Genomic DNA, 71,444 nt, shown 5'->3' on the forward strand with positions numbered 1-71,444 from the left:
AAACAACTGATCCCAATAAGGCCATATTGCCAATTTAAAAAGTAAACCCCAACCAAATCAAGTACATGAGAGAAAAGAGATTATGTTATTATTGTGATTTCAAATGGAACCCAATTCATAAGTGGAAGAAGCTGAGGTTGTTTTTTTTATAGAAGATGTGGAAGGTGATGATGAGGATGAGGAAGGTACAATTCATTTTTTAAAAAAGTGACTAAGGGAAAGAAACTATCAAGCTCTTTGAGGTGATTGCTAAACCTAATATTTCCCGCCATGCATTATTTGGTTCATCTAATCCTATGACCAAAATGGTTAAGGGGAAGATTGCAGTGCAGTGGATTGTGATTTTGATTGACACATGCAACATTCACAATTTTTTAGACCCTACTATTGTAAAAAGATCTCAGATCCCTATTTACTTCGAGGAAAATGTTAAGGTAAGAGTGAAAAATGGTGATTCATTGATAAGTGCAAGGAAATTATTGGGTGTAAGGGTGAATATTTATGGATTCTCTTTCACCCTGGATTTGTTTGTGTCGGAATTGATTGGCTATGACATGGTTTTAGGAGTACATTGACTACAAACCCTGGGTATCATTTCATGGAATTTTGAATTGCTTGCTATGCAGTTCTCTGTGGGTGGCCAGAATGTCATGTCTTTGCAAGGGATGATCTCGACCCAGTTAGAAAGAAACTTAACAAGTTAGAAAGAAAATATGATATAATTAGTGAATGAAATGAAACTTACTCCTGAATAGGATCCTCTAGAGCCTATAAAGGGAGTATTGGGTAGTATGCTGATGTCGTCATGGAATCAAAAAGCCTTCCTCCTTATCAATATCACAACCATGCCATTAACTTGTTGTCGAGAGCCAAGCTAATGTTTGTGAGGCTATATAGACACCCCTTCATCCATAAGGTTAAGATAGAAAAGATTGTCTAGGAGCTACTGAACTCAGGGGTGATACATCTTAGCCAAAACCATTATTCCTTTCTCGTACTCCTAGTCAGGAAAGCAGATGGAATGTGGAGGATGTGCATGGATTACAAGGCCCTCAACCAAGTCACTATAAATGACAAATTTTCCATACTAGTGGTGGAAGAGTTGTTAGATGAGTTGATTGGATCAAGAGTGTTTTCTAAGCTGGACCTAAGATTCGGATACCACCAGATTAGGGTCAAACCAGAAGATGCATAAAACAACATTTCCTACCCACGAAAGACACTAAGTTTCTAGTCATGCCCTTTAGGTTAACAAAAACGCCATCCACCTTCTAGAGCTTGATGAATGAAGTGTTTAGGCCCAACTTGAGGAGGTTTTTTTTGGTTTTTTTATTTATGATATATTGGTGTACAATTGGAGTGCAGAAGAACAGCTCAAGCACTTAGAACTGGCCCTATATATCTTAAGAAAACATCAATTATTTGCCAAGTTGTCCAAATGTTGATTTAGGTGTTAGGAAATTGGATACTTAGGCCACGTGAGTCTAAGGAGTTCGAGCTGATTTAGAGAAGTTAAAGCCATGGTAGATTGGCCACGAACCAAGATTTTAAGCGCCCTAAAGGGTTTCCTAGGTCTCACATGTTATTACAAGATATTTATAAACAGTTATGGAGACATTGCTACTACTCTCACTTTTCTTTTAAGGAAGGATAATTCTTATTGGAGTGAAGTTACTGAATCAACCTTTGGGAAGTTAAACGAAACACTCACCAACCCTCCACTAGTAGCCCTGACTGAATTCTCTAGACCTTTTATTATTGAATGTGATGCCTTTGGCAAAGGGGTGGAGTTGTCCTAATGCAATAGGGTAGGCCAATTTTTTTTTTCAACTAGGCTTTTAAAGGCATGACCCTATTCTTATCAACATATGAAAAGGAATTTTATGTTTTAGTTTCAACAATCCATAAGTGGAGGTCATAACTCTTGGGCCAGTCATTTATGGTTAAGATTGATCACCATAATTTATAATACTAAAAGTTGGAACTCCTATTGTGATACCTCATATGATAAGGATAAGGGTAGGCGGTGAATGAGATCCCACATTATTTGGGAGTGAGAAGTTCTTACTCTTTATAAGGTTCCAATGTGACTCTAATTGTATCATTGACTAGTTTTTTTGGAGTATAGGACATATGATTTGGGCATTCCATTAGAGCATTACAAATGGTATCATAGCCTATCTCAACCAGAAATGTAAGACTTGAGCCGTAATGCCTAAGACGGAATGATACCATTTGTAACGCCCCAATGGAAGGCCTAAACCACATTGCCTATACTCCAAAAGGACTAGTCAATGATACAATTGGAGCCCTATTGAAACTTTATAAAAAGCAATAACTTTTCATTCCCAAGCAATATGAGATCTCATACACCACACCTACCTTTATCCTTATCATATGGGGTATCACACATATGCAACAAAAGTGGTTGAATAAATTGTTAGGCTATGACTTTGTTGTTGAGTACAAAAAGAGGCAAGAAAATAAGGTGGCAGATGCACTGTACCGCAAGGACGAGGAGAAAGAATAGGTCTCCCTAGCCTTAATGTTAGTACCTTTTGTTAAATGGGTGGAAGAAATTAAGAAAGGTATGACAAGGACTCAAGCCTACAAGAATTGATATCTAAAGTGAAGTGCTATGGATCAGCCACTGTTCATGGCTGATCTGTAGCACACCTTATGTGTCATCTTCTTCTTCTTCTTCTTCATTCCATCAAAACTCAGTTTGAATGCTCATGGCTGATCTGTAGTACACCACTCCGAAAGTTTCACTCTCTTAAGGCATTTTGTTTCAAGTAAGGGAAACTCCAACCAAAAATATCAATTTAAGGAAAACAGACAAACGATGCAATAAACTTTCACTAAATCGATGAGAAATCATATTCTCTTAAGGCGTAGGGATATATATCAGATAACTACTCTGAAATGACTCAATTGCTGCAAATACGACCTTCAGACGAAACAATGGAAAGGAAAAATAAAAAATCAAGTTTTGTTCCTAACAGAGTAAACCAGATTGTAAGCCCACAATAAAAAATGAAAAAAATCAAACCAAGAAAACCCTAGCATACAAAATGAGTAGAAATGGATAGGCTTTTCTTGAGGGTCTTCTTCGGCGTAGCAACCTTTTTTCAAATACCAAGCAATCCAACCCACGGTGTATTGAAGCCCAGCCTTGATAGACTTTGAGATCAACTTCTTCTTGTCTCCACCTTTTGGTGGCCCTACTGAGCCAACCTGCCTCTTCCTTCAAAGTCGCAGCAACTCGGTGGCCCTACTGAGCTAGCCTTATCTTCATCTTCTTCCTCATGTTAAGAACAAGAAGTGGATCAAAGCCTCGGAGAAGAAGCTGAGGACAAAGCTTTGGATTATGGGTTGAGAGAAAATCCCAAGAAAAGCATTAGACTTGCAGATCTTGAGTTCTCTTTTGGTGGTGAAAGGGCGAATAGGGAGAAAGGGAAACGTGTTTCGTGTAAAAAAAAAAAAAAGGACATGTAAGGTGTGTGGTGTACTCCAGTAAACAGTGGGCAAATGCCAAAAATTTCTCATATCTAAATATCCCCGAGCTCAATTATCTTAACATTATTTACTGAGAGATGGACTTTTGTTCTACAATGGAAGGCTTTACATTGCAAGTAGCCCGAAGTTTGAGGCCAAGCTTCTAGAATTCTTACATGGCAATGCATGGGGGGACATTCTGGATTAGACAAGACCATTCATCAAGTGAGAAAGGAATTTTATTAGCTTGGACTAAAATCAGATGTCAAGATTTCATTAGGAGTTGTGATATTTGCCAACTTCAAAAGACAAATCACTCCTTCCTAAGTGGGCTACTACAGCCCCTCCCTATTCCTTCTCAAACATAAACTCACATTACTATAGATTTTATATAAGGGCTACCTAATTCTAATGGTTTCAATACCCTATGGGTAGTTGTGGACTGCCTAACCAAATACAACCATTTTATTCCATTAGGTCACCCTTACTCAGCGAAGTCAGTGCTTAGTTATTCCTATAACATGTGTACAAGCTCTATGGATTACCTCAGTTCATTGTGTCGGACAGGGATAACACCTTCACTAGTCAATTTTGGAAAGATTTTTTTAGGGCTTAGGAGGTTCAACTAGCTTTCAGCACTGCTTACGACCTCGAAATTGGTGGGCAGTCAGAGTCGATAAACAAGTACATGGAGACTTACTTAAGGTGCTTTGTGGGAATCAACCTAAAAATTAGGTTAACTGGGTGTATCTTGCAAAATGGTGGTACAATACCACCCAACATGCCTCGACCAAGGTTAATCCTTTTGAGGCTTTATATGGATACCCGCCACCTAGGTTGCTCTCTTACATACTAGGCACTACATGGGTTGAGAAAACAAAGACAACTCTACAATTTTGGGATCTCATGTTGCAGCTCCTTCGCCATAACCTACACCGGGCCCAAGAACGGATGGCAAGATATGCTAGTTTACGAAGAAAAGTGCAAGAATCTTCAGTAGGCGACTTGGTTTACCTAAGGCTCCAACCTTACCACCAAACCTCCGCCGCACAATGCCATAATCTGAAATTAGCCCTTCATTTCTATAGTCACTTCCAGATCTACAATCCCATCAGAGCAGTAGCGTAGAAGTTGAAGTTACCACCCACAACTCTAATTCACCTTGTCTTCCATAATTCTTAGCTTAAGAAATGACTCAGTGAACACATCACAATAGTGCAATTGCTTCTCTCGATTAATTCTATGGGTGTTTATTACCAAAATCAGAATAAGTTCTTGACCGGCGAGTCCTCCCCTTCATAATCAACCTAACTTTTGACTCGATGGTAAGGACAAAGCAGGAGGACGACACTTGGGAGAACTACAACCGACTTAAAGCTTCTTTCTTGTACCTTGTGGGCAAGGTGCTTTAAAAGTGAAAGGCATTGTTATACATGGTTGAGGCGACCAAGGAGCAGACATCGACGCGAAGATCTAAAGTGGTCTGACGGAGAAAACAAGGAAGTGGTTTGTGGTGGGCTAGCCTAAATGTAGTTTTCTTTTAGTGTTGTGTTGGGCCAAGAGGCTTTTTTCTTGCATTGGGTCCAGTTGTCCAGTTATCATGTCCTTTGAATTAGGATTTTGGTCTAGAGTATTTTAAGTCCAAGTTGTTATCTTCATTTATTAGCATTTGATAGGAAGACCCGCATCTCTCTCTGCTCCGACAAGAGTTTGTTACGAGAGAAGAGGTTATATGGTTATCGTGTAGGAGAATTTCATTTTCATGAAAAATTTAATACAAGTTTCTCATCTTCCGGCAGGTTTTGGAAAATGATACTCTATTTTTATAGTTGGAATTTTTTATTTTTATTTTATTTAATAATTAAGAAAATATTTTTTAATAATATTGTGATTTTTTATTTTTTAAAAAATATTAAAAAATACGTATTAAAAAAAAAAAATTATGATAGCTACAGCGAGAGCTGAGGCCTGAGAGCGGTGGACTTTATCACCGTCCACCAGCCTTTATACTTGAGCGGTCCGCGTAGGCCACGTCACCGAACTTCACACGTGTCAAACCCAAGTTTCTTTTGCGTTCGTTTCTCCGTATTCGTCGTCCGAGTAGCAGTGCAGAGCAGTCATGGTGTCCAAAGTAAGCGACTCTGCAACAAAACTCAGAATCAATCTCTCTCTCTTTTCTTTCACTTACTCTCTTATTAGCATCGCGATTCCGATGATTTTCTTGTAAATCTTAATCCTCTTGTTATGTGGATATTTGAAAAGGTTTGATTTCAAGTACCCTGAATTTCTGAAAATGAAATCTCGAGATTTTTTTTTTCGGAAATACAGCTTTTAACTTGAAATACTAGTAGAAATTCCTCCATTTGTTTGCTGAGAAATTGATTTTTTTCTCTGAGCCGAACGGGGAATTAGGAAAAAAGAACTATCGTACTAGTTATGATTTGCAATAAACATCAAGTTCGTAGTGAAATTGTAGTAACAGCAATGACCTCTTGGGTTTTTTTCCTGTAATTTCTCTGCGACCAAACAGATACCTTGCCTCTCCAAAGTGCAAGTACAGAGTATAGGCCACGTAATTTGATAATTGTGCAATTTAAAAAAAAAAAAAATGAAATCTTACGTTTTATACATTTACAGAAACCTAGCGGAGAACAGTCAATTGAATCTCTTGGAGCCTTATCGTATAACATAAATCAGCTAAAGAAGCAAATTGAAGCGGAGAGAATTGTTTCAATCAAAGTAAGTCTCTTGTTTCATATTCTCTTCTGGACCAATCAATTCTCAGAACTGGAATGCTTATGTCTTTACTATGGTTTTTGGTGGTGGTATTGTCATTGTTGAGTCTAGAGTTGTCCACTTTCTACTAAATTTTGCACGAGTTATTTTAAAATAAATTTATTTAATAATTGCATGCCAAGTCAGAGTTGAATCCCGTTACAATCGATTTCAAAACTTCATCAAGTAGTGTGCACGTTAACCAAAAGTAATTGCCCCAGCATCTAGGATTTTTGGTTCTTTCGTGATTTATTCGAGTTGAGTGAGTCAAACTTGTGTTTGCTTCAATGTATGGAAAATTCTCTATATGGTTCTGGAATACTGGTAAGCCCCGTCTGTTATGCAATATACAACATTGTTCTATGTTGCACATTGTTAATGTTTGTACAGCTTGGTGTTTGAATGTTTGTATATTATTAATGTAAAGCAATCAAACAGCTTGGTTGAATTGGGCCTCTGATCGTGAATGGATTAGTTTTTACTCATTTTGACTATAATAATTACAAGTATGTCTTTGGATTTGGTTTTACACATCACTTAACTACTGAGAATGAGAAGCCTGCTTTGGCACATGTTGCTACCCACTTGTGACTAACTCCTACTTATTTCTTGCACAGGAAAAACTTGTGAAAAATGGAATGAAGCTAGAGAGTCATGTTTCTCAGGTTATATTGGTGGCATCAAAAACAGAGGTTTCACTCACTGAAAATGGGGTTGGTAAAATGCTTTCCTCAAGAACTGAACGTCCTATCTGTAAGTTTAATGGATCTGCACAAGGTTTTGGTGACAAGGACTATATTAATGTTCACGAAGTGGTATTGTCAACAAGTATCAAGCTTCCACCTGTTGAAAGGTTACCACCTTATACAACTTGGATATTTTTGGACAGGTATGGAGTCCAGCTTCGTTTGGTTACTAAACTCATCTCAACTCATCATTACAACTTTTTCAAATTCCAATACAAAATATAATAAACAATTCAAAATTTTCAAATCTCAAAATAATAATAATATAAAAAAATAATATTCTAATAATATTTTATCATCTAAACTCAACTCAATTCAGTTCATCCAAACACAGTCTCAGTCCTCTCTGTTTCGGCTTTCTTAATTGGACATCTGTTAATATATACTTGTCTATCACTCTTCATTCATGCTTTTTTTTTTCTTGTTAAATTTTGTTTCATAGGAAGATTTTCTCTCTTTCCCTATTATCTTAAATTTGTTACACTTAGTGCAGAAATCAGAGAATGGCTGAAGACCAGTCAGTGGTTGGGAGAAGGCGCATCTACTATGATCAACATGGTGGCGAGGCACTGGTCTGTAGTGACAGTGAAGATGACATTACAGAACGTGTGGAAGAGAAGCATGAGTTTTCAGAAGGGGAAGATCGTATTTTATGGTAAGTTTAAATAAGATGCTAGACTTGCGAAGGATATATTTCAGAGTTTGGTGGTCAAACTCTCTTCAGAGAAAGACCTTTTCATTTTCACTGTTCCAATGATGACAATCCTTCTGCAGAGAGAATGCTCAGGCATAAACATATATCGAAGGGAGAATTGAGACCAAGAAACAAAATGCAAGGCTAAATGTCGTGTTGTGAATATCATTTAAGACAATGATATTGAAACTCCTAGATTTTGCTGACTTTTAATGCATGGAACTCAGAAGATGTTTGACTTGCTTCTGAAGTTTTCCAGGCAGACAGGCATACAGTGACCATGACATGTGTTTAATTGTTGATCTTATATACTCTTTACAATTGTATCTTTGTCAATTAAAATATATTGTAACAAAAAAGAAACCTTTCCTGTGTTGAATATGGCAGGATGGCTTTTCAGGAGCATGGGCTAGGTGAGGAAGTATTCAACATTTTGAGCCAGATTATTGGAGGCACCACTTTGGAAATCCAAGTAATTTGAAAATCCAGGAAGTATTGAACATTTTGAGCCAGATTATTGAGCATTACTTTTGGAGGGCAGAAGAAGATTCTCAGTTCTTTTTTTAAAGTATGATTGGTTTTAATTTGTTCTGAGCTTCTTTTTCATTGCTGAGTGTTGTATGTCTTTTTAAATTGCAGGAGCGATATAACACACTTAAGGAGAAGTATCACAAGAAACTTGATCTGAATTCCGACAACTCTGAGGAATTTGGACCTGATGTTGGCCTATCGTTGGACAAGAGCCTTAGTGCTGCTTTAGATTCTTTTGATAACCTTTTCTGTCGTCGCTGTATGGTATGTGTTCCTAGACCTTTTCTTATCTGTATTATTTTCTGAAAAGCATCATTAGCATTGCAGTATCTGATATAATCCTTTGATTGCTTGTACATTCATGCTTATCTGTTTGCATCTATACAACAGCTGTTTGACTGCCGGCTGCATGGCTGTTCTCAAGCTTTAATTTATCCTGTAAGAAGCAGTTGTTTATAGCTCTGATGAAATGTTTTGTTTTCATTCATTTATTTGACCAGCGGCTTTTCTTGACAGACTGAAAAGCAGTCATACTGGTCTGACCATGAAGAAGACCGGATACCTTGCAGTGCTCAGTGTTACCTTCAGGTATGGATCTTTTTCCTCTCTTGCGATGTTAGATGACATGATTTTCACTCCTCTTGCTTTGTTTCTAGTTGGCTCTTTTGTGGGACCTGGATCATCTGCATGTCAGTTTGTGTTTTTTGGGTGATGTGTGTCTGTGTTGTTGAGGATGTTGGATGGTGTTCACTTTTATACTCGAGTTAATATTGCAGCTTCCTAGTTACAATCAGTTCCTTCTTGTAAATGATTAGCATATGACTAGACGGGTAGTTTGATAATAGTAATCAGAAAATGGAGGGGTTCGTTTATGGGATGCATCTTTTCTGCTTAATATATTTATATTATTGAGACGAAATTGTCACTTTTGAATGACGCTCCATCCCTCCTAAATTGTTTTTGCTCATTTAGAGTTAAGTTTATGATCAAACTAATTAGAAAAAATAGATCACATTGAAACTGTTTTATGAAACTGTGATAGCTTCATTTCATTCTCTTCTTTTTTTATTTTAAATTAGAGGCCTTTTTTATATAATCACTGCCTTCTGTCCATGTTTACATGAGGCTTTCTGCCACTCTTGCATGGGAAAAGCATGAAATTTATCAGATTCTTGCAGTTAAGAGCTGTCAAAGACATGCCAGAAATTTCAACTATCGATGATTTTCAGAGGATGGAGCATACAAATTCAGAAGAGAGGGTTGGGACTCCTGTGTCCTGTAATGCTGAAGAGCGGGGTTCTCATGATAATGCAAACATTATACAAGAGGAAGGATGCATTTTTGGGAAAAGTACACCTGTTATTTCACAAGCTGTTTGTAGTTCAGAAGCCGCTGCCACAATCTCAAATGTGAATGTTACAGCAATAGACAACCAAAGGATGGGGAAGCACAATTTCATGAAGAACGCAGACATGGCACTACATGACTCAACATTGGTTTCTGATGATTTCCAGGGTTCCAGTAAGAAACAGAAGATGTTTTCAGCTCCGGAGGTAGTAACTATAACTAGTGAAGCTCCACCAGCTCAGAATCACACTTCAAGTGACAATGGTGAAAGTCAAACAACGCTTAAATGCTCTGCAAAGGAACCTGATGAACATACCTTAAACGAGTTTGTTAGTTCTTTTAGTGCTTCCAGTGATAGGTCTGAGGACGATGCCAGAGATGAAATAAAAGATACCAGAAAAGTGCCTGAACTGAACCAATCATCCAATTCCGTAGGAAAAAGTGCTGAAGGGTTAGGTAGCTCTGAATGGAAACCTATTGAGAAAGAACTGTATTTAAAGGGTATAGAGATGTTTGGAAGAAACAGGTATGGAGCCTTTTGCTTTGCATGCTTTTTTACAACATCTTATGTGAAACAATAGAATAAACTAAGGAACTTAATAGTTTCTTTCTTCATTGAGTGACTGCCATTTGACTCACTAAGAAAAATGCAGTGTCATAGAGAGGAAGTCAGGGATAGCATCCAATTTGGTTTTGGAAGGGTGCTTATATATTGTTTAATATCTCCAGTTTCTTTGTATCAATATGAACTGAGTCTCTCGCTGTTACTTTTGGTTACTTAGAATAACTTGTTTGTTTATGTCTTTTAGTTACTGAATATGCTCCGTATAGTTTTCTAGAAGCAATGCCACGTTAATGGACCAGTGTTTTTGTGGTAACTTATCAGGGTTATGTTAGTTTGTGACAAGTGCAGTTGATGCTTTGATGCATTTCATACTTGGGTGATATCTCAGCCACTTGTGGAGCATGTAAAACATTAACATATTTAACAAAATCATGGTGACCCACGTTTCCTGTGGTTGATAGACAGGGCATAAACAAATAAGTGGCTTTGTTTAAATCCATCAGAGCCGGATACTCTAGTCTGATTCGTCTATTATTTTTTCCCTGCTTTTGTTGGGGGTGGGGGGGTTGGGAGGGCGTTGGGGTACTTGCAACAGAGGTTTGGTTTTCTTTTGACAGATGTCTGACTTAATAAATTGAATGTAGATTTTCTTGCAATTGTGGATGTTTTTATTCTTCTTATTTTCAAGGTGTGATTCAGGTATCTTTGTTTATCAGTTTGCACTTAATGTAGGGCTCATGCTTTGCAGCTGCCTCATAGCCAGGAACTTGCTTTCTGGTCTAAAGACATGCATGGAGGTATCCTGTTACATGCATGAAGGGGGAGCTTTGACACCGAACAGATCTATTGTTTCACCAAGTTCATTAATGGAAGACAATGGGAAAGCTGATATGGAATATACTGTAAGTATTCCAAGTTATTTTTCTTGCTTGTTATTTTCCTTTTGATTTTTTTTATAGCTATTAGGTGAAGAAGGTTTTGTAACTCCAGTGAGATTCGAAACTAGGTTGTGGAATTGCTGCCTTACTAGCTGAGCAATGGGGATATTCTTCTCTCTTCCTATCAAGCTAATTTTGATGATATTTTGTCATTGACTGATGAAGAAATGAGGGATGGGATGGATGGAAATAGTTTGTTAGAATATGCTCAACATTCTTAAAGTTCTTAAACACAAAGTGTGTTCACTATCCACAACTGCAAGCACACATGTATCAAGGTTCAACCATTTGGATTTTACAATTTGGTCAAATTAATTGTGTCTACAAATGTAGTGTTTCTCCTTCACTTAAAGGTTGTACAACGTTTTTTGGTAAAGCTCAAAGGAGCTAGCTCCATGTGCTTTGTCTGACTCAAGATATCTGTAGCGACAGTATTCAGCTTCAGTGTTATGGGTTTACTGACTGTAATCTGGTCTATGCAAGTTTAGTGGATGAACCATTTGGAATAACATGACACCTTTAAAGTATAGTGGGTAAAGATGATTGAACTAAGGATGGCTGCAAGTTATCTTTTGGCTTCTGAATTTAATTATGCACTTGCCTTTTAACCTGTTGTTGTCAATAAGCCTTTATTTGCAACATAGAGAGCCTTGATTAATTTGATTGCATTATTTTCTTAGGACCATGAGATGCCCGCGAGATCACGGCTGCTTCGTAGAAGGGGCAAAACGCGGAAGTTCAAATATTCTTGGAAATCTGCTGGCCACCCATCAATTTGGAAAAGAATCGCCGATGGGAAAAACCAGTCTTGTAAGCAATATACCCCATGTGGATGCCAGTCTATGTGTGGAAAGCAATGCCCTTGTCTACATAATGGAACTTGCTGCGAAAAATATTGTGGGTATGCTCAAGTTTTTTATATATATTTTAGCTGTTCAAGTTGTGACTATGTTGCATTTTCATCATGGTTAATGAATATTCCAGGTTAAATCTAAGCTATGCGATGCATAGAAGGTGCCAAAAAATAAATTGCCTTTTGGTATAGTCACTAGTTCTTCCAAATAAATTAGAAAGCATGAGCAGCACAGCCGACTAGACCATGTATTAGTTATAAGGAACCACCCAAACGTGCACAAGACGCACGGACATGCATATATTTCCAAGAGAAATCACTTGATGACTTTTAAATCTTACAAAAAGGATATTTACCAGAAAGGGAAATGCTGCCCCTGCTTCCTGAGGCGGAACTCCTGATTCAGGAGATTGACTCAAGCCCTTGAATGTTGAGATTGAGTTTTAGTCTAACATTAAGACTACTTGTAATCAATCCTAGAATCAAGGCAGAATGATGGTGCTGAGAGTTGACTGGAATTGACAAATTATAATCAAGATAGCAAATCAAATATTGTTGTTAAATGATATAATTAAAGGTTAAAAATCCATTATCGGAGACTTTTTCTTCGTCAACACTCCTTAAATCAAAGAGGAATTGTGATATTGACTTTTGGTGGTCCAATTGGTCTAAATAACTCTTCAGCATTCTATCCTACAGTCCAGATAAAATAGATTTTTCATGCCCAGTTTAATTTTTTCAGGTATATCCTTCAGCAATTTTCATTCCGTGCTTATTAGAAATTCTGTTGCATTCAATTTCAAATCAAACCTGATATGTGAATCATTTGCTTGGATTTTTTTTTTCTGCTGACGAAAAGTTTTTCCAGTTGCATATATGAACCTGAAAAATGAAATGAGATATAGAACTTTCAAATGTTTCAGATGCTCAAAGAGCTGTAAAAACCGGTTCAGGGGATGCCATTGTGCGAAGAGTCAATGCAGAAGTCGGCAATGCCCATGCTTTGCTGCTGGACGTGAATGTGACCCAGACGTTTGCCGAAATTGCTGGGTTAGGTAATGGGTTTCAAATATTTGATATTAATACTTCACCGGTGTTGTTATAAACCTCTTTTTATTTATTTGTCTTTCACTTGTCTATACACGAACTTCTCCTTTAAATATTGTGAAATTGTTTTCTACGTCTGTTGAAGCTGTGTTTGAAGTTTATTTTGTTTTTCACCTTTCAGAGTATATCTTAACCATGTATCCTTTTCATTTATGTAATTCCTAGTTTTCTTTTTCCTTCTTTTGTTGTCTGTTAACTAGTATAAGAGGGTTTGGCTTGCTCTACAGTTTTTGCTGCATCTGTATCAGTTGCGGTTATGATGAGTTTTTTTTTTTTTTTTTTTTTTTTTTTTTTTTTTTTTTTTATTAAAGATGGCTTTGATTTTGGCAATTTTTGTTTACATCAATCTAGGTTTTGTACTCAATTATTTCTGGTTATCTGTGCATGTGTTACTGAATTGTAGTCTCATTATATGTAGTTCCTTTTATCTTTAATGATACTTGCTTAATGCAGTTGTGGAGACAGTTCATTAGGTGAACCACCCCGGCAAGGAGATAGCCAATGTGGAAACATGAGGCTCCTTTTAAGGCAACAGCAGAGAGTGAGCAACTCCTAGTGTTTAGAACCAAGTTGATAATCTGTCCATTAAAAGGATCAAGTCAATGTGACATACCATAACCTTTGTTTCTTCTCTTTTCTTAACTTCAGATTCTCTTGGCAAAGTCTGATATTGCTGGATGGGGAGCCTTTTTGAAGGTTAGAAGACAATTCTCTCCTTTGTCCCCTGGTAGTTTTTAGTCAAATCTCTTCACTGAATTGGTTGATGTGGTTGCAGAAACCTGTGAACAAAAATGACTATCTTGGGGAGTATACCGGTGAATTGATCTCCCATAGAGAAGCAGATAAGCGGGGGAAAATTTATGATCGTGCAAATTCATCTTTCCTCTTTGACTTAAACGATCAGGTAAGTGACCTTCATTGTTTAGTATCTTCACGAGTCTTTAAAAAGTTGAGTTGTCGGATCTGCCTCATTACTAGTTAAAGGTCACCAGCCTTTATGCATTTAATCAACAAGTTGGAAGCCTTTTGTTCGATATCTTTTTTAACGGGATCACTTTAACCAAAAGGTTTTGGCGCAGACTTTTAGTTTAATATCCACATTTCATTATGCTTTTTTTACTATTAATATATGAGATAGGCATCTACGAAGGGTAAAAGGTTGAGTAGGAATTTTTGGGGAAAGTCAAATGAAGCTTGTTTGTTTTGATATGTTCTCTTTATATCAGCTTACTTGAGATTGCCTGGTTTGGTTTTACAAACCTTTCAAACCATCTCATCTCATCTCAACATCCAAACACCATTCAAACACTAACATTTTTCAATTTCAAATTTTTAATTTTTTCATCTAATTATTACTTAATCATTACAACTTTCTCAAACTTCTAAACAAAACACAAAAAACAATTCAATTTTTTCAAATCCCAAAACAAAAATAATATGAAAAATTTATATTCTAACTCTTTTTTAACTTTATAATTTTTTTTATTAAACTTTTTCTCTCTCATTTCTCAAAACCTTATAAAAATCTTAACTCAAATCATTTCACTAATATGAACAGATTTCTCATCTCATCATATGTAACCAAACGAGGCCTAAGAATGTGGAGGAAAACATCCATTTTAAAAAGAGGAAATTTTGTGGAAAAAAAGAAAAAAAACCTTTAAGGTGATTATAGTGCTGTGCCTGAGGATGCCCCTTACACGACAGACAACTAGTTTTGAATGAAAATTGAAGTGCTTCCTTACAGCTTTATCATTTTCCTTTTAGCTTCTTCATTCTCCAATTCCTGCTTTCTCTATTTGCTTTGCTTGGCGTGTTATTCATACTTGCCATGCATACTTGCCTAGCCACGTCCAATACACTGTTACTTCAACATCTTGGTATACGTCATCTGAAATCTGAAAGCATCTAGCTCTTTATTTACAGTTTGTCCTTGATGCTTACCGCAAAGGAGACAAGCTGAAATTTGCAAACCACTCGTCAAACCCTAATTGCTATGCAAAGGTATGCGGCTTTCTATTACCGACCCTGTTGTATTAGCCGATGCTCGCTGAGCTAATTAATACATTGGCTTGTATAGGTAATGCTAGTCGCAGGAGATCATCGAGTAGGTATTTTTGCCAAGGAACGGATTGAAGCTAGTGAGGAGCTCTTCTATGATTATCGATATGGACCAGATCAAGCACCTGCATGGGCTCGAAAGCCGGAAAGTTCCAAGAGAGATGATTCATTGTTTTCTCAAGGCAGAGCAAAGAAACACCAATCTCATTAGCCATTTGTCCTGTTCGTGATGTACATACTAGTCCATTTTTCTGGTTGCCCACAGAGGTCCTTCTTGAGGAGAGTTTTCAGAAGCTATGGCAGCAGCATTTCAACTCGTGAATGTGCTTGATGTTGCTTCTATTCATTATAAAGCTCGAGCAAATAACATTCTATAGTAATTACACATAATAACAACAAGAAGAAGAAGATTCTATAGCAATGAGGTCAGACATTGTGCTTGTATGGGAAATAAACCAGAAATCCTTCTAGCTTTTCAGACATTGTACTTGACTGTAAATTTATGGATGTAAATTTTCTTTTTAATATGAAGTTAATGTCATACAGTTATATATCTTCAGATATGAATTATCAAAATTGTAGTACCTATTTTGGAGCTGTAGCCCCTGTTTATGAGCTTGATATGCCAGAATTTGAAGAGGATCGGTTAGTTAAGACAATAAACGTTTCTTTGTTCAAATGACATGAATCTCGATAGAACAGGGTGGTCATTTCCTTAAAACTGCTTCGCTGCACTCTGCTCTTTCGCTCGAAGAATAACTTCTCGGATATGCATCTGATAAGCTGGTTGGTGTGGGCAATGAGTGGCTGAAAAATGTAATCTGCAAGCTAGCCGCAAAAATCAAACGGGCAACAGAGGTTGTAAGAAAACACCAAGTTTAGAAACAAGACGAGATTACCATGTATTAGATTGCAGAAGAAAATACAAAATCTCATTCCACGTATCAGGAACACCAGGAAGACACCAATGACTACAATCTTGAATTTTTGAAGAAGAACGCTTTCCTGGTTTTCCTCCATATCTTGATGGATGACCATCTATCCTATACCCTGACAAATGAGTAATATTCAAGAAAGTCACAGGAGTTTTCATCTGCTTTATGACTTGCTCTACAATGATATTCTTCTCAGGGTAGCTGGTGATTGAAGTTTTGTTGAGGGGTTGAGTAGCTTCCTCACAATGCCCACCTGAATTCCATTGTCCTCCCCTATTCATTTCAAATGATACACTACTCAGCTACTGGCATGAAGAGACTTGAAAACTACCATCAGTGTTAATTGTGGTGTAAAAGGGCAAACCTGAAATGGGAAGGTGCCGAACTCCGAAAGAAAACTCGGGTTTTTCTGGGATTGATGTACTTATCAACCCATGATGCCCAAGTCATCAGAGCTCTTCTGAAAGCTGTGGGAACATCGAGCCGAGGATGAACTTGGTTCCCTTCCTGGTAGTAATTGACCCTGTTATAAGACAACCAGATGTTAAAAACAATAATTTAAACATGAAAATCAGTATCCTTTATACTTCACATGCAAATAACGACAACTTCAATCGGTTAGCCGAATGGATACACTGAGTAAAACAATTCCATTACAAGATACACATTAGATATCAGCCATCCTTCAATGCTGAGTACACATGAAAATAATGCAACTATGAAGAATAGCTATGCTTTCGACAATATATAAAGATAAATAAGAATATATTGCTTTATAAATTGACAACTATGATTTGAAACAGTTAAGATTGGATCTCTCAATGCAGCATATACAAACCTAGGTCTTACAAGGCCAATATAATTCAAGAATGGGACTTACCCTGCTTTGGTTTTGTAATGTGACCACCAATGTGCAGTATTGAAGACCAAAATATCAGCTCCTCTCCATCTTGATGTCCCACGATCGATTTTATCAATTTGCAAGGTCTGCACTCGTTTCTGGCCTATTCTAGCTTTACTCTCGTGAACTAAAAAATGAGTGATATAGTATTCCACTGTACACTTATAATCCTGCAAAACCAAACTCAATATCAAATACTCCAAATAATCCTTAATAAAAAATAAAAAGAGAAGTTAAGAGAGCCGAGAACGGTTCTGCGTAGTTACCACAAACTTGAAACTGTAATTTCCCTTCTCTTTAGTAATTCTTCGTCCATGGGTCTCATAGACCCTCTTTGGATCTCCAATACCGCCAATTAACATACAAAGCATGGATTCCCATTGATTCCTATTGATTGAATCGCCCACAAAAACTAGCCTTTTCCCTCTGATCGATTCCAGCATTTTTGTTGCGTTGAACCTATAGCACAGACCAGAATCTGCGTTCTTTATCTCTATCGTAATTTTTTCTAACATCAAAGCATTACTTGATATCTAAATTGTATTAGCAGTAGAAGGCTAAAAAAATGAGCAAGGTAGTACCTTGGAATTTCACAATCGTGGGGTTGCCATCTCCACTTCATATAGATCTTGTCCAATCTTCCATTAGCCCCACAATTAAAACCTTCATCTATGAAAGGACATGAAACATTTGTGTACAAAGGATAGCTCTCATCATAAATCCATCTCCCATTTGTCAAATCGCAATCTTTTACTCTCTTCTGTTCAACCTTCTCTCTACTTGAAACTACAAAATTCTTGGATGAAGTCCCTCCAATCCTCTTCTCTTTACCCCTTTTACCACTTGGAACTTCAATTTTCTCAGAGGAAGTCTGGGATGTACTCCCTAGCAATGTTGACAATTTACCTTCCAACCCATCATCACCTTTGCCGCCTCCAACTACTGAAACTCTGGGCCCATGTTCCTTTCTCTGTAGCCCACCAGATACTGAAATCGAGCCAGACCCAGTCGTATTTTCATGTCTACTATAAGGAATATCAAGCAAAATGAAACTTTTCTCTACAGTTGCCGAAGAATTGTCACTGGGAGCAGGTAATTTCTGAACATGAACAGTTAAGGGTCTGAAACCCAAACTGAGGGAGGACTGATTGAACTGGAAATGGATCTCTTGGGGAACTGAAGGGGTGCCTCTGATGACCCAAACGGTAAAGCAGGTGAAGAAGATGACAGAGGAAGGGATTGTGAAGGTAAAGACCAATAGTCTTGTGGGTTTGAAGGAGAAACTTCTCTGCTTCTCCATGGTATGCTCAAGTTAGTTTCTTACTTTGGCTGCGGCACAAATAAAAAGATGCTTCAACACACTAGTCAAAAGACAACGCAAAAAATAAACAAATAAAAAGACAGTATAGGATTTGGTTGTGTCCATAACGCATGCATGTGGGTGATGCTGACTGCCGAGGAAGCAGGTAGTGGGAATGGTGTGGTTAAACGTTTATATATCACGATTGCCCTCCAGCTTTTTCTGTTTTTCATTTTCTTTCTTAAAAAAATGTTGTTGGAGTTACTCACTCAAACTTATCATTTCATTATTTTAATTTTTTAATTTTAATTTTTTGCTTAACCATTAAAAAAATAATTATTAGTAAAATTATATATATATTTTTATTTTTTCTTAATAATTAAAAATGTTAAAAAAATTATAAAAAAAAGTTTTAAATACACTAATAGGCAAGCCTGCTAACAATATCCTTTCTTTTTAAAACTTATTATAATTATATAAAAAAATCTAAAATATAAAAAAAAAATTATATTATTTCATGTTTTAACTTTTCATTGTAACAATATATTGTGTGTGTCAATAAATAAATTTATAAAGAATATTTTTTAAACTTATTTTCTAGATCCTTGCTAGGTACAAGCGAGTTCGCGTATCAAACCGTGTACCGATGCTTACATGACTTTTTTTATTAAAAAGAAAAATAAAAGAAAAAAAAAGTTCTCTATCTCATAAAAATCGTTTCCGTCTTTAATTCACACTGTTTTGTTAGACATATACCTTACATATAAACATCGGTGCGCAATTTGGTATGCAAACTTGCTTGCAAGAAGACTTTTCCTATTTTCTATCATTCTTGTGATTTCTTAATATATCTTGTTTTTTTTATAGGATATATTAATATATCTTAATATATTAATATTTATTAACATATTTATTAATATTTTTTTAAACTTATTTTCTTAATATATCTTGTTAAGTCCTTTTTTTGTCTTTAGTATCAACTATCAAGATTGCTCTGCGCATCTAAAGAGGTTTATTTTCCTTGAGAGGGTTGCTTGCTTTGTCACTTTCCAAAACGACATTAGGTTAATCTCTTTATTAAAGTCATCTATTATTACCCTTTCATTCAAAATAATCCCTTTGTTCAACTTTTGTTCCCAATTGATAAAACAAAAGTAATAACTTGGAGTTAGTTGCCTTTGCTTCCCCTCCTGAGTATAACTTTACTGATTGTATTCTTTGTCGATTAATTTTCTACCTTCTAACCTTGTTAATAAAGAGCACACGCATATTTAATCCAATATAGACACAAAAATATTATATAAAATAAATTTACAAACTAATATAGTTTCATATGATTCATTAGATTTATTTTATAATAAAAAGTAATTTTATAATCTAATGTATTACATCAATTCATGTCACTTTATGAGTTTATTTGTATGTAAAGTATTTCTCTTCCGTATGATAAGTCCAATTCTAACGTGGATGACCATCCTTACAAGCCAACATTTTCATGTTAAAAGTTCCCAAGACATCATTTTGAAAGTAAGATGAGATGAGATGATCTATAAATAATAATAAAATAATTTGTGAATAGTAGTGAAATGATTTGAGTTTAAGATGCTTATGGAGTTTTTGAAAAGAAGAGATAAAAATTTGAATAAAAATATTATAAAATTAAAATGTTGTTAGAATTAAATATAATTTTCTAATATAATTTTTGTTTTAAAATTTGAAAAAGTTGAATTGTTATTGTATTTGGTTTGAAAATTTATGAAAATTATAATGATTAAGTAATGATTACATGAAAAAGTTAAAAATTTAAAATTAAAAAATATTTATATTTGTCGTGTTTAGATATTGAGATGAGAGAGTATGAAATGAGATAGAATAAGATGAGAGTATCTTGCTATTCAAACTAGACTTGGATCTATCAAATATACCAAAATAAGGTAAACTTGTTTTCTTAATTTCCTTAGTACGGGTGTAACCGATTTGGTTCGGTCCGGTTTTAAATATATTTTAGAATCAAACCAGTATATACTTGTTTTAAGATTTGAAGAACCGATAATGCACCGGTACTTCTAGTTTTACAAGTTCTAACCCGATTTGGTCCAGTTTTTCAGGTATAGTGTATATAAATATATATGTTATAGTATATAACAATATAGTGATAATATATTATAGTATATTAAAATATATATTATAATTGTATTATAGACTATAATGATATATTATAGTATATTATAATATATAGTGATATTGTATTAGTATAACTACTAATACTATAGACTATAGTGATAATATATAGTTATTTATATAGGATTTTAAAATAATTTAATATTATTTTAATTAGTAATTAAGCATATAATACAAGATTATTTTATATATAATTTTATATATTAGATATAAAAATTAAAATATATATTTATATTTATATGAACTGATTCATGTTAGAAAAAGGAGAATTAAAATTAGACTGATTTCGACCAATTTTAAAAAAAATGAAATAGATACCTGATCGAATCGATTTAAAACCGAACTAAACTCACCAGTTCAATCCGATTTACCCGTTCGCAGGTTTTTTTTCACCCATATTGCTTAAAACGGACGGTAATGTGAAATATTTATGGGATTTTTATTAATTTTTCACTTCCAAAAAAGACTTCTCTTTTTTATATTTTTTTATTTAGATATGATTCATGCAGCATAAAGATTCCACGCAAGAAAATATAGAAATAAAACAATTATTATAAAATTTTTAAATTTTTATAAAAATAAAATAAATAATTTAAATTTTTTAAATTTTAAAATAAAAATAAGATTAAAAAAATATATTATAATAATATTTTATTTAACTTTTAATTTTTATTTAAAAAAACAAACAGTCCTTGATGTGCAGTGTAATTTCAACACTAAATGCGGTTGCAGGATAACGTTATGCTGCATCCACCAGCATTTAAGGATTTAAGCTATGAGATAACGTCACATGTGGTGGCGACTCTTAAGGCGGACGGCGGGCATGCGTGCGTACGTGGGGCTTCTCGCTTCTTGCGTCTGTTCTGTACGTGGGGTTGTGTGCGTGCGTGTCGTTGTTGGACGATTTTGCAAAACAAATTAATAATAAGAGAGGGAAAATCAATTACAAATTAGAAAGAAATACAATTTGTAAAAGGGAGATGGTAGCCTTACAATCTATTTACAATTCATCAATAAATTAATATTTTTTCAAATTTCAAACACCTCAAATCAAAATCAAAATCAAAATTAAAAGAAATATTTAAAAAATTATTATCTTATTAAAAGGTTGTAGAAAAATTGTAAATGGATAGTTATTTTTATCATTTTCCTATGATAGTTTCCGTAAAGTTAGCCTCATCTAATCACGTTCTTGGCCTGAAGTTAAGAGATGATTAATGCAATGAAGACTTCTAAGACATTTTAATGGTGATTAGCTTATGTCAAGTACAAGTTTTAAATAGAAAAATCTTGCATATGCCTTTTATAAAAAAGTAAATCTCACGAAATATTATAGTTTGTTTTTACACTTTTTTTTTTAAGTTAGGGTCAACTTCTTTACAGATGATTATGCGAGATTATCTATTTGAGACTTATACAAATAATTTCTCTATTTTAAAAGTATGAAACTTGACAGACCGTGAAGATGGCAACGATGTCAACGCTTGTGGTCCAATTAAGCCTAAAATGGTGGTTAACTGACTAAAATAATAGAGCTGGCTCCATAAACCTCTTGGCAAGATGCATATAAATGATGCTACCGATGTGCATGGAGAGATGGCTCCAACCTCTGCCCTAGAGTTGGGCATATGAGATTTGGAGAGGGTTAGGGTTCATTTTGAATAGATGTTGCCAAATCTAGTACTCTTGGTTACATTCTTGGTTTCTCATAACTACTTTGAAGGCAATGACTTTCTGACCCAATAACACCATTCATGGTTTTTAGGGATTATTGGGTCCATATATATAAATATATATATATAGTTAGTTAGTTAGTTAGGACAATTACTAGTAAAGGGACTTGGCTTACACTTGGGAGTCATTTGGGTTCATAATTCATTTTCTATTAGAAGTGGCTTTCATTTTCATTTTTAAAATTGTAGAATATTATTTTCCACCTCTCGAATATTTTGTTACCTTTTTTACATTAAAAGCACGACCCCTTTGAGAAACGAAAAATATTTTATAAATAAGACCATTGGGAAATACGAGATTTTTTTAACATCTAACAATTAGGAAAAGGCAATATTTCAAAAATATTTTTTTGATAGGTAATCAAAGATATTGTATTCATAGAATAGGCAGAGCCTAGGTACACATGAAGTATACATGAAAAACGCCTAGCTAGAGGTTACAGTAGAAAGAAAAAAATCATGAACACTAAGTCCGTTACAAACTATAGCCCCCACTCATAAGAACAATGACTTGAAAAGAGATAATATCTATATACAATTATGAAAAAAATAATAATAATGGGGTTTATGATGTTCTATAAAGACTAATAGAAACCCATTATTTTTAATTAAGTTTTAACTGTGAGAGTCACTAAAAATGTGATTATCCTAATATGATTGAATTACCCACTACCTCTTCCATGTGGAAAATTATTTACATTAAGTATTATTTTTTAATGACATGGCTTCTTATAATAGAGAGTATCATATATTTTAAACTCAAGAGAACTGTTACACATACAAAGAAATTTCATAAAAGTAAAACAATAAATTAATGTGATTTTATGAGATCCGTTAGATCTACTTTACAATAAAAGTAACTTTACAATATGATATATCACATTAAACCACATCAATATGTGTAATCCCTTTGTGTTTAAAGTATTTCCCTAAACTCAATGATTAAAATACCAAATGATGCTATTATTTGAAAATGAAGTTGACACATATCAAAATCTAATTTACTGCTTTACATTGCATTTCATATTTCATATTTCAATTTCAATTTCAATTTCAATTTCAATTTCATGCCCATGTAACGTTCTCACTTTTGAGTCATCCAAACTCGAAGAGCTACCTATCACCTATCGCTATGATTTTCTCAATCATATTACTAAGATGAGTATAGGTTTTACAGAACTAAATTCTTTTGCTAACTAAAAAGAAAAGTAATGTTACTCCCACTTGCCATTCAGATTATGGTCCTCCATATTAACAAGAGAAGTACTAAGATCTACATGGAGATCTTATAAAAGCAAATTTATAAAATGACGTGGTTTGATGTGATACGTTAGATTTACTTATAATAAAATAATGTTTTACAATCTAACATACCACATCATATCATGTCAATTTATAAGTTTATTTTGTAACATTTCTGTGCAGACTAGTTATTTCTCTATTAACAAAAGAAAACAATGGTAATTCCATTTAATCAATTCTGGTGAGTCGCTGAACATGACAACAATCCTCCAATGCGTTTTATTAAAACAGTGAGAGCAACTATTCATGCCTACACCATGTATAATCTCCTCTTGCCAATCTCTTTAAAAGCTACTAACAGCAGAGCAAAATATTTCTATTGGGTATTTGCTTCCTACAAATGATAAAAAAAACTTCACACTAAAGTTAACTATGATATTTTAATGGGTATTTATAACGCCCTAATGGAAGGCTCAAACCACATAACCTATACTCTAAAAGGATTAGTCAATGATACAATTGGAGCCCTATTGAAACCTTATAAAGAGCAAGAATTTCTCATTCTCAAGTAATGTGAGATCTCATACACTACCTACCATTATCTTTATCATATGGTTATCACAATATTATACTTTGCTAGAAATTACTAGCAGTACCACGCATACGCTTCAATGCTAAATATTTTTAGAGGGACACAATGTTTGTTCCTCTCCTTGGTGCGCCCAAAAACAACAAAGAAGAAATGACACATTGGATGAATAGCTCGAAGAAAATGTTAAACCTTCAACTTGCATTCGCAATCAGTGTTTTACAATGTAATAATATTACTACAACTTTGTAATCACTTGTTTATAATTGAACATAAAGAAATGGAGAAAAAGAAAAGCTCCAAGCACCAAATAGAAGAGATTCTTCTTTGAGTTTTCAACTTACTTGGGCCACCAGGTTGGTGAGAAACGGCCGCATCCACGTGGACAAATCGGAACAGAGGCCTTCTATTAGGACTGAAAAAGGAATTCACTGAAGACTGTAAATGGCAAACCAGCACACTGCTGCATCTATCTATGGCATACACTGTTTCGATCGTCCTCTTTCAAGCAGAAAAAACAGCCTCAACAATGGCATGTTTCTTCTTAGGGTATCCCATGCCGAACATGTGATTGAGATACACCTTCCCATCCTTCACGGTTGCTGCCGTGGCCAAACGATGCCTAGGCCCGGAGAATGTTGCCACAACAGAAGCAGTCTCCCACCCATCATGACTCTCCACTAATCTCCCAGAAGGATTCCCTACAACTACAAGCTTAGTTGGCGAGATTAATTCCAAACCATCTCCAAATGTCAGAGGCCCTCCTACTATGTCTATTAACTTAACCTCCTCTCCATTTGCTAAATCGATCTTAAACAAATTGCCACTGAATGTATGAATTACAATCAGAAAACCATCTGGATGGTAGACAATTCCATTAAGTCCAACCAAGGTTTTGTACCACTCTTTTGGAGTGAAGAGTGGACTTCTAATGATCGATAGGAACTTGCCATCAACACCAACTTTCCAGATTTTACTAGCTTTTGCATCAGTAACATATGCATTGCCTTCTGCATCAACTGCTACATCATCCGCGAAAGATTTCTCATCACCTACTCCATTAAAAAAAAAAATTGAAACCATGAGGGAAAAACAACAATCATGAAGTATATAGATGGTGCTTTGACCTCAAAAATAGAATAATACCAGCCAGACCATGGTTAGGTGTATCAGATCCCATCAAGGTTGTGAGCATACATTATTTGATCATGTCATAACAGCGTGTTTCTGCCATTTTAATCATAACATTCATTTTTCAACCATTCTTGAGTTGACATAGTCAAAACTGTTCCATAATCTTTAGACTGACTACAAAACTTAGAGAAAACCAAGTTGGCTAAAAAAACCGCACGGTGACAATATTCCCTTTAGTTACCTACAAAATACCGTGGCGCCCAGAATCACAAACAGGCCAAGAAAAGGCTAAAATAAATAGTTGAAAAAAAAAGGGGCTGGTAGGCAATGAGTGACGATGTAGACCTGGTCCACGTATTCACGGGTTCCAAGCTTTTTAGAAAGAAAAATTCTTCTCCCACTATTCACTATTTCACACCCACTCACACACCCCGCATCCTATGAAAAACAAAAAAACAGAAACTAAAAGTATGGAGTGTGAAAATCAAGTAGCTGATGGATACAATTCCTCGGTACGCATATATTCAAGGATCAGCCACCAAGAAATCCGTCTTCAGCGTACTCAACCAGTATAATAAGACTACAATCGTCCCCAAGTTACTTGCTTTCTTTTTAAACAAAACAAAAAAATCAATCAAAATTAGGCTACAAAATTGAAATTGACGCAGAATCAAAACAATTCATGGCATGACAAGTTCATTCTCACCAAGTGTTTGGTTTTCGTAGTCATATATTAGCTTTTTGTTGAGAAATATGGTCATCTGGATTAATGAAAAACAACGGTATTCGAATGCACCAAGCAGAAGAGATTCTTCTTCGAGTTTTTAACTTACTTGGGCCACTCAGGGGGGTGAGAAACAACCGCTTCCAGGTGGATAAATCATAGGCCGCGACCGCACTGTAACGGTTCCCTATGACATCGGCGATCGCCACTAGGAGCCGATTCCTCGGTCGGTCGACGACGAGACCGAGGGTAGCATTTCCGGCCAAGTCAAAGTCCTTCACCACCGTGACCTCCTCCAAGACGGCCTCAGGCGGATACCGGTCTCCATCCTTTTTCTCGGGAATTGAAATTTGGCCCACACCACCCTCGAGGAAAGAGACGAGGAACCGACGATTACGATCGTCCCACTTGGAGCACTCGCGGAACCAGCCGGAGCTGTGGTAGTGGTAGACATGGGTGGAGGGCTTGGCGAGCTCGAGAGAGATGAGGTAGGCGATGGGTATGGCTGAGAGGAGGAAGAGGAGGAACAGCGACTTGGTGGAGCAACAAGCCATGGCCATGACCTACACACACGGAGAGAGACAGACAGTATTGGTTGATGTATGTATTAATATTAATTAATATAATTATTATGGGATTATGGTTGAAGAGTGGGCACTGACAAGTTGGTATTTTATGGGTGAGGCGTGAGAGGTTGAAGGTTCTTTCTCTTGGACTCTCCTTAAAATTATGTTTGGTTAGGTTTATAAATTCATCTCAATTTATTATTATAATTTTTTTAAATTTTAATATAAAATATAATAAATAATTTAATCTTTTTAAATCTTAAAATAATAATAATATTAAAAAATAATATTTTAATAATATTTTATCATCTCAATTCAATTCAACTTAATTCAACATCCAAACAACCTTAACATTATTTATGATATTTTTCAAGAAAATTTTGAATAAATTTTTTTATGTAATTTTCTTTTCCAGATCATCTCTTAGTTGTTCACAATCCAATTGAATTATTGTCTCATTTAATACTTAAACCACAAACAGTTGAGCATCTCTTTAATATTAATTGAAAGAGAAATATTCTAATTACAAAGTAATTATATAAAAATAATCTTACAAACTGATATAGTTTGATGTGATTTATCAAATTTTAAAATTATTTTTATTGTAAATCAGATTTAACATATCATAAAAAAGTATGTCTGTTTATAAAATTACTTTTATATAATCTATTTGCGATATTCCTCTAATTGAAATTGTCATAAAAACAATGATTTCTACTGGCTTCAACTATACAGACCGTTTATTAAAAAATAAAAAATAAAGTCTATCACAAAAAAAAAAAAAAATATTAAAAAAAATTTAGAAGAAAATTCCGCAAGACTGGTGATAAAAAAATTTGTACGATAGAAAATGGTGATTCAAGTTTGATTGTTGGGATGGGCAACTTTTACCTAATTTCCTATGCATTGGGAACGTCCTTTGTCTTGGAAGAAAGAAATGATACGTACAAGTAAGTTTTAAATAGAGTGTAAGTACTCTTAAAAAGGTAGATCTCATATTAAAAAAGAGTTTTATTACATATAAATAAGTTTACGTACTAATCTGTGTATTAATATTATTATTTTTAATAAAATTTATTTTTTGACCAATTATATTGAATGAGTGCACGTATTAGTATACAGAATCACTTACAATTAGATTTTTTCATTAAAAAAAGATAAAAGAACTATTTTTTTATTAGCGTAACTCATTTTTTACAAAAAAAAATTTATATGTGATTTATCTATATAAAACTTATACTTAATGTTACTCTTGAGTTATACCTGCCTTCCTAGGGTTGATTTTTGCATAAAGAAATAAGCGGAATAGTCCAAAATTGTGTAAAATGAGGCGTTTTAAACAATGATTTTCAGACTAGACTTTGCTTACTTCAATGACTACATTTTTTTTCATATGGTTTGTTAGTCAGACCTGGGAATCTATAAAATCTTTAGGAATGGTTGGCATTATCTTCAAAATGAGACTCTTCCCTTATTACAAGTTTACTTGACTTGTGTTTCAAGAAAGTTCTAAAAGTCTTGCATCCCAACCATAACTTTGTGATTATTCACCGTTTGGATTCATAGATAAATTGTAATGATTTTAGACGAATAAAATAAGATATTGTTAAAATATTATTATTATTTAAAAATTTAAAAAAATTATAATGATTAGATAAGATGAGTTAAGATGAATTTCGAATCGAAACCGGGGCTGAATCATTGATAAAGTATTGTGCTTTGAATTTTGGTGATGTCCAAAGCCCTGCAAAAGAAAAGGGGATAAAATGGGAGTAAATTAATACCATAAATAAATATGACTGTTTGATAAAAATAACAAATAATGATTAATTCGTTTCGTTTGAATAATAAATGAATTGTTAATACAAAAATTAAAATTCTATTCTCAGATTAAGAATTGTTCAACCAACGACGACTTCTTCTACCCATCAGATCGAATTTTTATTTTTCAATCTTAATTATTTGTTTGGTTGGCGAAAAAATGTTTGGAGATAAATTGAAAACTAGGAAATGGGTAACAGCTTTTATAGTCATTGATGACTCGAAGCAAAGCCTCAGATACGCTTACTTCTATGCATATTACACTTCTTAAACGATTTTTAGGTTTTTATCTAATATATATATATATATTTATATATTATTATTTATAGTCACGTTGCTGGACATGTCTCGTTAGATTTTTGGATTTTCGTTGAAAATGATTACAAACATTGAATTGATGAAATTGAAAATCAGGGAGGTAAACGTGCAAAGACGGTTCATGTAGTTAACCAAAGGACACTATTATTTTATTGGGGCTGATTGGATACGAAAAGATTGGACTGCAAGAGCACTGAGATGGGCATAGCCGAATGACAGTGGCTAGTCAAGCTAAAGAAGACTTGTATGCTTGCAAATTCTAGTGGACATACTCACAAAATTTATAAATAAAGTTTGAGTTATAATATAAATAATTTATTTTGTTAAAATTTATTTTACAAAATATAAAAAAATTAAAATGTATTATTAAAATTCAAAATTTAAACTTAGCCAATTGCCAATGCTCACATGGTGTGATTCGTTTGGTTCCTTAACTCATCTCAATTCATCATTACAATTTTTTCAAATTTCAATACAAAATATAATAAACAATTCAATCTTTTCAAATTTTAAAATAATAATAATATTAAAAAATAATATTCTAATAATATTTTATCATCTCAACTCAACTCACTTCAACATCCAAACACAACCAGAATTAGCAGAAACTGTCTTTCCTAAAAAAGGAAAAAGAATACTTTTTTTTTTTTTGTTTTTTTTTTTAATGTTTATTGTTGAAATCTGCAGTCTGCTCTTTGTTAATCAAGACTTACTTCTTATGGAAGTGTGTAATAACTAGATTGTCCCTGTTCAATATGCTCCACCGATATATATATATATATATATATATATTCAAAATTTATTGGCTTGTTAGTTGTACTTTTGTGCCCCTGAAAAGAAATGAAAATGAAATGTTTTCAACTTGCAGATTTTACAGGCTTCCATTTACAGAAGAAAAATGGCTGGTTCTGGGGCTGTTCATGCGATCTTGAAGGGATCAAGTGTCACTCAAGGAGCTATTCATCGGGATGGCACTTGCTTTGGCTGCTGGGTTGCCTCTGGAAAATGCATCACTGGCATGAGCAGTGCAAAGTGAGGCAATTTTATAGCTTGTTGAAGAAGGGCGAGACAAGCGTTGTTGCTGAAGAAGAATAGTCTCGTTTGGATGATAAGTTGAGATGAGATGAAAAATTTGTGAATGTTAGTGAAATAGTTTGTGAATAGTTCAATGCAAGAGCTTTATAAACACAAGCAACCAATATAGGAAACACATCCCCACAAAAATCCACAAATCACTGATCAAAGTTGTGTAAAATTTGGATAAAATGATGACATTCTGGGTCTCAATTGTGATTTATATAATACCACATAACCAAACTTCAACAGCATAAATTTGGACCATTGCCTTCACTAGCAACACACACAATATTTCTGCAGCCATCTCTCAGTTTCCCAAAGGAAATGCATGATACTTTCCCTTGCAGCATAGACATGGCTCTCAAATGGAAGAATCACTAGGCGACAAAGAGCACTGTGACCTTTCAAAGCATTGAAGAAACGACTGGACTGCAGGGCATAACAACACAAAATTAACTGCCGGGTTAATAAGTAGGAAAAGAAGAAAGGAGCTAGCCACAGAGCATAGCTTCAATCCACTTGGAAAAACTGAAAATGTAAACTGAAACTAATCAAAGGGACTGTTAAGATCTATTGAAGGACGTTTAGATAATTCTTTAGATAATGAAAATGCAGGAAAAAAAATGTTGAATGAAACTGGAGAAACAACCCACGAAAGTGGGAAAGAAAGCTTTCCCTTTTAACTCTTTTACCTGCATCATAAAAGTCCCAGGATCATTGTCTTCTTCTCCATGGATAAGCAATATTGGCTTCTTAATTCTATTGGTTAACAATGGGATTAATCTCCTTGTCATCATCAATCAAATGAAAAATTATGTCAAGTTCAGAAAGGCGTAATATATCATCATATGATTAGGATGGAATTCCCACATCCTTGAAATTATTTGAAACTTATTGAAACATTATATCCATTTACCTGTCATTTGCCTCCTCATTGCCCTCGCCAATAAAAGGAATTGTTGGTCTGGATAGAATAGCAAACCTGCAAGTATCTGAGGAATAAAAAATTTTTCAATCACGTTCACTCCAAACCAGACACTAAATGGAAGTAATCAGACAGAGGATAATAACAAAATGCCAAAGAAACCAAAAGAGAGAGTATAACCAAACAATGGGAAGAGGTAAATCATGCCTTCTAGCCAGCCAAAGGAGCGGTGATGTAGGAGCTATGGCAGCAAATTCATTAGGAGAACCACTAACTTGTCCAGCAGCATCTTTGCTTTTAAATTCTTCAGGGAAAGCCCAAACCAGACATGGAAGAGGACTGTCTTTCGATGAAACATAGCCTGGTGGCAGATATAAAGTTGCTGTCAGTTGAACCCCGTCCTTTCTCTGGTTCCTGATCATCTCTTTCTGCAATGATGCCAGCTGTGGGTAAGGATGAGGGAAATTCTTCATTTGGCATGATTGCTCGTGTGGCCAGCTTAGGATGTGGTACTGGGTGTTCTCAGTTTTTTACTCTTTGGAAATCAGTATTTTCAACTGATCAAGTTACAGATCCCCTACTTTTTTACATGACATTAAAGCAACAACGGTCTCGTAATATTTCTCTTTGTCGCTCTGCCATATCCTTTCTTTGTTGCCTGTATTTCTGTGAGTATTTGGTTTAGAACCCCAAGGTAGCATTCGGCATCCAGGAAGAAACACACCAGAAATAAGTGATTTTAAAACACTTGCATGTCAAATAAGTCGAGGAATGGAATGCTCCCTTTGGGTGTAGCACCACTTCTGTTCAGTAAAATATAAATGCTTTCGTCATTTTCCTTAATTTTGCAATTGTTCCAGAAGTACTTGTCCACAGCATTGGAGTACCAGGATCCGAGTATACATCTTCTGATGACCTATCAAACAGAATGTGTGGACTAGCATCTATGGATCCAGGAGAAATCACCCAGGTTCTTCGTTTGCCGTGTCTTGTACCAAGATTCATAAACTAGAGCCAGCGAATCATCACACCACGAAATACCTCTGCGGTGATAGAAAAGGTCACACATCAAAACAAGATTCTAAGTTAAACGTTCAGGTAGGTACGCATAAAAGAGCCACAGATGGCCTTAAGGTTGCATATTTCGTGTCTACTGCACCTAAAAGAAGCCTTGACTATGGACATGAAAGGCAACCCTCCCGGACATCTGATCATACATTGGATTTGGTGGATATTATAAGTTTCGGAAATCTAGGGATAACAAGTACCTATTCATCGTATCAATGATATACTTATGTACTAAAACCATTATGCAACTATTTTTTCTAATAAGGTACAGGGAGTTGAAATAAAATGAGCACCGAAAGCATGTTTATCAAACTTTTCTGTTCAACAGGTTAAAGCATGATTATCAAACACATGCAAACACATATATAAACATGTCATTGTTGAGTTCAATAAAGGAGGAACATAATCCTACTCTAGCTTGTATTAACCTACTAGTACCTTCTTGAGTTTGGCAAGTCTTCTAAAATAAAGTTCGTGGGAAAACCTCATTGCCATACAAAGAAAAGGAAGGTCAATCAATGTTATTAATTAACAAGACTTCGGGTTTAGATGCAGAGAAAGATCAATCTCCTGTATATAAAGCTCATACTCATAACCATAGCGGAGATCAAGTTGGTGTAAAATCTCTAGCTGTTCAACTTCTAGTGGCTCAGCAGGCTGTGTATAAACTATATCACGTGGCGAAACATCCACTTTTGCATCGCCTCCATCTTGTGTCTCTACCCTATAAAAGTCAACAATCAGAGTTAACCAAGCATTTCAAAATTGTCGTCTGTGAAACAAGTAATTGAATGTTTGAAACAAATTGGATACTATTCATTTCAAATGAAATGGAGAGGGTTCTATCTTCTTCTCCAGAGACGTTGTACATGTAAAAATTCAAAATAAACAGAACAAAAGCGAACCATTGAAACAAAGTGTAGAGGAATGACAACATTGGTTAAGACCATTATTAGCAGGCTCAGATAATTTACTCAATAGTCACTTGAAAAGCAACTAAGAAAAAGAAAGCTTGTAAAATACAAGACTGTTGTGTTGAAGGCAGGAAAATTAAAAGAAGAATGAGATTTTGAAAGTACATTTATCTTTTCAAGCTTACCAATCAATGGCTGTAATTTATTACTACAACTATTCTCCTAATAGAGTAGGGACACAAAAGATTGCAGCTATTTTCTTTCTTGGACACACGTGAATAGAATCTTGGATATGTACCAGTAGAGTGTTGATGGCTTATCTGCTCTCCAACTGATAGAGCACATCCCTTTCTGCACACTACTGGATGTAATCTGAATGTCCTCAGCAAGGGGCAAATCACAGAGTTCCCTAACAAACTCCCCATCAGTTCGTCCACAAATCAACCTTCTTAGGAAATCTTTCGCAAGGTACAATGAAAGAGGACGGTCTGTGCATTGAACTAATCAAAAGGTACTTCCCATCTGGGGAGGGTTCCATCGATGTATACACAGCTGGTGGGCCAATCTCCTTCACAGTCCCACCTAAAGAAGCCAATACAAGTTGCATAGTAGTCGAACAGATCTTCTTCATGTTCATCTTTTAGCAAATCCTGGAAGGTTTTAACTTGAATAATGCTTTTCTGCTCATTGGACTGTATCTTTGGGCCAGTGGGAAGGAGAGGTTTACTTGGCGGGCCTCCTTGAGACAAGGGGATGGTGGAAACTAAGAGAGTAGAATCGTTAATCCAAACATAAATATTTTCGAAAACCGCGTTTAGGTGGACATCAGGCGACTGAAACAAAGGTCTAGCATTCCCTGTCTCCGCATCAGCAACCCATACTCTTAAGCTTACCGCTACTGCTTTCTTCCTCATCAACTTGAACACTGAATGATAAATGCCGACCATCTGGGGACCACGTAACGAAATTGATCTTGGCACCATCCGGGTAGCCTCGTACCTCTTTCTCAGGCCCGAGTGTACCATCTGGCAATAAATGATGAATGTTAATACCCGTGTATGATGACAGGCGACTCCTATTAGATTTTCCATCGATACGAGTACCGGCAAACTTTTCTTCTGGTCTTACTAGTTCTGCCAATGGAGGCAAAAATCTCCGCTTAAGAAACAGTATCTTATTCTTACGCGGTGAGAATGCCAGAATGACCATGCAGGAATTGGAGGAGCATCCACAATATCTTTAATCTCCGGCGGAGGAAGCCTATCTCCAACTCCCAGCGCCAAATCGTCTGAATAATGTGAATCCAAAGTACATGTCACCCACGTTACATACACTCATGGTAAAAGCAGTAGGACCTCGTCGCACTTCACGCAAAGATCATAAAATGTCAAATTCAATATAAGTGCAAACAGTCGGACTCCATTGAAGTAGTATACATAATTAGCTTCAAATTTAAAGAAACGAATGCATAACAAGACTACCGCAAGAACGCAGAAATACAAGTTGACTAATAAGAGCAGTGAGCACTATGAGCAAGAGACGAAGTCCAAATTGGATCATTAAACTCAAAATAAAAAGATCGGGAAAAAAAACTGAAATATCGCTTCCACCATCAGACCTGTTGATGTCGTGTTTCGCACACTTTGGACCAAGCTCCAACAACTCAAGCTTTCGGAAACGAGCCATGCAAAGGTAGAAAATACTATGACTTTGAGAGGGCAGCCTTGGAGTCGAGAGCCTCCGATACCTAAGTCAGTAAATATTCTTAAAGTGTAATAAAAAAGTAAGAGAGTCTAAAAATTAGAGAGTTTTCTCGTATTTGAGATCAACTATTTATACTACAAGTGACTGGGTAGATTGTGCCTGCTTCGTGAGGGTCATATTCTTTGTACTACTTATTTTGTCAGAATCTTTAAATGCGGCGTGGCTCTGAGACGACGTCATTAATGGAGCGAGGCTCAGCAATGGGGCCATTAATGTGGGGTGCTTGCTCGAGTGGTGAAACCATAAATGCGGCATGGCTCTTCAGTCTCTTTTTTGGGTCTCCTTTCTTTTTTGTTCGTCCATGCCTCCCATGTCTGTACATCAACGGTTCTCTGTGTATCACGTCTGCTCTGTAGACGGACACTTGAGGACTGGACACTACTCAAGAGGTTTTCAGATCGACATGATCCATTCCCGCAGCACCATCCCTCTTACAGGTAATGTATAAAGGATTCTTCTAAGAAGCTAAATTCGTAGCCTTCTGTTCTGGGCCGGGCTTGATGGGCCTTCTTGACCCTTGAGGGGAAAATTCTCGTACAAGACCCATATAGCAATAAAGTTTTTAAGCTGAAAAGGTAAGAGGTTTGCCCAAAAATCAACTTCGGTAAAAGATCAAACTAGTGGCCAACATTCTGAAAACAATTCCCCTGCTTCCTGAAACAATTTAAGGCGGAAGCAATCCAACAAGGTCCATTTCTTAAAATTTTTATTTCAAGTTACAATCATTATCAGCGGGAGTAGTAGTAGTAGTAGTATAAGAAGAAGAGACAACACCGTTTTCTTCGCCGACCACCAATGCCGCATTGCCAGAGACGAGATTGCTGAATCTAGAGGTGGTCATAGTGGAGGCGGTCTTTACGGCGTATCCTAAGGGAGGCAGTATGAAGATTACAGGAGGAGCGAGGAAGAGAAAGGAAAGTGAGAGGAGATCGAGTGGGGGAAACAAGGGAGCAAGCAGAGTATAGAGGCTGCGATGGTAGACTTTGTGAAGTATTTTTGTAAGGGTAGCCTATCCCTACCATGTACTACTTACGTGTCTTTGAAAATTTTTTATTTTTTTATTATTATTTTTTAAATATTTTTCAAACATTTTTAATAATTAAAAAAATTAAAAAATATATATAATTTTATTAATAGTCACTTCCTTAACCATTAAATAAAATAAAAAAAATTAAATATAAAAAGAATAATAAATAAATAGTAAGAAGATAATAATCTTATTATTTTCTTTTTTATGTGCCTGTGCAATTTATTTATTTGAATTTTCAAAATTATAAATAAGTAAATTCTTTTATCTAATTTTTATAGGTAATGTTATTGTGTCCCAAAGTTATACCACTCACGAGGTCCAGATTTAAAAAACTTACATTAAAAAAAAAATAACTCCAAGAAATAGAAAAAAAAAGAGTAAAATCTTAAATTCTTTCTACTATTTTATATTTGTATTTTAAATTGTTTTTAATAAACTACGAGGTATTGTAGTGTCACATGAGCATGGTGAATAGTAGAAATTAAAGTGCATTTTTCAATTTCTATAAATCTTCAAAGGACATGTTGTCAGAAATTTATGCTTCTAATTTCTTCTATTTTTTTTTTGGTATTTTTAATTTATATATATATTATTAGTTGTAAAAGAATATTATTTTTTAAATATTTTCTTTTATTAGATTTTTTAACTCATTAATTTTTATGAAAAAATCTTCTTATAAACGAGTTTGTATACCAAACTGCATATCGATATTGATATGTAAGATATTCGTTTAATAAAAAGGTTCAAATTAAGATGAAAATAATTTTTGTGTGACAGATTACTTTCTTATTCTCTCAAAATTATCTTTTTTTTTTCTCTTCAATAATAATAATAAAAAAAGACCGTGTCAACGTCGTTACATGATTTTGTAGTTTGTACACTAAATCATTTATAATTAGCAAGACTCAATTTTTATTAGTTTATCGATAGGCAGTCTTAGAAAATAATAAATTATATTTGTAATAAAAGTAAATTAAAATCCTAGAAACTTTTTGAAAATGAGAAAAACTCCATTTTGCATCAATCCTTTTTCTTTTCCTCGGCTGTACAGCTGTACAGTTAGTTGAACACTTTTATCTTTAGATGGGGTGTACTTTTTGGAATAAGAAGTATTTGGATTCTAAGTTTTAATAATAAGATGAGATGAGATTGTTTTAAATAAAAATTAAAAGTTAAATAAAATATTATTAAAATATTATTTTAAATATTATTATTATTTTGATATTTGAAAATATTGAATTGTTTATTATATTTTACGTGAAAATTTAAAAAGATGAAATGAAATGAAATATTTATGTATAAGAAGAAAAAAAAAAAAAAAAAAAGGCCTATCCAAAACTAGCTAAAAAAACAAATCCTATTGTCATGTGCATGTCCAAAACAAACACGACCAAAAGCGAGCAAGGCTGCCCTTTTGTGACCCTTTTGGTTCAATCATATAAAGAGCTTCATTGAAAAAGCAAGTAAGTTGCTGACCCAATCAAATAAAAACTCAATGAATACATCACATGATTTAATAATTATATTTATAAGTCTATAATTATATTTATAAGTCTATGTATATAACACATTTAGTAAAGTAGGATTGTATGGTTTTTGATTTTCGGTTCTTATAATGGGGAATCATCTTTTAGCTAAGGGAATGTGTGATGTCTTTATTGACTTGCAAAGATTAGAAGCAAGAGAGAGAGAGAGAGTTGCCACTTGGCATTCATGTGTGTAAGAAAATCCTTAAGGTTGCAAGAGAATAATAATGAGGAAGAGAGAGGGAGATCTTGGCAATGCCACTTACCATTCATGCATGTAGAAGATCTTTGGGAAGAGAGAGAGAGAGAGAGAGGGAGGAGGAGGGGGGGTTCGGCCATGCCGCTTGGCTCCCATGCGATGTGTCTTTTAGGGTTCCAAGAGAGTAATCATAAGAAAGAGGGAAGAATGGTGCTCAGTTTTAGCCAAATTTCGCCACTTGATACCCATGCAATGTATTTCATAGAATTTCAAGAGAGCAATCATGAGGAAGAGAGAGTGGTGCTCGGCTTTGGCCAGATTTTGCCACTTGGCACCCATGCATTAAATCCTTTGAGCTCCAAGAGAAGGAAATAATGAGGGAGAGGGAAATGACACTTGGCAGCCCTTATTTGGTGGTGTCCCTTAGGCTTTTTGAAAATTTCAAACAATAAGAAGGATGATAAGGGGTGAGACACATGGCAAACATGCATTGGGGTTGCGTTAAGAGTCTTAAAAAATACTTAAATAGTCTTGAAAGGTCTTTAATGAAAAAACTAGGTTGTTTGGGTATTTCATATTAAAGTACTTTTTAAATATCAAATAAGCTAAAAAGTACATTTGAGGAAAAATATCATTTTTATACTTTTCCTCAAACGTGTTTTTTTAGATAATAGGATACATAATTCGAATTTTAAAAAGACTATCAATGGGCGAAAATACCCATACAATTTTAAACTAATTACAATTTTTAAACTTTCAAAGATACAATCATAATTTTTAAAAAATCAAATAATCGTCATTTCTATCTCAGAAAGTACTTTTTAATTTGTTTAAAAAAATGTAATATGTTTGAAAGTGTTTTAAGAATATGGTTACCAAACAGTAAATAACTTTTTAATAGTAGAACTTATTACTTAAGGTATAAGTTATAAGCCCTAAAGGTATAAGTTATATTTTCCACTACAATTCCAAACATGCACTTAGTAAAGGAAAGTGGTCATGAGGATAGAGGAAGAGAGAGAATCGGTGGGTGAGAGAGTATTTAAGGGGAGGCATTTATGGCACTTGGATACATCCCTAGAGGAGAAACTGAAAGGTCACTTTGTCTCATCAGATTCTTTCTCACATTTTCTCCTCCCTTTCTCACGCCCAACTCTAAGAAAATCCTAGTTGCTTCTTTCTTTAACACAATCACCATTCATGCTCAACTTGTTTGAAGGTTTAGAGTTTAGAAATCAAGCATCGTGAATGATTATAGTTTAGTAAGGAAACTAATATGAACCCGCGGGAATGGAATCCCTTGAACTCACAATCAATTTGAAAACTCACCCAAGAAAGCTAAAATCAAATTAATAGATGGAGAACCTAGACCCATTGAGAACTTGTTTCAAGAACCTAGATTATATTAAAATCTAGACCTGTTGAAAAACCAATCTCAAGAACTCAGAGTACAAAGGAGGAAAGCTACAAATGTTGTAATTTACTTTTGATAAGTTCAAAAGTTCAATCAAGAACAAGATGAGTAAAACTCAACTCACAATGAATAAATTCATCAAATTTCATAAAAACTTCTTAACATGAGGAAACAAAGAGTATTTAAAGCAAAACCTAATCAAACTCTAGCCAAAATAAATCTCTATCTTTCAAAAGTGCCACTGAGTGAATAGTATCGCTGCTACAATATCACAGCTATAGTAACTCGCTATAGTACCTCTTTAAACCATATTCTTTAAAAGTAACTTTCCAAATAAGCTCTTAGCCAAAATATGAGGCCTTCTAAAAAATCATAGTTCATAAGAAATAAGACATATGTGGGCCAACCATCCTCAAACTCAATTATTCTAGACTAATTCTTATAACTAATAAAATAAGCCTATTTAATGAAATAAAAAAGTCCAAGGCCTTCAATCACATAATCATAATAATAAGCCATAATTTATGTTGCACTATTCTATAACTTGTATCACGTAAATGATCATTGGATCTCCTTCTCTCAAGCCCATATTGAATATTCGGCTCTTGTTAGACTCGTCCCAAGTGAATTGCACAAAATCTTGCATTGCTTCCTTGATCTTCTTAGCTCTTGATCTTATAATTAGCTTATCTGAAACTTGCAAAGGACTTTTAAGTCTAGGCCCATTTTGGTTCCCATCATTCCTCCTCTCCTCAAAAGGATTCGACCTCGAATCTCCACCTGGATCAAAGGGAAAAAAGTTAGTAATATTGAAAATAGCAAAAACATGATACTTGGAAGATCCACTTTAAATGCATTTTCTTTAATTTTCTCTAGCATTTGAAAAGGTTCATCCAAGCTATTCCTGTCATCAACAAGCAAAATCTTCAAATCTAAAAGAGTAAGTGGATTAAAACTATAAACAATATCAAATGGAGAATAAGAAATAGTAATATGCAAGGTTTTATTATATGCACACTCTAATAAGGGCAAATGATACTCCCGCAAGCATCCATGTACAAGTCAATGAATAGCAACTGATACTTCCACAAATGTTTGTGAAACACACCTAAAACTTGTGTTACTCCAAAATGATCACTCCAGTTATATGCAAACTCAATGAATGGTAAGTAATACTCCCATAAACGTTCATGCAACACTCTAATCAATGACAAATGATACTTTCATAAACGTTCATGCAACACGTCAATGAATTGCAAATGATACTCCCACAAACGTTCATGCAACACTTCGATGAATGACAAATGATACTTCTATAAACATTCATGCAGTACGTCATTGAATGGCAAATGATATTCCCACAAACATTCATATAACACAACAAAAGTCTTCCTTACTCCAAGGTTACCCAACAAACCATCATGTTTATCACACACAAGCAACTTACGCATAAAACTAGTAGGCATACAAAATCTATTCTCTCTAAACAAATCTCAATCTAGTTTATAGAACTTACCAAACGATGATTTCTCACATATTCCATACACACTAGCAAAGTTATCATTATTAGTATACAATTCCTTATCATATTCAAGTCTCAACAATTTTGCATCTAAAATGAATATAAGAACATACCTTCTTGCTGAAGCATCTACCACAAAATTTTTCACACCTTGTATGTATTTGAATACAAGAGGAAAGGTATCAATGAATTCCTCCCACTTGACATGTCTTCTATTCAACTTAGCTTATCTTTTCAAGTACTTCAAAGACTCATATTTGTCAAAGAAAGGTCGAGTAGAAATTGTTGCACCCGGCACATAATCAATATAATGCTCTATTTCTCTAATAGGTGGCAATCCACTAAACACACCAGTAGGAATCATGACCTCATATCTCTGCAACAAAGAAACAATAACACTAAACAAAGAGTCGTTAAATTCGTTTGTATAAAAAGCTTACCTTAGCATAAAAACTCATTTTTGTCTTTCTGTTTCTCTCTGCAATCTCTTTTTCTTTTTCCTCTCGTGGCTCCACTCTTTTTTCTTGACTCTCAGCCACCTCTCTATTTTCTTTTTCACTCTCTCTTTCTTTTGATGTTTCTGCCTCATTCTCTTTTTTCCTCTTACTCTCTTTTTCCTTTCCATTCTCTTTTTTTTTCTTTCACTCTCCTTTTTTTTTAAACTCTCGGCCTCACAATTGTTTTTCAACTTATTCTCTCTTTTTCTTGAAGTTTCAGCCTCACCCTCATCTTTTCCCTTAGATGGTTCGGTTTTCTCCTTTATTACAATTTGATCAGTTTTGTCCCACTTTGGTTTTCAATGAGTACTAGAAACCAAAGTATACCTTGATGTACACTTTCTTTTCAACTGCATCTCCACCTTCATAGCCATGTATACCATGTCCTCTATCTCCACATAATGTTACAACTCAACTACATTGGCTATCTCCCTATTCAACCAACTCAAAAATCTAGCCATCGTGGCCTCCCAATCCTCAACTACATTAGCCTGAATCATAGTCACCTCCATCTCCTTATGGTAATCATTTACACTCCTAGACCCCTATATAAGATTTTGTAGTTTTTGGTAGAGCGCTCTATAGTAGTGGCTAGGTACAAATCTTTGTCTCATAATAGCTTTCAACTCTCTAAGTTTCTATAGGCCTCTCGAGATTCCTCCTCCTATTGGTCACTAATTGATCTCACCAAATACTCGCATAATCAGTGAACTTAATTACCGCCAACTTTACCTTCTTCTCCTCAGAGTAATTATAACAATCAAGCACAAACTCTATTATTTTCTCTTACTCTAAATAAACTTTAGGGTCAATTCTACTTTGGAATGATGGTATTTTCATCTTGATGCTCCCATGGTTTTTATCTACTCCATCTCAACCCCCTGGCTTTGCCCAAAATCCTCTTCCACGCCTAACTTTTCTATGTCTACCCAATCTAACTTCTGATGTTAGGTCTTTCTCATCCTCACCATACTCTCCATTCTCATATCCATTCTCAATACTAGGCTCACGTCGCCTCCTATCTCTTCCACCTTGTAGATTTCTAATCATTGCTTCTTGATGATCCATACTATCCCTCACTTCACCCAACACTAAGTTCAATCGCTCAAACTGTTGTTGCATGACTTGCAACATAAATGATGAGTTATCTATCATCCCCTTTGGTGAAGAGCCACTCTGGTGATACATTGTAAAGTGCTGCACAAAAGAATGTTAATGAAAAATATCAGACGCTCCATTACGTGTTTACACTCGAATAATAGCACTCTACTCGTGTTTCACTCTTAATTGGCTTTTTTTTCGATAATAGTCTCACACTCTCTTGCCTTTTACCTCAACAGTTTTCCCGCTCAAGTTCTTTAAGATCTAGTTGAACTAAATCAAGACAATACAACCTTATATTATTCCAACCAGTAATATAGATACAAGAAACAAGAAACAAAGAATGAATAAAATGACATGAGACTCAAGAAATTTATATGAGGGAAAGAGTAATTATAAAACAAGATACCGACTAGAAAGATGTATTCAGCCCCTTTAATGATAAAGCTCAATCAACAAATATTTTTTTTTCTTTATTGTAACTATGTAGCAACTTTTAAATATGCTACATTTTTTTTTTTTTTTCTTTTCATTTCCTTTCCTTTCTTTTTTTTTTCTCTAATTCAATTACAAATAGCAATACTCAATTGTGAAAATCAAGCAATTAAATTCAAGAACATAAGAATTGACAATGAAATATAAGAGAATCAATGGAATGGCAATCCAAGCAATTGAAAAACTTAGATATGCATTAAATCCTAGAATTTTGAAACCATAGGTGATGCAAATTTTAGCTAAACCCAAAACCCTAAGAATTTCGGTAGTCTACTTTTTGTTTCTGCATTTTTTTTTTCTTTTTGCAACCCTAGAATAATGTAGCCCTATAATTAAATTTAAGGATGCAAGAAATTAAAAGATAGAATCAAACCTGATTGAAAACCTTGCTCTGAATACCAAATGATATGAACCTGCGGGAATGGAATCCCTTGAACCCACAATTAATTTGAAAACTCATCCAAGAAAGCTGAAATCAAGTCAATGGATGGAGAACCTAGACCCATTGAGAACTTGTTTCAAGAATCTAGATTATATTAAAATCTAGACTCGTTGAATAACCCGTCTCAAGAATCCAGATTACAAAGGAGGAACGTCACAAAAATTGTGATTTACTTTTGATAAGTTCAAAAGTTCAATCAAGAATAAGATGAGTAAAACTCAACTCACAATGAATAAATTCATCAAATTTCATAAAACTTCTTAACATGAGGAAACAAATAGTATTTAAAGCAAAACCTAATCAAACCCTAACTAAAATAAATCCTCATATTTCAAAAGTGCTCCTGAGTGAATAGTGTCGCTGCTACAATACTGTGATTATAGTAACTTGCTACAGTACCTCTTTAAACCATAGTTTCTTAAAAGTAACTTTCCAAATAAGCTCTTGACCAAAATACAAGGCCTTCTCAAAAAACATAATTCATAAAAAATAAGACATATGTGGTCCAAGTATCCTCAAACCCAATTATTCTAGACTAATTCTTATAACTAATAAAATAAACCTCTTTAATGAAATAAACAAGTCCAATGCCTTCAGTCATATAATCATAATAATAGGCCATAATTTATGTTGCAATGTTCCATATCTTGTATCACGTGGATGATTACTGGATCTCCTTCTCTCAAACCCATAATGAATATTCGACTCTTGCTAGACTCATCTCAAGTAGATTGCACCAATCGTTGCATTACTTCCTTGATCTTCTTAGCTCTTGATCTTATAATTGGCTTATTTGGAACTTGCAAAGGACCTTTAAGTCTAGGCCCACTTTGGTTCCCATCAGAAACTTTCATTCTTCTATGTTCTTTTCCATTTTTGTGGGGGTGTGAATATTTTATTCCAATATTTTCGGATGAGGATCAAAGAGAGTCGTAAGTGAGTTGAATTGTTAGTTTTGAAGTCGAGAAAAAGGATGAAAGAAGACACTAGTGCTATGTAGGTCGTGGTTAGGGCGTGCAAATATGTTTAGTTTGGTTCTTTGTGTTAATCTCTTGTTTTAATGAATTTTAAGGAATGATTTAGATGAAGAATGTGACAAACCTATTGTCATTTTGCCCCTTTAGGGTTCTTGTCCATGTAAGTAAAGTTTTGTGACAAAGCTATTGCCATTCGGCCTCACTAGGATTCTTGTCCGTGTGTATGTGTATGAGTAAGCCGAGTTTATGATTAAAAGTTGAGGTAGGAAGGGTTTAATGGCCACCACAACCGAGTGGATTAAGGAGCTTTTACTTTTTAGTAATGGGCTTCTAGATCCATTAAGTATACGGGTTAGTATGGTACTGTAAATTTGTTTTCGAATCAAATTCTAACATTTAGAACATATATTTTTTAGTTTGATTATTCGTCGACATTGTTATTAAATCGAAAGTTTATAAGTTAGTCTCTAACTTACTCTTGGATAATGTGCTTATATTTTCGTTTAAATGCTGCATACGTACTATTTGTATTTATCTATAAACGTTTGAATTCTTGTTATGATATACCACATACTTAGTTTCTACCATGATTGAATCATGTGTGTGCTCAGTTTGTCATGCTATGTTCAGATCTTGTGAATAATTGGGATCTTGCTCGAATGACATGTTTTGATTGTTGCCAATCATGCTTAAGTGATATTTTATTGTCACAAGTTGTGCTCATATAGTATGTCTCAATGTAAATGCCATAATTACGTGATATGCTATCATCGTTATCTTGCCACACTACGTGAATTTTACATGCCATGATATGATTACATGTTATTATCTCATGCCATGCAATTTTATTGGGTTGTGCATTATAGTAAATTTTGACACAATCCTAATGATGGGATAGAGGAATATCTTAGTGGAACTCTATTATCTACTTTGGAGTGACTAAAGATAGAGTGGTAACCCTTGGATTGACGAAGTACGGTCAATAACCTTCAAATGATACCACAAGATTTTCCGAAGCAAAGTCATAATGCCTAACGCTAATGGGTGCAAAATGTTATAAGTACGATGAATGCATTATGAACTATCGTATTGAGTGAGGGCTTTTGGTGAAAGCGTATCGATTTGCTAAGAGTTTAAGATGACTCATGATGAAGGCGTGTCGATTTGCCTGGGTACCTCTCCTACGACGTATTCACAACTGATCGAAATGTTTGCGATGTGATACGGTAACTAGCAGGTGCACAATATTTGTAGGGGTAACCATTAGGTATCCTTAATTGTTTATATTGAATAAGAATGTATGTAATTGAATGAGAAATGATAAGTTCATGCAAAATGTTACATTGTTACAAATTTAAATTTTTTTGAAAAATAAGTTTGAATGGGTGAAAAATATAGTTTTTGAAATTGCATGTTCATGCTCATGCAGCTATGTTCATTACCTTATACATATTTACATTATCTCTGTTTATGTTTTTGGCACAACTTATTAAGATTTCTTGAAATCTCACTATGTAGTACAAGACTATATTTTGATGGTTATAAATGGTCAATGTTTTGAAACCCTACTTTTATAACGATACTTAAACTATGATATATTTAAGATTAATAGATTATGTTTTAGTACCAAGATGTATTTCTCAAACCCTTGTTATTTTCTTGTTATGATCTATTCATATTGCTAGTAACATATTAGAAGCGTTGCATGTTAACTATCATGAATGAGGGGTATGTAACCTAGTTTGTAAATGACCTTAATCATAATCAAGTGCGTGAGTAGATCGATCTTTTAGTTAGGAGTGACAATTTATCTTCGCGAGTTGTATTCGTATCGTGTCAAGTTATGAGTATTAGATTATATGCGTTAATATGAACACCACCCGTTTAATTCAACGGGTCAAACCTAAAACCCTAATATGACCTATATAAATAATGAGTAACACGACATGACGTGCTTAATTTGTTGAGTAATTAACTTTTATTGTGTTAACCTAGACACATTCCCATTTGACCCATTTCAACCTACTTAACTTGTTTCAACTTGTTTAATCTGTTTCACATAAATGAGTTGAGCTAGCCTGTATATTTTTTTAATTCAATTAATATAATTTCATATATAATACAAGGATAATTATATAAATTATTCATAATTACAATTGGATTCGTGATAAGATATTTTATTATCAATATCCAAACCAATAATATATAACAAAATTAATATTTTCATAAAATACCATTAACAAAAAAGAAAAGAGTTTGAGATATTAAGTAGTCAAGTAATAATATTAATATTAATATTACATGTTCCAAATAAGAAAAAAAGACATATGAGGCTAGACATTTATAAAATTTGAAAATAAAATTTATTCATTTAATACAAGTTAATTGTAGGTTTCGCGGGTTGACCCACAATTGACATATTTATTAATTGTGTCTTATTGAGTCAATCTTTCTTAACCCAAATCTATTTATTCCTCTCGTGTTCTTATCAAATTCATGAATCGTGTCATATATTGACATCTTATTTTAGTCTAGAAAATCTATACATATATAGCTTAAGATATATATTATTATTGTATATATATATATATGTATAAATATGTCAAGTACTACTGAATCGGTGATAAGAGATTATATTATCATTGTAATCGATATTGAACTTGGTATTATTTATGGACAATATTTAACGAATCCGTAGAAAATATTTTGATTGCAGAAGATATAAATCCCTCGATTACAATATTGACTGATATTTTTTCTCCTGAAATATCTCAAAATTGGTCTGACGTGGAAGCTCATGGTTGGCTGTCAATTGATAGGAATTGTGTGCTCGTAAAACATTGCGGATTCCAATAAGACAGCTTCTCAGTCTAATATACCCCAACATAACACCCATTTCACCCAAGAAAACTCGAAACAACAACAATGGCAGCAGCTATAGCCGTTCTAAACCTCTCGAGCCCTAGGGTCTCAGCCAAGGCAGCAGACACACCAAAGAGCGCCCAGACCATCAAGCTCCCCTGGCTCGGCCACCCTTGGAAGAGGTCGACCCAGTTCGGAGCGGGTCGCATGCACGTCCGACCTGTGGCTGCAGCCCCAGATAAGATATCGGAAAAGGTGGCGGACAGCATCAAGGTTGCAGAGGAGGCGTGCGCGGGCGATCCAGCAAGCGGGGAGTGCGTTGCGGCATGGGACGAGGTGGAGGAGCTGAGCGCGGCGGCTAGCCATGCACGGGAAAGGAAGAAAGAGGCAGACCCCCTGGAGACTTACTGCAAGGACAACCCGGAGACGGACGAGTGCCGCACCTATGAAGACTGAATACTGATCAACTGGTTATTTTAGCTAGTAACGATCGATGATTTTTATTAGATGTTTGGATTTTATATATTATTATTATTGTTATTTATGGACGGATGTGGATTAATATTTATGATGATCATGAATCTTATCATCTGTTGCTTTTCTTTACCATATCATGCATGTAATTATATTAATAGTTGATATTATTTTATCTCAAAACACAATACGAATCAAGTGTTAATTAATTCCTTAATTTCTTGAGATATTGGGAACTTTCATACCCAATCATTTTTTCAATATATTTGAAATAGTTTTCGTCATTTTTTTCTATTTATTGAATTTTATTTTGAGGCTGAGAGAGTGGTCAATAATTACACAATTATATGAGGGGAAAAAAAAAAGATATATATATATATAGTAGTTAGAGAATTAATGATTTTAATGAATTTTATAAAAATAAATTTATCAACTGACGTGATTTGTTGTAATACATCAAATTATAAAATTATTTTTATTATAAAATATATTTAATATATTTTATAAAATTAAATAAATTTATGAATATATTTTTTTTGAGCGGCTATAACATTTTTTTTTTTTAAAATTCTATTTTATCTTGCTTTGGTTGACGGGATACATGCAGATCTACAAGTGGACCGAAGTTGCTTAGGCAATTGGCTTTTCTATGACTGATTGATCCGATAACCGCACAAAGAGTTGATACGGTGAAGCTCGGGACATGAACTACTCCAATCCATATATTATATATTTGCACGTACTCATAAATACATGCATTAATTCCGAAACCAAATTCCATTACCCTTGACGACTGATCCATGCAAGTAAGACCGGTTGATTAATTACTATTTTAACACTTATCAGGTATTTTCAAATTAAAATATAGTAAGACCGGTTAATTCAAATATTTTAAAATTTTAAAAATAATAGTAAAATAGTTTAAATGAAAATATTTTATTGAATTTTAGAAAATGAGAGAGAAAAAGTAAAAAAAATATTATAAATTTAAAAAATTATTTGAATATATTTTTTCATTTGATTTTTATTTTGAAATCTATAAAAGTTGTATTGAATTTTTTATTTTATTTTAAAATTTCTAAAACTTGTATTATTTTTATGTTTGAATTATGATTAGGTAATGAATAGATAAAATGTTTGAAAATTTAAAATTGAGAAGTATTTTGTGTTTAAGTATTTGGAAATAAATTTATGAAAAGTTTTGATAATTTTGAAAACTCTGTGTATTCAAACAATTCCTAAATACCCAACATTTTAGAGGTACATGTGTGAATCAACAAAAATAATAATTTATGAGTCATAGTAAATACATATATTTCTTGTGAAGTTAATTGATTATTTTCAGAGTATTATTAATGGAGAAAAGATATTTGTAACCGTGAATTGTATAACTGCAGTATAATCATTTTGAAAAATAGTAATGTCTACTATTAAAAAATTAATTTTTTTATGTGAGTTATATGTTTTATTTACTTTTTTCAAAGTAATTACGCGATGTTTATACACTTCACAATTATATGTAAAATTACTATTTCTAACGCCATCAACCTAACACCATTTATTGGTATTTTTAATTCAATGCCACGTCACTTAAAATAAAATCATGCAACAAAGAGTACCGTACTTAGCACCAAAACTTTGTAGGAGGTGGTCAGGGAATGCTTAAAGTTAGTATATTTTTTAAGTCAAATTCTTCACATCATACTCTCATGCATTATAATTTTTATTTTATTTTTTAAAAATAGAGGATGATCTAAAGGTGATAAAAAAGTGTCACATTTTGCAGAGTATGATGAGAGTGAGATGAGAGTGTGGTTGGTAGGGCTGGGTAGTGGGCCCTTGCAATCCAACCCTTCCACCCAATCTACGAGGCATGTATGTTAAAGGGCAGAAAATCCACCCATTATCCCGGGCAGGTGGGCGGGTTCTATAAAAAATAAGGGTAACCAAACGTGTAGCAATTTTCATTTGCCCGTCTTTTACCCACCTGCCCATTTACTTAAGTGTAAAAGGAAAAAAAAAAAAAAAAAAAAACTCTAACATGCCTCATTACCTGTTACAATTTTGTTTGTCCAGTTGCCTCCTAAAAATGTATAGAATGAATATTGTATTCAACTAACAATTATCATGTACAGAGTAACATATATATACAAAAGACAAGGAGCACCGAATGCCATAATCAAATGAGTGATTGCGTCACTATGCAAATTTGACAAATAAATGCATTAGCCATTGCTGTCATTCAGAATTGCATGATTTGCTGAAGCTCTCCTCATTGATTTTGGATTGATTATTGGACATAGATGAATGGTTGACTTTAGCTGATTTAGTGGCAAGATTTGTGAGTGTTGGAGTTGCGCTGTCAAGCCTCCTACAAACTCAACATGGAGGGACGAATGATGAGTTTGGAGCAAAGTGAAGAGAATTTAGGTGCAGCCGATGGTTTTGTTAGGATATTTGCAAGTTGATCTTTTTCCAGAAATGAAACGAATTTATAATTGTCCAATGCCAACTCTCTCACAGACAAAGTAAAAATCAATAGCAACATAGTTAGTACGGGCATGAAAAATATGATTAACTAAAAGATAGGTGCTCCAATATTATCACACCACAATGTAGGAAATACTAGAATTTGGTGTTTATTTACATCAAATTCAAAAGTAGAATTGGCTAAGGCTTTGTACTCAGCTTTAATGTTAGAACGTGTAATAGTTTGCTGCTTACGAGAACTATAGGAAGTTAAATTATTGCCAAAGAAAACAAGATAGCCACTAGTGGAGTAGCGATCATTAAGGCACCCTGCCTAATCACCATAAGTGTATATTGTAATAGAGAGGAATGATTAGGAGCGATACGTAGTCCATGCATAGAGGTGGCTTTAAGATAGCGATGATCCATTTGACAGTAGTTTAATGATTTACTGTAGGACGATGCATGTATTGACATACATGGTTTACAACAAATGACAAGTCAAGCCAAGTAAGGAGGACATACTATAGAGCTCCAATTGTACTGCGATATAATGTGAGATCATGAAAAGCATCACTGCCAAACAAAGTGGAGATTATGAGCGGAAGCCATTGGAGTTGCAACAAGTTTGGCATTGATCATCTTGGTGTGATGAAGAATGTCCCAAATATATTTGTGTTGACACAGAGAAACAGTCCATTTGAATCAAAATGAGTCTCAATGCCCAAGAAATAGTTCAACTGGCCTAAGTCATTGATAGATAAGCCAAACTGAAGATTGGTCAATAGATCATCAATAGCATGAGAAGATGACCTAGTAACAAGAATATCGTCAACATAAACAAGAACAAAGAGCTCTAAATGGTTCTGATGAAAAATCAATAACGAACTATTGGCCTTGGAAGAGAAGAACCTAAGTTTAATAAGTCTGGAGTTTAATTTGGAGAACCAGGAGTGTGGTGCTTGCTTGAAATCATAAATGGCCTGCGAAGCTGACAAACATGATCAGGGTACTATGGATGAGAGAAGTCAGGAGGTTGAACCATAAAATTGACTCCATGAGGTCACCATGTAAAAACACATTTTGCACATTGAGTTGGCGCACTTGCCATTTTCGAGTAACAAAAAGAGATAGAATTAGTTGAATGGTTTATGGTTTCACAATTGAACTAAAAGTTTCTCCATAGTCAAGACCAGGTTGTTGGTGAAAGCCCTTGACTACTAATCGAGCCTTGTAACGCTAAAGGCTACCATTTGCATTTCTTTTGGTGTGGCTAGTACAAGTGTCCAAGTTTCATTACTCAAGAGAGCATCAAAACTAATCATTCATAGCATGTCTCCATTCAGGATGCATGCTTGGATGCAATTGTGAAACAAGTGAGTTCTTGATCAGTAGAAGCACTGGTGGAGAGCAGCGCACGAGGTGGATACAAAACAGTGCCATCCTTTGGGACTTTAGGGCACCTGATATTATTCTCCGATCTAGTGTGCATTTGATGAACATGAGGGGCTCCTGGTTTGCTGGAGTTGGTGCTTGAAGCAGTGATGGAAACTGGACGAGGTGCAGAGTTATTGGGCACATCAGAGGAAGAGGATGACATTGTTGAGTCATAGGGCACTGGTGCATGCAAATCTACCTATACTGAAGCATGTGGAGCTGTAGGAAAATGGGCTGGTAAAAACTGTAAAGAAAAAGATAATGTGGCCGGATTTGAATAGGCCGAGTTAGAATTGTGTACTAGGTTGGAACTTAACTCTAAGAAAGGGAAACAACCTTCATAAAATATAACGTGTCTGGAGATATAGACATGACCAAAAGGAATATGAAGACATTGATATCCTTATGAAATGAGCTATAGCCAAGAAACATACACATGTGAGACCGAAAATCAATTTATGAAAGTTATAAGGTCGTAAGTTCGGCCAACAAGTATATCCAAATGTTCTAAAAACTATATAATCGGGCTTGACTTGAAAGAAATATTCAAGATGTAATTTATTATTTTTTATCGTTGGAGAGAAGAGTTGATTGATGAGAAAAAAAAGTTGTATTGAAGGTATATGACTAATATTTTTGTGGAACTTTTGTATGTGCCATGAGAGCGAGTCCAACTTCAACAAGATGATGGTGCTTCCATTCTACGAAACTATTTTGCTCATAATTATGAGGAGAGATGAGACGGTGAATTTCCCACCCCAATCATTTGAACCAATTTTATTTTATAGCCAAATTGATGTTCAACAAGCTTTTGAAATTGATAGAAAATGAGTTCCACATCAGATTTTTTTAAAGAATAAAGCCATGTAAATTTATTGTAATCATCTAGAGAAAATACATAGTAATAGTATCCTTCAATAGACAGAATGGGAGATAGGCCCCATACATAAAAAAAAAAAAAAAAAAAAAATCTAAAGGCTATTAAGAACGAAAGGGAGACAAATAAAAAGGCAATTTTGACTTTTAGCTTGTTGACAGAAATTGCAAAACAAAAAAAGTTTTATCACTAGAAACTGAGAGTTTATTAAAAAATAAATTGTGCTTGACTCAATGAAGAGAATGATGGCCGACACGACAATGCCAGGTATCCAGTGAGGCTTTTTCTCCGATGAATGCATATTTGAGTGGTGTAGATGATGATGATGGAGAGAAAGTGTAGAATTCATCTTAGTTGTCCCGGAAAGGAAGAGGATCCCGGTATTGAGTTCCTTCACACAAAAATGATAAGGATGAAATTCAAGAAAGACATGGTTATCAGGAGTAAATTTATTAACGGATACCAAATTTTTTTCAGTGGATGGAACATGTTAGAGTTGATGCAATAAAGAAAGAGATGAAATTTGAGAGGCACCAATGTGTTGTATAAGTAGACCTGCACCATTACAAAATCGAATTTGATCAGTTCCCATGTATTCATCAGCCTGCATCATCAGATTATTGATGTCCGAGGTGAGATGGTGAGTTGCGGCTATATTGAGGTACCAACTAGAATCAAACTAAGAGGGTGTAGTGGACACGTGTGCTTGAAAATTGTTGGTCTATTCAACTTGATAGGCAAAATCAAAACAATGATATCACTTCAATGTAGCATGTCCAGGCCGGGAACCATTAAATGAAGATGGTTGATTTATGCCACGCCCTTGTCTTTTTGAACGCTGATTTTGGGAATATTTGTTGAAATTGTTGGAGTTATTGGGACAAGGACACCCATTATTTGAAGATTGCCTGGAAACTGTATTGGTAGTGGCATTTTGAAGAGTCAAGGAAGCATGTTGCTATTCCAAATAAAGCTCATAGTTGAGGAGATGCCTATAGATCTCCTATAAATTCATGGGTTCAAGCCGAGTAGTAATGGAAGTGATAAAAGGATTATAATTTGACCCAAGTCCAGCCAAGATGTATTTGATCAACTCACAATCAGTGAGTGGTTGTCTGATGGCTGCTAGAGTATCCAAATAGGATTTCATTTTTTAAAAATATTCAACAATAGATTGGCTTCAATTTTTGAAAGAAGCAAGGTTAAATCGTAGGTTGATGACCCGTGCATTGGATTGCAGAGAAAACATGCTCACAAGAGCTTGCCACACTTCTCTTGATGTGCGAATACCGACAATTTGAGTGAGAACATCTTCTCTAAGATAAGACATAATGGTAGAAAGGAGAAGCTGATCTTGTTGTTGCCATCGATGGTGTTCTAGATTTGGAATAAATTCAAGTGCAGTGCTATTAGTAGTATCGCTATTCACTGGCAATGAATGGAGATGGAGAAGGAGTGGAGCCATCAACAAAACCATAGTGTTGTTGGCCTTTCCATAATAGGTAATTATCTCAGTTTAGTTTGATAGAAATGAAATGATTGACACTAGGTAGAGAAGGGGAGGGAGATAAAGCATAAGAAGTAGAGCTAGGGTTTGAAGACAAGGAAGCCATGGGAAAAAAGGATGACGTGTGTTTAAAGGGCTCTGTTTACCATAAAAATGTATAAAAGGAATATTGTATTTAGCTTACAATTATCATGTACAAAGTAACATATATATACAAAAGACAAGGCGCACCGAATGCCATGATCAAAGGAATGATTGTGTCACTATACAAATGTGACAAATAAATGCATTAGCCGTTGCTGTCATTTAGAATTGCATGATTTGCTGAAGTTGTCTCCTTATTGATTTTGCCTTGATTTTTGGACATAGATGAATAGTTGACTTTAGCTGATTTGGTGGCAAGATTTGTAAGTGCTGGAGTTGCACTGTCACCTTCACAACTTCACCTCCATACCTTCCATCTCTCACACCTCTCATTTTTCATCTATGCAACTATTATTCTCCTTGTTTATTAATCTCTTATACGTTTTTTTTTTTTTTTGTGTTTCCGTTGAAATGTTAAGAGTTAGGTTTTCCAATGTACTCTTGGTATCTCTTAACCTTGTTTGATTGTCACCCATATTCGGGATTCTTTCTCTTTCAAATCAAAGCCTATGTTCGGTTTAAGAGTAAGAGAAAAGGGGAGACAACTCTATGTCTCTTACTTTGAGAAGAACATTGAGGCATGACAAAAAATCAATGGGCGAGATATTGTTTTGGTTGTCATTTTCCAACCCTAGTTGTCCTCTTCGGCCCCATCCTTGTAGGGGTGAGGGTGGTCTTATGCTACCTCATCCCCGTCCCAATTTCTATCTGCCCAAATTTGTCAAATGGATGGGCGGGTTCTAAAATATAATCGTCCTTAAATCTACCATAATAATGATGTTCAATGCAGGCAAAAAACTCGAAAAATAAAAAAAGAAAACTAACCAAAGTCGATAGATTTGTAAATATACCAATCAACTTCAACAGATTTGCAAATAAAGTAACCAAACACTATAAGTCTATAATAAATTAAGAAAACTCGACAAATTTGCAAAATTATGTCATGTTGTGTTGCACAACAACATATAATGGTGTCACACTACACTGCATAGCGAGAGGATGTTGCTCACCTGCGAGGAAGGAGAGGCTTTAACATGGTTGAAAGTCTCAAACCAAAGAATAAGAAAAATAAAAGGAAGAAGAAGAGGATGAGAAGAGAATGTAGTTTAGAGTATAGAGGTAGTGTTACTCAAATCATATCATTTAAATATGATAGAATGTGAGTTTCATGTGTTCATATAATTATTAAATAACGAAAAATACCTTAGCAATAAAAGGATTATACAAAAATAAATTCATAAATTAAGATGAATTAATACCATATATGACATTGTAAAATTACTTTAAGTAATTGTTGGTTCGTAATTTTATTTTATTATTAAATCAACTAACCGGTTGCAGACCCTCGCAAGTATATGGGAATAATTACTTTGCTGTCTATATAGTTTTTTTATATTATATAGTTAAAAATATGAGAGAATCTATCGACAATAATAAAACTAAAAAAAAAAAATAATAAAATAAGTATGAGAGAAGAAAAATGCTTGGCAACCAAAGGTGGTCACAAGATATTTTTCATTTAATGTTTATTTTTTATTTTTAATTAACGATTAAAAAAATATCTTTTATAATATTATAATATTTTTTAAATTATTTAAAAATATAAAAATATATATAAAAAATAAAATTCCAAATAACCTTATCGAAGAATCTCTCATACTTAGGGCTATAATCGAGTCGAGCTGAGCCGGTCTTTGGCTTGCTGAGCTCGGCTCGACTTAAAATACTCGAGCTCGAGATTTTTTTTTATTCTTCATTCAAGATCGGCTCGATAAGTTAAACGCTCAATTTGAGCTCGTCCCACAAACGAGTTAGAGTCGAGCCGAGCTGTGTATTTTTTTATTTTGTGAATAAGATTTAATAATTAATAAAATAAATAAATAAATAATTTAATATTAAATTTATACAACTAACAAGTAGAACCTCTATTGAATTATAAAATTTTAAAAAATTTATAAGTAATTAATATCTAACTAGTTGATATTTATAAAAAATAACAATATATTATATACCTACATATATTATTAATACATGAAAAATACTACTCTTACTGCTAGTTTCTACCGCTAGTTTTTACCGCTGTGAGTTTTTTACTTTTTTTACTTAATGATTAAGTATTTTTTAATAATATTATGAATTTTTTTTATTTTTTAAAATATATTTAAATGTGTTAAAAAATACATGTAAAAAAATACAAAAAAAAAAACTCAGCCAAAACCACTAACGGGAGCCCCAGCAGGAGCTCCCAACGGTGAGAGTAGCACCGCTCTTAATACATATACTTAATATGATAGTATATATCTATTTCATATATGGTTCCAACATACTAGTATATGAAATTATTAAATTTTATCTACTAATTATTATACAAATTATAAAATATACTTATAAAGTATATTCACTATATAGACATAAGTAATTAGATTATATATTATATATTTAATTATAAAAGTGATATGCTTATATTATTAGTTACTACATATATATATATGTGTGTGTATATATACATAGGTGTATGTATATATTTATTAATATATGAATGAGTTTTAATCGAGCCGAGCTAATAAGTCGACTCGAGTATAAATGAGTGAGCCTTAATGAGTCTTAACCGAGTCGAGTCGAGTTTTGTCCGGTATGTGTTATTTACAATTCGAGCTGGTATTTACTTTTATGAACGAGCTTTTTTTTCACGAGTCCAATTCGATTCGAGTTTAACCAAGCGAGTACAAAATGAGCTATCGAACAGATTGATTCATTTACAGCCCTACTCATACTACATAGAGAGAGACCTATATTCCTTTTAATAGCACTCTGCTGCTAAGTAACACCCTGCTAGGTTTGGCATTTTCATTTTTTTTAATATATATTTTTTTATCATTTTAAAATATTTTTAAAAAATATAAAAAAATATAAATATATTATAATCACTTTCTTAACTATTAAATAAAGAAATAAAATTAAAATACATAAATTATCAAAATGAATAGACAAATTAAATGGACAAAATAATATTTCTATTTAAATACTGACAGAGTGCAGAGAATGCTATAAAATATGTGAGTTAATTTGATCGAATTAATAAATAAATAAGAAATTCCTTATTATTAATCAGCTTGAAAGCCCCAAAACTCCACCACCTAAAACCCTAATTCCAAGCGCCGTTCTCTCTCTCTCTCTCTCTCTCTCTGCTTACACACACCCTGCACTTACAGGGAGCGCGAGAACAGGAGCATCATGGCCGGTGGAAAGATAAAGAAGGAGAAATCAAAGTCCGGCACGGGAGCTCACGCGCCGTACCAGGGAGGAATATCGTTCCACAAGTCGAAAGGGCAGCACATCCTGAAGAACCCGTTGCTGGTGGACACCATAGTCCAGAAAGCAGGGATCAAGAGCACCGATGTCATCCTTGAGATCGGTCCCGGTACCGGTAACCTGACCAAGAAGCTTCTCGAGGCCGGGAAGATGGTTATTGCTGTTGAAGTCGACCCTCGCATGGTTCTCGAGTTGCAGCGTCGCTTTCAGGGCACCCCTTTATCCAATCGCCTCAAGGTATTTTATTGCATTGATTTCTATTTGGTTTCAAACAGAAAGAAAATATGCAAAGGAAACCAATAATTTCCGCTCGGTCAATTGTATATGATAGTTCAGGAATAGAGTGATCGGGGAGAAATATCATTATCAGCATGCCATGGGGTTTCGATTTATTTCATTCTTCAGGGTTCTTCTTTCGGCTAATTCGAATTAGGTTATTTTTAGATTTCCTGTAAATAAATTTCCATTTTTTTGGGCAGTAAAAACCCTGTTCTTTGAACTGGTTTTTCCTCTGTGGACGTTTGTCAGTTTTGGTCGCTGAGAAACTAGAGTAAAATAATAGAAAACGCAATTAAGAAAGTGAGATTTTTCTATTTTTGTGAACCAAGTCTAGTCCAGGTACATGTATGTTTGGTTCGGTCAGGTTTGCAAAACTACTACTTTAATTGTTTACTTGGCATGAAGCAAAATAGCGTTATCGTATTGTACGTGAATTTCATCATATAGGCACCCTTTTCACATGCTATGTTATCACACTGATTCAAGTCAACTGGAGACAGCTTGTTAACTGGAGACAGCTTGTTGTTGACAGGTTATACAAGGAGATGTTCTCAAGACTGAACTTCCCTATTTTGATATCTGCGTGGCCAACATACCTTATCAGATCTCCTCTCCTCTGACTTTCAAGTTATTGAGTCACCAGCCAGCATTCAGATGTGCGATTATAATGTTTCAGCGGGAATTTGCTATGAGACTGGTTGCTCAGCCTGGTGACAAACTCTACAGTCGTCTTACTGTGAATACCCAGCTCCTGGCTCGAATCTTCCACCTCCTCAAAGTTGGAAAAAACAATTTTCGGCCTCCCCCTAAGGTTGATTCCTCTGTAGTTAGAATCGAGCCTAGAAAGCCACGCATTGAGGTGAAGCAAAAGGAGTGGGATGGATTTCTGCGAATTTGTTTTAACAGGAAGAACAAAACCCTCGGTTCAATTTTTAGGCAGAAGACTGTCCTCTCTTTGCTGGAGAAGAACTACAAAACCTTGCAGGCGCTACAACTTTCACAAGGTTTGGTGGAGAATAAGGATCCTGACATGGATTTCTCAGGGCTAGGGGATTCTAATGAGAACGAAGCCATGGAGATTGATGATGATGAAGTGGATGAAGAATTGGATGTGGAAGGTGGTGATGCAGAAGGGGAGGCATCTGAATTCAAAGATAAGGTTTTGGGTGTGTTAAAGGAGGGAGATTTTGAAGATAAAAGGTCATCCAAGCTCACACTACAGGAATTCTTGTACCTGCTCTCTTTGTTCAACAAGGCTGGGATACATTTTTCTTAATTCTAGGAGTGCCATGTTTGTCTCAGTGGTTATTTCTTCTTCGCCCCACCTATATATATATATACCCAATTTTGTTTGCCCTGTTTATTATCTGCTGAAGAATTCTTTTTGTGCGCTCATGCATTTTAGCTTAGAAAGTTTTGGGTTAATGTAGTTAGAGAATGATATTGAGAATTAACTTTTTTTAGGTGTACTTGGATTGTTCTGATCAAATTCGACCAATTTATTTTTTGCTCTGCCGTAGTTTAGTTAGCTCGTGCCAATAAGATCAGTATTTTGAATGCACAAGTCCCAACTCGGGCGGTAAGGGCTTCGGTTTTGGAGTATTCTCTCTAATTCTAAGATTTAAACCCTTTGGTGCAAACAATTGTTAGGACTACATTTCGAAAAGTCAATTTGTTTTTAATAAAAAGTTCTATATGCGGTCACTTTTACGTACTCTTTATGCACTCTACTGATGTGATTGGCTGTATCACTTTTTTTTTAATATAAAATAATTACTTTGGCTAATTACATCAGTGGAGTACGTAAAAAATATACAAAAGTGATTGTATATAACAGATTTTTTTATTTTTTTCGTGTGATGTATATGCTTTACATGTGTTAAGAATTTAATTGAATAAAAGTGATGTTGCGATTGCACCTAAATAGATCTTTGTCATGAAACTACATTATGTAAACACATAGCTAATCATTTGGTAATCTATTTTCTTTTGAATGAAACAGATTTGTTTTGTTGATAATTAGGAAATACAAGCATTGTCTTTCATTACAAATTCCATAGCAGTAGCAGGAGCTTCTTCTAACCAGATCTGTTCCTATTCATGTTGTTGTCCAAGCTTGGCAATCAAGTGGCTCATGCCTTCTCTATAGATAAATGATAATTTCCACTGGGGCCTACCTTGTAGAAAAATTTCTCTGACATCATCAACGACTTGCCCATACCGGGACCAACTTTCCTCTGCTTTGATGATGGCACATATAATAGTTTGTGCATCCCCTTCAAGCTGAACAACCTGAAAGCCCAGCTCTGCACATAATTCTTTTTTTTTTTTTTTGAAGTAATAACACTCTGCTAGGACAGGTTGAGAACTAAACCTTTTTGAGGCACACAGAGTTGCTACTATATTACCATCACAATATCTAATTATGGTCCCAATTCCCATCTTCTGGTTTTTGGAATTTATGGCTGCATCCCAATTAGCCTAAACAGTATTCTCATCAGGTTTTCTCCAAAACTTCTAGCTTCTACCCTCGTATCTTGCTGTTGAGAATGTATAGCTTGTTGGTATTCTTCTAGTTTTTATCTTTGGTGATTGAGTCACTACACTTGGGCTTGAAAACTGGCCTTTGAGAATATAACCATTCCTCCTCAGCCATATTCTCCTGCGATAGAAATACCTTCCACCTCTTGCAAAGTTGTAGACAATTGTTCCCATAACTGCACGAAGTCCATTTCTCTATTGGGTCATTTGTGGATAGGATTAGATATATCTGCCCACACATCACTAGCTGCTGGACAGTTCTACAGAACATTTGTAACTGTTTCCTCCTCTAGTTGACATATTGGACATCATTATCAATAACCTTCCTATGGAAAAGATTCATCTTGTATGTAAGATATTGTTTCATGACTTCCACGTAAAGTTTTTCACCTTCCCAGGCACTTCCATCTTCCAAATCCTTTTCCACCTATCATCTACAGCATTCCTCTTAGATGTTTCACCCTGTGCTGCCTTCTTACTTGATAAAGCCACATAGTATGCACTTCTGACACTGAATTGACCACTGTTAGTATAGCCCTAGATAAGTTTTTCATCACTGCCCCTCTTACTGATTGGAATATTGAAAATTAGTTCAGCTTCCTCTTTACTGGATATTTCTTTAATAACATACTCATTCCAGAATTTTAATTTCTCATTATCAGTTAACCAACATAAGAATCACTGCCTAGCCTCTTAACTTGTGATTGAACATAGAAAGAGGAAGGTTTAGGAAGCCACTAGTCTCCCCAAATTTTAATACTCCTTCCATTGCCAACTCTCCACCTTGATTCTTGTCTCACTAAATCGATTGATGTTCTCAAACTTCACCAAATTAGAGATGGAGCCCAACCCAATTTTGCCTCCATTAACTGTCCATTTTTGAAATATTTTTCTCTGAATATAGTAACAACTAGAGATTGTGGAAAATGTAAGATCCTTCAGCATTGCTAAGTCAACATTGCTTGATTGAAACACTTGATATCTCTAACACCCATGCTTCCTCTAGCTTTTGAATCCCCCATCCTACTTCAGCTTCTCCATTGAATTTTCTTTTCTTGTTGCTAATGGCCTCGCCAGACCTTAGAGAGGCTCACATATATTTCATGGCACAGAGCATTGGGCAACTGAAACACACTCATTGCATATGTAGGCATGGCCTGAAGCACTGTTTTGATAATGATTTCTCTCCCAGCTTAAAATAGGAAAATGTTTTTCCAATTGTTGATTTTGTTCCAAATCTTTTCCCTAATGCATTTGAAAGTGTTGTACTTAGGTCTCCCCACCAAAGAAGGCAAACCCAAGTACTTCTCATAACTTCCACAAATCAGCCCTCTAGCAGCTCGAATTATCATGTTCTTATCACTATCACTAGTGTTGAAGCTAAACAGAATATAAGATTTCTATTTATTTAAGACATGACCAGATGCTCTTTCATAAGTAGTGAGAATCTCCTAGAGCTTTATCCAATGTCATCTTTGCTTTGCTGAAAAAGCGCACAATCATCTGCAAACAAAAGATGATTAATCCTTGTCCCACCTTTAGTCATTGAAACGTCTCTTATGTCTCCTCTTATTTTAGAAAAATTGATCATAGAACTTAAGCCTTTAGCACACATGATAAACATGTAAAGAAATAAGGGATCTCCTTCTCTTAGACCTCTTGATGAGACAATTTTCACTTTTGTACTCCCATTAACAACGACTGAGTAAGTAATTGAGGTAACACATGTCATCATCAACCCTGTCTATCTCTCATTAAAACCAAGCTTTCTCATCACAGCTTCTAAATAAGGCCACTCAACTCGATCATAAGTTTTGGATATACCTAACTTCATTGCCATACTCCCTACTCTTCCGCACTGTCTAGTTCTCATAGAGTGCAACACCTCATAAGCTATCATAATATTATTAGTAATAAATCTGTTTGGTATAAAGACACTTTGATTATTGGAAATAATATAAGGTAAGATGCCCTCAAGTTTGTTTTCAAGCACTTTGGAAACAATTTTATACAACATATTGCATAGGCTAATAGGTCTGAAATCACTCACATGTGTATGATTTTTAATTTTAGGAATAAGAGCAATATCAGTAAAGTTTAGAGCAAAACTCATACCCTCTCCATTCAAGATCTTGAGTACTGCCTTGCAATCTTCATCTCCCACAATGTTCCAATGACTTTGGAAGAAACATGCACCAAAACCGTTCGGGCCCAAGGATTTTAAAGGGGTGGTTTGTTTAAGAGCTGCTTGAATCTCCTCTCTTGTGAACTCCTGGCCTAAACAGTTATTCATATGATCAATTACTTTTACTTCTACTGAAAATAAACATGAATCAATATCTTTTGTAGAAGGGTGAGTAGATGAGAACAATTTGTCAAAATAATCCTTGAAAGCCCCTTCTATCTCCTCTGCCCTGTTCAAAATCTTGTTTGAATTCACTGTGATCTGCTTGATGGAATTTTTCTGCTTCCTTTGAAAGGCACATGCATGGAAAACTTTAGTATTTCTATCACTCTGATATACCAATTTCGCTTTGCTCGTTGTTTACATTTCAAATATTCTTGCTCTAGAAGGATTCCCAACTCTCCTTGAAGTTTCTAGATTTCAGATACATTATGAGCCCTTTCCATATCTTGTAAAGCTTTAAGTCTATCAGATTTTTCTTTTATATCGGACCTAATATGCTTGAACTTTGCTGAACTCCACCTGGTTAGTGCCTTGCCACATTCAGCAAGCAGACCTTGCCCTCTACTCAAAGGATGATAGTGTGTAGACTCAAATGTCCATCTATCCTCCATAATTCTTCCACATTCTGCTACTGAAGCCCAACTAGCTTCATATCTAAATAACCTTTTACTCCTCCCTTTTCCAGTACACCTTGTTTTGAAGTTCAAGATAATAGGCTTTTGATCAGAGCATCTAGCTACCATCCTTTCTAGCCAAAATTCATTGAATAATTTAGACCATAAGAGATTTCCTATTGCCCTATCAAGCCTTTCCTTAGTAAAAGTTCCATCCACATGTTTGTTGCTCCAAGTGTACATGTCCCCCTCTAACCAAGGTCAAACAAATCACAATCTTCTAGCACCTTCCTAAATCGTCCCATCTGAGTCTCAATCTGAGGCTTACCCCCTATCTTCTCATTGTGGTATAGATTCTCATTAAAGTTTCCAATGACACACCAAGCAATCGGAGTGGAAGGCTTAAGAGCAGCAAGTGAGTCCCAGGCCTCCTGTCTCTTACTTGTTTCAGGCTAACCATAAAACCCAGGTAGTAGCCATCTAGAGCTTGTAACCAGCGATCCATGCATTGATATGCCTGTGTATAATTTGCAATTTTGACATTTGACTTCAATTTCCAAAATAGAGCTAACCCTCCCTTCTTGCGCATAGAATCCACTACAAAACATCCCTCAAAGCCCAACCTTCTCTTTAACCCCTCATGTCTGTTCATACTAAGTTTTGTTTCCATCAAGAAAACAATATTGAGATTCCTTTCCTCCACCAAAAGGCATAGATCTTAAAGTGTCTGTGGGTTCGCAAGCCCTCGGCAATTCTAGCTTAACAGAATGATGGCGATTGGCGGGTTTGACTGGCAACCACTATCAAAATATGTTCAGCACCTTCATTTCGTGAACCACACTTGAAGCTTTTCTTTTTTAAACCAATTGGTTCAAAATATGTTTCTCTTGCTTGTCTCTTCCATTTGCCATTGTTCTGTTTCTGCTTCACCTCTTCTCGAATATGAATTTCCTTTTCTATAGTCATCGATCGACTGTTATAGTTATCACACAGTAGCTTAGCCAAGTGGTCTTTCAACCCAAAATCTTTCACATACCTACTATCTAGCCCAATTCTATCTCGGTCCCTCATAAAGCCCATTTCGGTCCTTTCCTTGCCATTTTCATTTTTGAAAACCCAATCTTCCTCCCGTGATCTTGCCTTCTTTCCTTCAAACTCCTCTCCCTAATTTTCAAAATAAGTCGTTTCCCCCATTTTCTTCGTATGACCTGTTTGCTCCATTTCAAATTCCCAATTCCTATGATTCTCACCATCTTCCAAATTCTTCCAGATAGTAAATTATTCATAGGATGTTCTGCCGTCGTCAATCCAACTCTGTTGTCAGAGGAAGTTTTTCCCTCTGACCTAATCCGATCATTAGCAGCCTTTTGAAACCTATTATGTTTGTTTCCCCACTCTATATGTCTTATTGTGGATCTAGTCCTCACTTGTGGCTCAGCTCGTAACCACGAACCAAACTGGCTCACATCCTCACCAGTGTATACGTTCTGATTATTGGTAACATAACACCGTTGGACACCATGATTGATCCTACCACATTTGAAGCACATTCGGGGAAACTTTTCATACTTTACTGGCACCCATAATCTTTTTCCTTTTACATGAATTGATCTACCTCTGGCTAGGACTTTACTCAGGTTTAAATCTATTTTGACTCTAAGAAAAGCCCCCCATCCAACACCATCATCTTGGACGTCAATGTCTAAGACCTCCCCTATCCTCTCGCCAATTTGGATTCCACAGTCTCTATTCATGCATGCCAAAGACAGATTATATAATTGGAACCAAAAGGTTTCAGTCTCAAAATTCATCATCTTTGGTTGAGAAAAACCATCGAATGGTTTAAGAATCAGAAGAAAGTTATCGAATAGCCATGGGCGTCCACTCATCACCTTCTACTTATTCGTCTCGGTGTCAAACATAATAATGAAGAAATTCTGCCCAAGGTCAATGAATATAGCCGGTTTACTCACTTTCCACACTCTCCCCATGGTGGAACTAATAACTTCCTTGCTTATAATTCTATCCGAGCACAACATTCCCATTAGACTTCTCTCACCCTTCCATTTCACTTCGTCAAATATTTCCCCATCCAGATTGATCAACTCCTGTTCCTCTTCCGTTAATCGGAGTTGATCTCACTTTTCCTCTAAACCCTCATCCCTTCTTCTAAAGACAACCACCGTACACGGTGGCCACTACCTCACTTATTCTGTCGGAACAAGTCGGGACTAAAAAAGCTCCACCTCTAAACTCTTGAGAGAGAACAAAGAGGAGAATAAGGTGTTACCTCGAAAGGAGAGGTCTTGGTATCATTAGGTAATCTTTGACTATAAATAAGTTGGTACTCATCTTATTAATAGCAACATTATTATTTCCATGAAAATTAATGTCCACATTATTTTGCATTGACATTAATTTTCTAAATAATTTGCAATGCAAATTTTGATAATTTTGCAGTTTAATTCGAAGAAAATGAGTGTTTGTATGCTTGATTGGGGACCATGATGACATCCCAAATCAGGGTTAATCATTAATCTAAATAGATAATAGATATGATATGTTATTTTTATTCAATCATTAATCTAAAATATCACTAGTAATACGATTGAAAAACTGAAAATTACTTAGATGTGTGATGGTTTTTTTTTTTTTTTAATCAAAGAGCGAGCAGTCACCTGTACAATAGTAACCCCCTCCCAATTTATTAAAACCTCACTTATGGCGGAGGAAAACCGTAAAATTATGTGCAACTAAATCATAGTGTTTCTAGTAAAATTCTTCTCAATTTCCAGGTTCTAAAGTAAAATTCTTGGAAATTCTGAAAATTTGTTATATATTTGTAGAATTTCATGGGCTGTTTATTATATAACTCATATCCTGGAAATAATCTGCTAGAAACCCGATGATGAGTGGGATAAATATCGCCTTAAAAAAAGCAACTGAATGCATGCACTTCCAAGCCGAACTTTGGTTATAATATTTCTTCCATCACACAAATGTTTCCCAACCTAAGCAAAGGTACAAGCATTTACCAGTTTCTGTTCAAAATTTGTTGGCTTGATCCACTGCAAGAAAAACGAACATTTGTGATATTATCTGTGACGAAAATAGACTAATTTTAATAGGAAATAATTATTTTCGCAGGAAATATCTGAGTATAAATTAGCAGTTTTCTTGTAGTGTGATTTGAAATATGTTGGCAAGCACAATAATGCATCTTGCTGTCTACCATTTCATGCTTTGGTTCCATTTTTTTTTGTTTTATCGATATGGGATCTGTTCATTGTATTGGCTAGTTAAGCAACATTAATAGAAGTTTTTGTTATTTTTTTTGGGGACTTTTTAGTTGTGGTTGTCTCTGTTCTGGGGGACCTGTTTTAAGATCCTTGGCAAATTGATGAACCTCTGCATCTAATTACACAAGTTATATCTATGATACCAAGATTTCAACTTTGATGCATTTTAACTTGATGTGATGAAATGAAGTTCAACAGAAAAAGACAGGTCTTATTATTCCTGCATGATATTAGGACCATTCCCTTAACTTTCCGGGGGCCATGTATGTTTAATGTCTGAAAATGTCTGAAACTATCATAAAGACCAGTCGCCATTATAGCATATATTAAGAAACCGATCAAGATTTCCTATAATTTTCTTATCCAAATATTTTCTACAATTCAGAGAGAGATAAACATCGGATGTGGACCTACGCACGTGCAGTTTTAATGCTATAGGATCCACAAACGATATCTATATCTCTCCGAATTGTAGAAAGTATTTGACTAAAAATTGTAAGAAATCCTGATACGGTACTGGTACTTCATTTATTTTCTATGTATCTAATGGCTTCCAAGAGATGTTCCCTTTTCAGCGGTTTGCCTATATAAACATCCATTCCAGCCTCAATTGTCTTTTTTGCTTCCTCATCCGTATGAGCAGTTAGTGCAATGATTGGAGTATGGACACCGAAATGCTTCTCCATTTTCCTGATTTCCTCAGCTGCTTTATACCCATTCAGGATAGGCATCTGTCAAACAGATTGAATATGTTATGAAATCAAGTTAATTTTAACTGTAGTACAGAGAATACATGAACAAATGCAACAAACCAAAAAATAATAAGCCGTTACCTCACAGTCCATTAATATGTAATCATATGGAAGACTCATAGAAGCTCCAGCTTTCCTTTGATCGGTTAAACCTTTGGAAACCAGCTCTAAGGCTTCTTGCCCATTTTCACAGACTTCAACAGTTGCACCGAGCTTTGCAAGTTGGGAGACAGTCAACCTGCGTATCAGTGCATTGTCCTCTACAACCAAGATTGTCTTTCCCCTCAACAAGAACTCATTACTTGGGTCACCACATTCTTGTATTTCTTGCTCTCTTGGTGGATTTTCATGACTCCGATGCCGTCTTGACTTGGGCCAAACATTAGATCGATTTTCAGTCTGTGACAAGACTTTTTTCCCTTGAATCTCACTGCTGCTACGATGGTCTTGTAACTCTGCATATAAGTGACTCCTTGATGAACTGGGATCTCTAGGCAATTTTCCAGCTTGTGGCATTTTACCTCCAAACTCAGGAAGAAGTCTTACCACTTCATACAAGCGGGAACCATGAAATGGTTTAGATATTATAATATCATTTGGATCGATCATAATGTCCTCATCATTTCTTTTTAAATTGAAGCTACGCATCATTGGTTTGTCCAACCAAACAGCCTTGCAACAAGTATTTTGAAGACCTCTTCTGAACTCGGCCACAATCCTACATATTTCTGGCAGTGGTCCAGCACTGGCATCAATCACAGTTAGAATGAAGTTTGATGCTAACCTAAGATTAGTCCTTTTGAAGATTGATGGTATATAGTCTGACCCACCCATGGTGCTCCAAGGCACATCCTTTTCTGCAGCAATGGAGTCATTAGAAGCAGACCTGCTTAAGTTGTCACTTGGAGAACTCAAATCTGATTTTATCGAGTTGTGATGCGAAGGGCTTTGCCTGTTTTTTATCTTCTCGAGAGTAGAAGAAAGATGTTCCCATTGCTTGACAACTGATACGTTCATGCCTAAGTTCGACATGAATCTTCGCAACATCTTCCGACGCCCATTACTTTGAATCAAGAGAACAACATGAGATGCCTTCATCTTGGGGCTAGAGGTGAGAACTGTCGACTTTGGACTTGGAGTTCTGACAGTCATCTGAGGACTTGGGACTGGACTGATTGAACCTGATAGATATGTGACACCTCCCATTTCAAGGTCTTCTGCTTTTGCATTATCAGAAGAGGCTGTTTCACTTATAGTGAGCAAAGCATTGAATCTAAAGCAAGTTCCCTTCTCCCCAACATCCTTGTCCACAATTCCTATATCTCCATGCATCAGACGTACCTAAATCATAAAATTTAAAACCATAATGAATCAGTTAAGGGATATTTGTCATGTATAGAGATCACTACCTCACTAGCAAAATAAGATAGATAATCAAGCAGTTTAGTTAAATTTCAGAATTATATGAATCTAACCGGGTTATACTCTTCTTAACTGCACCATGCATCCAAGTATAGTAGAAGAATTATAAGAAAAAAGAATTCTATAAATTATCAAAGGGAAAGTTGAGATTCCATAACCCAGGGGATTAGAAGCAAGAACAGAAGAATTTGACATTGTAACAAAGACGGTTTCATTTACCAGAGACTGAACAATGCCGAGTCCTAAGCCAGTGCCTTCTTGTCCAAGAGCCGTTTCTTTGACTTGAACATAGTTTTCAAAGACTGAATCTTGTTTATCTTTTGGAATTCCTTTACCTGTATCATCCACCTCAAATACAAAGTCCATAGTATTTGGATCATGTTGGGCTGTATCCACGGCTTCAAAGTCATTATATGCTTTACTGCTCTTGTATAAAAAGCAAGGCAAGCAGTTCTGTTTAGAAGCATTGATTGAATTCTGCAAACCGGGTTTCCTAACCCAAGCTCGAATGGTTACATGCCCCTCAGAAGTAAATTTAACTGCATTGCTTAGTAAATTACACAGTATCTGTTTGAGTTTTCCCCTGTCACCTTTCACTTGGGAAAATCTTTTGGTGGAACCATCACAAGGATCCAATACCACATCTACTCCTTTTCTGATACCAACAGGATGATATAAATCAGCTACATCCTCAAGAAGTTTTTCCAAGTCAAATTCCTCTTCTTCAAGCGGCATCTTGCCTGCTTCAATTTTGCTTGTGTCGAGAATAGAATTCAAAATACCTAAACAGGTATAGCAATAGATGCATATATACTAATCGTTAAAGAGAATATATATATATATGAAATAAGAACAATATGATCATTACCTAGTCATGATCAGATATGAAAAGAGAAATATAACTAGCCATCGAAGTTACCTACCTAGAAGGTCGTTTGCACAAGTATCCATTTGTCTTAAATTTGTATCCAATTCAGTACCAGGGGCAACATCATCATAGCACATCTCTATCAAACCAGTAATGCCTGCTAGAGCAGCACGAACATCATGGCTGGCACTAGCAAAAGCAAGAATCTTATTCATACTTTTCCTCTCTGCTTGTTGAGTTGCTTCCATCTGTTTTATGAGGTTAGCACACAAATGCATCTCTCGTTTGGCAGCTCTAACGATTGTAAACACAAAACTTGAGAGGAAAATAACCAATGTAGCGATCAGAACTATAAGGAGCAACATCGCCACTTTCCTGCTCTTGTGGACAAGCCTGACTAATCCATTTTCGGGGTAAGCCAACACAGAGACCTGAAAAGGTATACATGCAATTATAAATTATGAATACCAAGTAATCAATGTACGGATGGTACATATATAGACTGTTTCCTAACTAGAAACATTAAGCTAATTGGGAGTAATATGGATACCTTTATACAAACTAAAATCCACAAATTGACCATATATCGATATAAAATAATGATCGCGAGCATTTAATAATTAGCAACGCTACGTATAAAATATAAATACAATCTTTCCTAAAATATATATGTATATATAAAGGTGTTTTGGATTAGGATTCTTTTGGAGTTCTTAGACTAATGAAAAATATAAAAACATGAGACGGATTCAGTACTAGAGTATTTATCGTTGATCATATGAGTTTGTCGAATAACATTAAATACTCAATAAAAAATATTAAAGAATCCCTTCATGTATCTATTTCTCTTGGAGATCTTATCTCAATTTTCTCGTGACCAGCAAAAGAAAAGGCGAAAAAGATGATTAATATGATCTGACCTGCTAATTGAAAACTGAAATAAACTAATATCATGCTGAATGTGCAAAAAGAAAGATCAATGCAATAACGAAAGAAAGAAAGAAAGAAAGAGAGCAATTGCATCCGCAGATGTGAGGTCCTTGATCATGAAATAACTAATTGACAGCGATCAGGAAATGATCAACACCAAGAATTGCAGCAAAAATATATCATGTTCGATCTACTCATGGAAAAATTATTTGAATCATATAGATGAAAAGGAGGTGCAAAGAATTAAAACATACCGATTGCACTCCCACTATATCAAGAGGCAAACAATAAAAAGTGTATTCAGTTTCCTGAATATTCAAAGCAGAAGCACTTGGCGTGCCATCTTTTAGGTTGCAGGAAATGTTCCCAATGCCTATTTGATCCCCATTTGGTTTGATCAATTGGACTGAAACCACGCTACCAGAAAGGACCAAATGAGTGTTTGGGATCCCTTGGAACAGCACTTTCCTATCTTGGACAGCCAAAATATCTAATCTCCCGCCTCGAAGATCTATATCAGTGAAAATGGAAGTCAATGCTTTTACCGGAAACCCTAGAGAGAGAACTGATGATCCTCCATTGATTCTAGCTGAGTTAAGGAACACAGGAACTTGGGCACTGTTCCATCCAGTTTCCAACGAGGCAGATCCATGAGTACTATTCAAGGCTTCTTGAAACCAGATTTTGTTTTTCATATTCAAGGGAGGGACTTCAATGGCTTCTCCATGTAACTTTCCTGTCTCATTGTTCACAGATTGCACGTACCAAACGTAGTTATTTCCAACGTTTGGAGCAGTACTGGAATCATGCACAAATGAGGAGGAGTTGGAGTACATTGAAAGAGTTTGACTGCCGTCGGTGTAGTATGAGAAAAATAAACCGTCAGATCCAATATAAGAGATTTGAGTTAAATATGGAATTGTAGAGAATGCTTGAAACAGCACAGGAGCCACCTGGAAAATTAAATTCAAAAAAATCAGAAAGAAATCCTTAGCTGTTTGTTTCTATGCATGACTAATCCGATAATAAAATCAGAATCTTCATATATCTGAGAGGATCAGAAAATATAGATACAAACCCTAGTCTCAATCTCAGAGAATGAAAGTGCAGCTTCACCGACGGAGGAACCAAGGAATCTAGCTAAGTTCGTTGCAGATGAATTCAACGGACGTAAAAACTCTGCTTTGTTCGCAAATTCAGACTGCAACACGGAAGAAGGGAACTCGGCCTGTGAGCTCAAGTCGTTCTTCACTTGGCGCTCAATACGATTGACCAAAGCATGCCAACATGGGGTCAATAGTATGGGAAGTAGTAGCACTGCGAATGCCTGCATTGAGATCAGTTGTACCAAGTGATCAGTGGCTAGCTACAATGGCATGATTAATTTGATAATTAAGTGTTTTTTCACTGAGTCATCAGATCAAAGCTGGAAGAAAATTATTTATAAAAATGGAGAGAGAGAGAGAGAGAGAGAGAGAGCTTTTATTCATATCTTTTAACCTTAATTTATATATATATATATATTAATTCATGATGCGGTAATAAATGATTAAAAAGTTATTAGTTATATTTTACTTATTAATCATTTGATCATGTCACATGATAATTAAAAGAAACATGAATAATTAAAGAATTACCGGGAGAAAGAAACACACTGGTCGTAACCCTGTCAATGCTTTGAATGGCCTCATGGATATATATTGCAGATTTCAAGTTTTGATTAATCTGCATTAAAAAAAAAAAATCGATACAAGAAACATTATGAGTATATATGCCGCATACAGTCGTGAAGTGTGCAAGTACCATTCAGTCGCTTTGAAAAAGAGTTCTGTCCACTATTAAAAAATTATTATTTTTTTCAAGTGGATCTCATATTAATTATTCACTTTTTTTCAAAGTGATTGAACGATACTTACACACTCATGATTACAACTATCATTTCTTCACCACATATATAGG

The 71,444-nt window shown here is 35.0% G+C and overlaps 6 protein-coding genes, 1 non-coding gene and 2 pseudogenes across 9 annotated transcripts; 4 read left to right on the top strand and 5 right to left on the bottom strand.

The window, feature by feature from the left end:
* Nucleotides 1-5,488: 5,488 nt before the first annotated feature.
* Nucleotides 5,489-15,640, top strand: LOC121263393 (histone-lysine N-methyltransferase EZA1-like). Of its 3 annotated transcripts, XM_041166259.1 has the most exons (17): nt 5,489-5,629; nt 6,136-6,237; nt 6,891-7,162; nt 7,513-7,674; nt 8,101-8,185; nt 8,353-8,508; nt 8,635-8,682; nt 8,761-8,832; nt 9,423-10,117; nt 10,905-11,058; nt 11,775-11,995; nt 12,871-13,002; nt 13,508-13,595; nt 13,703-13,750; nt 13,830-13,958; nt 14,981-15,058; nt 15,135-15,640. In XM_041166259.1, the coding sequence occupies exons 1-17, from the start codon at nt 5,618-5,620 to the stop codon at nt 15,324-15,326; spliced, it is 2,646 nt and encodes an 881-aa protein (XP_041022193.1). In that variant the 5' UTR covers nt 5,489-5,617; the 3' UTR covers nt 15,327-15,640. The 3 variants fall into 3 exon arrangements, 2 of the variants coding, with proteins under 2 accessions (XP_041022193.1, XP_041022194.1); XR_005940254.1 differs by lacking the exons at nt 14,981-15,058; nt 15,135-15,640 and having other exon boundaries at nt 11,775-11,991; nt 13,830-13,924; XM_041166260.1 differs by lacking the exons at nt 5,489-5,629; nt 6,136-6,237 and having other exon boundaries at nt 7,033-7,162; nt 7,508-7,674.
* A 352-nt stretch (nt 15,641-15,992) lies between these two features.
* On the bottom strand, nt 15,993-18,419 carry LOC121263394 (protein trichome birefringence-like 6). The gene is made up of 5 exons (XM_041166261.1): nt 17,533-18,419; nt 17,218-17,410; nt 16,931-17,121; nt 16,415-16,573; nt 15,993-16,323 (listed from the first exon to the last, which is right to left on the bottom strand). Exons 1-5 carry the CDS (start codon nt 18,249-18,251, stop codon nt 16,011-16,013), a joined length of 1,575 nt encoding a protein of 524 aa, XP_041022195.1. The 5' UTR covers nt 18,252-18,419; the 3' UTR covers nt 15,993-16,010.
* Nucleotides 18,420-24,162: 5,743 nt separating this feature from the next.
* LOC121263396 lies at nt 24,163-26,468 on the bottom strand. The gene is made up of 2 exons (XM_041166262.1): nt 25,964-26,468; nt 24,163-25,048 (listed from the first exon to the last, which is right to left on the bottom strand). The coding sequence occupies exons 1-2, from the start codon at nt 26,412-26,414 to the stop codon at nt 24,501-24,503; spliced, it is 999 nt and encodes a 332-aa protein (XP_041022196.1). The 5' UTR covers nt 26,415-26,468; the 3' UTR covers nt 24,163-24,500.
* Nucleotides 26,469-29,457: 2,989 nt separating this feature from the next.
* LOC121263397 lies at nt 29,458-29,654 on the top strand (annotated as a pseudogene).
* Nucleotides 29,655-29,909: 255 nt separating this feature from the next.
* LOC121262019 lies at nt 29,910-35,148 on the bottom strand (annotated as a pseudogene).
* Nucleotides 35,149-46,384: 11,236 nt separating this feature from the next.
* Nucleotides 46,385-46,981, top strand: LOC121263398 (calvin cycle protein CP12-1, chloroplastic). Its single transcript, XM_041166263.1, has one exon. It carries the CDS (start codon nt 46,436-46,438, stop codon nt 46,826-46,828), a length of 393 nt encoding a protein of 130 aa, XP_041022197.1. The 5' UTR covers nt 46,385-46,435; the 3' UTR covers nt 46,829-46,981.
* Nucleotides 46,982-52,601: 5,620 nt separating this feature from the next.
* On the bottom strand, nt 52,602-52,740 carry LOC121263934. Its single transcript, XR_005940415.1, has one exon. It is a non-coding gene; the product is annotated as a small nucleolar RNA Z247 (small nucleolar RNA).
* Nucleotides 52,741-56,388: 3,648 nt separating this feature from the next.
* On the top strand, nt 56,389-58,386 carry LOC121263399 (ribosomal RNA small subunit methyltransferase). The gene is made up of 2 exons (XM_041166265.1): nt 56,389-56,829; nt 57,404-58,386. Exons 1-2 carry the CDS (start codon nt 56,515-56,517, stop codon nt 58,145-58,147), a joined length of 1,059 nt encoding a protein of 352 aa, XP_041022199.1. The 5' UTR covers nt 56,389-56,514; the 3' UTR covers nt 58,148-58,386.
* A 7,349-nt stretch (nt 58,387-65,735) lies between these two features.
* Nucleotides 65,736-71,209, bottom strand: LOC121263400 (histidine kinase CKI1). The gene is made up of 7 exons (XM_041166266.1): nt 71,123-71,209; nt 70,564-70,812; nt 69,740-70,438; nt 68,611-68,986; nt 67,907-68,469; nt 66,347-67,606; nt 65,736-66,244 (listed from the first exon to the last, which is right to left on the bottom strand). Exons 1-7 carry the CDS (start codon nt 71,174-71,176, stop codon nt 66,038-66,040), a joined length of 3,408 nt encoding a protein of 1,135 aa, XP_041022200.1. The 5' UTR covers nt 71,177-71,209; the 3' UTR covers nt 65,736-66,037.
* Between the last annotated feature and the right edge of the window lie 235 nt (nt 71,210-71,444).

Source organism: Juglans microcarpa x Juglans regia, chromosome 4S, assembly GCF_004785595.1.
Source record: "Juglans microcarpa x Juglans regia isolate MS1-56 chromosome 4S, Jm3101_v1.0, whole genome shotgun sequence".
In the NCBI taxonomy this organism is placed as follows: domain Eukaryota; kingdom Viridiplantae; phylum Streptophyta; class Magnoliopsida; order Fagales; family Juglandaceae; genus Juglans; species Juglans microcarpa x Juglans regia.

What these genes read in the sequence shown, in the direction of transcription:
- LOC121263400 (XM_041166266.1), bottom strand. Translation starts at nt 71,176, where the DNA reads ATGAGGCCATTCAAAGCATTGACAGGGTTACGACCAGTGTGTTTCTTT. An exon ending in TCTCTGAGATTGAGACTAGG is followed by an intron (nt 70,439 to 70,563) that starts GTTTGTATCTAT and finishes TTAATTTTCCAG; the next exon opens with GTGGCTCCTGTGCTGTTTCA. An exon ending in TTGTGCAAACGACCTTCTAG is followed by an intron (nt 68,470 to 68,610) that starts GTAGGTAACTTC and finishes ATACCTGTTTAG; the next exon opens with GTATTTTGAATTCTATTCTC.
- LOC121263396 (XM_041166262.1), bottom strand. Translation starts at nt 26,414, where the DNA reads ATGGCCATGGCTTGTTGCTCCACCAAGTCGCTGTTCCTCCTCTTCCTC. An exon ending in CACCCCCCTGAGTGGCCCAA is followed by an intron (nt 25,049 to 25,963) that starts GTAAGTTAAAAA and finishes TTAATGGAGTAG; the next exon opens with GTGATGAGAAATCTTTCGCG.
- LOC121263393 (XM_041166259.1), top strand. An exon ending in AGAGAATTGTTTCAATCAAA is followed by an intron (nt 6,238 to 6,890) that starts GTAAGTCTCTTG and finishes TTTCTTGCACAG; the next exon opens with GAAAAACTTGTGAAAAATGG. An exon ending in GAGATGTTTGGAAGAAACAG is followed by an intron (nt 10,118 to 10,904) that starts GTATGGAGCCTT and finishes CATGCTTTGCAG; the next exon opens with CTGCCTCATAGCCAGGAACT.
- LOC121263398 (XM_041166263.1), top strand. Translation starts at nt 46,436, where the DNA reads ATGGCAGCAGCTATAGCCGTTCTAAACCTCTCGAGCCCTAGGGTCTCA.
- LOC121263394 (XM_041166261.1), bottom strand. Translation starts at nt 18,251, where the DNA reads ATGGAGAAGCAGAGAAGTTTCTCCTTCAAACCCACAAGACTATTGGTC. An exon ending in CACGATTGTGAAATTCCAAG is followed by an intron (nt 17,411 to 17,532) that starts GTACTACCTTGC and finishes TCTGTGCTATAG; the next exon opens with GTTCAACGCAACAAAAATGC. An exon ending in TCGGCACCTTCCCATTTCAG is followed by an intron (nt 16,324 to 16,414) that starts GTTTGCCCTTTT and finishes TGAAATGAATAG; the next exon opens with GGGAGGACAATGGAATTCAG.
- LOC121263399 (XM_041166265.1), top strand. Translation starts at nt 56,515, where the DNA reads ATGGCCGGTGGAAAGATAAAGAAGGAGAAATCAAAGTCCGGCACGGGA. An exon ending in CTTTATCCAATCGCCTCAAG is followed by an intron (nt 56,830 to 57,403) that starts GTATTTTATTGC and finishes TGTTGTTGACAG; the next exon opens with GTTATACAAGGAGATGTTCT.